At 40.3% G+C, this 69,073-nt stretch overlaps 8 protein-coding genes, 1 long non-coding RNA gene and 1 pseudogene across 11 annotated transcripts; all 10 read left to right on the forward strand.

The window, feature by feature from the left end:
* The first annotated feature begins 5,505 nt into the window (after positions 1-5,505).
* LOC134619855 (uncharacterized) lies at positions 5,506-6,951 on the forward strand. The gene is made up of 5 exons (XM_063465672.1): positions 5,506-5,560; positions 5,670-6,377; positions 6,479-6,604; positions 6,697-6,740; positions 6,832-6,951. The coding sequence occupies exons 1-5, from the start codon at positions 5,506-5,508 to the stop codon at positions 6,949-6,951; spliced, it is 1,053 nt and encodes a 350-aa protein (XP_063321742.1).
* A 4,696-nt stretch (positions 6,952-11,647) lies between these two features.
* On the forward strand, positions 11,648-13,229 carry LOC134619831 (uncharacterized). Of its 3 annotated transcripts, XM_063465668.1 has the most exons (6): positions 11,648-11,713; positions 11,841-11,924; positions 12,195-12,524; positions 12,647-12,751; positions 12,832-12,866; positions 12,959-13,229. In XM_063465668.1, exons 1-6 carry the CDS (start codon positions 11,659-11,661, stop codon positions 13,076-13,078), a joined length of 729 nt encoding a protein of 242 aa, XP_063321738.1. In that variant the 5' UTR covers positions 11,648-11,658; the 3' UTR covers positions 13,079-13,229. The 3 variants fall into 3 exon arrangements, with proteins under 3 accessions (XP_063321738.1, XP_063321730.1, XP_063321740.1); XM_063465660.1 differs by having other exon boundaries at positions 11,841-12,524; XM_063465670.1 differs by lacking the exon at positions 11,841-11,924 and having other exon boundaries at positions 11,651-11,713.
* Positions 13,230-16,368: 3,139 nt separating this feature from the next.
* On the forward strand, positions 16,369-17,753 carry LOC134624053 (uncharacterized). The gene is made up of 5 exons (XM_063469039.1): positions 16,369-16,372; positions 16,467-17,171; positions 17,257-17,382; positions 17,465-17,508; positions 17,634-17,753. The coding sequence occupies exons 1-5, from the start codon at positions 16,369-16,371 to the stop codon at positions 17,751-17,753; spliced, it is 999 nt and encodes a 332-aa protein (XP_063325109.1).
* A 4,378-nt stretch (positions 17,754-22,131) lies between these two features.
* LOC134624054 (uncharacterized) lies at positions 22,132-23,562 on the forward strand. The gene is made up of 5 exons (XM_063469040.1): positions 22,132-22,186; positions 22,289-22,987; positions 23,087-23,209; positions 23,293-23,327; positions 23,425-23,562. Exons 1-5 carry the CDS (start codon positions 22,132-22,134, stop codon positions 23,560-23,562), a joined length of 1,050 nt encoding a protein of 349 aa, XP_063325110.1.
* A 2,557-nt stretch (positions 23,563-26,119) lies between these two features.
* On the forward strand, positions 26,120-27,539 carry LOC134624055 (immunoglobulin kappa light chain-like). The gene is made up of 4 exons (XM_063469041.1): positions 26,120-26,177; positions 26,296-26,997; positions 27,105-27,221; positions 27,415-27,539. The coding sequence occupies exons 1-4, from the start codon at positions 26,120-26,122 to the stop codon at positions 27,537-27,539; spliced, it is 1,002 nt and encodes a 333-aa protein (XP_063325111.1).
* A 3,509-nt stretch (positions 27,540-31,048) lies between these two features.
* On the forward strand, positions 31,049-32,512 carry LOC134619866 (uncharacterized). The gene is made up of 3 exons (XR_010092057.1): positions 31,049-31,125; positions 31,733-31,899; positions 32,247-32,512. It is a non-coding gene; the product is annotated as an uncharacterized LOC134619866 (long non-coding RNA).
* Positions 32,513-36,647: 4,135 nt separating this feature from the next.
* Positions 36,648-38,068, forward strand: LOC134624056 (uncharacterized). Its single transcript, XM_063469042.1, has 5 exons — positions 36,648-36,702; positions 36,799-37,503; positions 37,590-37,715; positions 37,806-37,849; positions 37,949-38,068. The coding sequence occupies exons 1-5, from the start codon at positions 36,648-36,650 to the stop codon at positions 38,066-38,068; spliced, it is 1,050 nt and encodes a 349-aa protein (XP_063325112.1).
* Positions 38,069-42,118: 4,050 nt separating this feature from the next.
* Positions 42,119-43,568, forward strand: LOC134624057 (immunoglobulin kappa light chain-like). Its single transcript, XM_063469043.1, has 5 exons — positions 42,119-42,173; positions 42,292-42,993; positions 43,097-43,219; positions 43,312-43,340; positions 43,455-43,568. Exons 1-5 carry the CDS (start codon positions 42,119-42,121, stop codon positions 43,566-43,568), a joined length of 1,023 nt encoding a protein of 340 aa, XP_063325113.1.
* A 5,023-nt stretch (positions 43,569-48,591) lies between these two features.
* Positions 48,592-50,035, forward strand: LOC134624058 (uncharacterized). The gene is made up of 5 exons (XM_063469044.1): positions 48,592-48,646; positions 48,741-49,448; positions 49,550-49,672; positions 49,761-49,798; positions 49,919-50,035. The coding sequence occupies exons 1-5, from the start codon at positions 48,592-48,594 to the stop codon at positions 50,033-50,035; spliced, it is 1,041 nt and encodes a 346-aa protein (XP_063325114.1).
* Positions 50,036-54,638: 4,603 nt separating this feature from the next.
* Positions 54,639-59,176, forward strand: LOC134624059 (uncharacterized; annotated as a pseudogene).
* The last annotated feature ends 9,897 nt before the right edge of the window (positions 59,177-69,073 follow it).

Here is a 69,073-nt window from a genome sequence, read left to right on the forward strand (position 1 = left end):
TTTGGAATTTCATGATGGATATCCTAATATTATTCCTTTATAGTGATTTATAGACTTAACAGATGAAATATATCACATATTTCTTGATTTTGATGCACTTCATATAATGCTCTGGAATTCTTGCCATGTGTTTAATCACAAAATAAAGTAAATGTCATTATGAAGAACTTGAGTGCATGCGTATTTACTTCTTTTGGCTATCTGGCAGCTCCCTGTGTATCGTACAGTACATGTGACAGTCCTCACTTATCCCAGACCAGCAGTGGAATTAGGAGGTGTCTGTGGCTAGAAAAGCTGCCAATAATTATTGGAGGATTGTGAAATTTGACAACTCTAAATACTGTGCATGTAGTTTTAAACATCAAAAGTTTGTTGTTGAGATTTTGTTTCTCTATATGTTATTATCACTAGTCTCGGATTTTGCCTTCATAGGAACTAAGGGTAAGTAGCTGCCAGGTGCTGACAATGAAATACACTGTCAAATTTTGGGCTTTTATAGAGGTGGTCACACTTACTGATCACCTAATGAAGTTTGGCCTAGAGCATTGACGTATGTGCTACTACAATGCCAAGAAGGAAAGACATCACCAATGATTATTGTAGAGATGCTGCCCATCAATCTGACCATTTCCAAACAAACTGATGTCCATCATTCAACAAATATTATTCACAAGTGGAAACTCTTAAAGTTAGCCCACAGTGGTTGTCAAATTCAACCCATTGTCATACTGTACAATGCTCAGAGAAATTGCAAAAAAAAGTATGTCTCAGATTCATCTCAGACATGCTCAGTTACCAACTTAAATGTTCATTAGAGCATGATTAGAAAAAACAGAACAAGTGTAAGTTGTTTGGAAGGGTTGTCAGATAGTCTATTTTAAAAAAGAACACATCAGCATGGGATATTTTTTGGCAGTTGCATTAGAACAAACAACAAGTCTTGTACAATAATGTCTGTTGGACAGAGTCAATAAAATTGGATGTTTGGCTATAGTGCACAACACCACAGTCACTGAAAACCAAACACAGCATCAGCACAAAACACCTTGTACAAGTTGTTAAGTTGAATGCGGTGGTGATGATTTTGGCTTTTTTTTGCATCCATAACACCTGGACAGAGTCAAATTGAGGCAATCTGTCCAACAGCTAAAGTTTACCCTTAATTGTAATATGCAACATGACAGTGATCCAAACATTGCAAATCTACAACGGAACAGCTAAATGACAATAGAATCAAGGTTTTGAAAGAGAGAAGTGCATGCCCAAATACCCCAAACTATGATGAACTAAAGCAACATTGTAAGAAAGAATGAACCAAAATTTCTCCACAACGGTGTGAGAGACTGATACAGAAAGCATTTGCTTTAAGTTATTCCTCTTAGTGAATCTTGGAGTTTACTTAAGTTGTTGTTAAATATTATTAGAGTTACCAGTTAACCTAACAGTGCGCCCCTAGCTGGTTGCGTGCACATTCGCACCTCAAACATTAAACAGAAATATATAAAATATAACTATTTACAGAGAGAGAGGAATAAAAAGGACCCAGCTTAAAGTGGAAGAGCCTCAAGGAGAAGGAGGAGAAAAATAAGAAGATTGTTTCTGCCCTGGAGAGCCTGCTGCCTCATCAGAAAACTACTGATTGCTAGAATGAATGGCTTTGGCTGGACCTGCCCCTTTGAACTAGGTCAGAGCATTACATCACCAGGCTCCTGATTGGTTGTCGCAGCGCGACTTGACGCTTGAGTTCAGATTTTTCCAACTCGAGCGGTAGACGCCATAAGCGCGAATGCACAAAATGCACCACACAAACTGCAGCGCATATTTTACTTCGCGCTTCAAACGTGTCAGTCGCGCTACTTGACTGCGCGAATCAGGCAGAAAAGTGTTTTCGTGACGCAAATCTGCTTCTGAAGTTTCGTGCGACCCCCAGTCGCGCTTCATCACGCTCCTCTATTGACTTTACATGTAAACCTGAAGCTCTGGTTGTGTCTATCGCGTTCAGTGTGAATGCACCGTAATCCCAGGCACGGCTTTGAACTGTGGGGGAAGCTGGAGTACCCAGAGAGAACCCACACAAACACAGGAAAAACATGTAAACTCCACACAGAAAGACCCTGGTCTGATGGTGGAATTGAACTCTGAACCTTCTAGCTCTGAAGCAACAGTGCTAACCACCATGCCAGTGGCATGGTTGCAAGCCATGTAATTAGACAGCAGACTGTGAAGTTAAGATAAGCACCATGGAAATATTCGAAAGTATAGATGTGCTGGGTTATTTGAACATTACTGTCTTTGGAACAATAGATTGGAAGTTGGAAGCCCAGTCCTCCAGTGAGGATACACTGTACTACACTCCAAGTGTTATCAAGGCCTGCCTAAGAACATTAGCAAGAGACATATAGCTCAGACATTGCCAAGCTTAAAAAGATTTGCACCACGTGTTAATGAACCATGACATAATGGTGAGCATTAGATTAATGGAAAACAGACATATATGGACAAGGACTGGGAGCATGGAAGTAATGCTGTGCTACTATGACCACAGATCCAATGTGAAATGTACGGACGTAATGAACTGAACCTGGTAAAAGAGAGCATTGTTAAGGATCTAGATGATACCCAACCACCTCCTCCATCTACAGAAATGTCCAAGACCATGACTTAACTGGCTCACTGACAAACTTCTACCAGAAGAGAATCTGGCAGACGTTAACACAGCTCTACTCACCATCAATGTTCCCTCTAATTTTTCATGTGTCTGAGCGAACACACAAACTCCTTGAGCGATCTCGTGGACCACTGTGAGCGACATTAGACGTGTGCACTGTGGTCACGCCAGCGTCGAATCCATCCAAGTTACATGGTTTATTAAAATAATAAAATTCCAGCATTTACATTTCTGTTAGACTACGTTTAATTAACTGCTTTAGCCCATTTACAATGAAAATTAAAAAAAAAAAAATCTTGTTCATGACCTGTGTAGTATCTTAACACTATTGGAAGTAAAAAATAACTTGAACTCCAATTTGGAAAACACAGCTTTCTTTTTTTAAATAAAGCTCTGACTCCTGTAGCTCTCTGTCTGCAAAATACAGCATATAATGACCAATGTTGGGCAATTAATTATATAGTTACTTCTTCAAAAAAGTTATTGAGTTTTGCAAACAACAAAGTTTTTTGCAGCTGTTTACCTAAAAATGCAGCCAAGGCGATTTTTTAAACAAACATTTCAAACTATTTACAGAACAATCAGCTGTTCTGCATCAAATTTGATGCCACACAAATTATTTGTGCCACTCCAAAAAATAATTTCTGTCCACTATGAGATAAAGGAGAACAACAGCCTGATACCTGCAGGCCTGACAGCAGGAGATGTATCACTCCTGTAACACCTGTAACATTCAGCAGTCACCTCATTGTTCTGACACACACAACAAAACTATTGACTACACTACACACTAACTACACAACATTTGCGCTAAACGTTGCAAATCTCTCATGTCTCAAAACACCGCCGTCACTCCTAAAACTTCCTCCCGTTTCTTAACAACTAAATGCCATGTTTTGATTGGTCGACATGGTACATTTTTCGACCAATGGGAAAGGTTGGGGTGTTTTGGTTTCGTCTATGCTCACAGGCGGAGAGTGCTTTCGAGCGTTTTCCTTATAAAACGCCGTTTTTACCGTTTCTTCCCACAGTAAATATGAACAACGATAGTATTCAGGAAGAAAACCAAACATTGCATATTTTTTTTTATCATAACTCTGGTTTTACGTGGCCTATCAACACAATTTAAAAACTGGTATAAAGTCCACACTTTTTCCGTCAATTGTTCCGTCTGTCCTGCTCACATCTCCAGTGGTTGTACACGTTGTCATTAACGTGGCTTCACTCCACATCAGCCACGCCGCTTTGCTAGCTAAAACACCGGTGTCGGCACATATTTACTTTAATTTCAATTCAGGTTAGAATTTTTTTTTTGTGTGTGCGCAACACAGATTTTCTTTGCGCAGAGACCGTGCCAACAGTGTGCAATTGCGCACGTGCGCAGCTTAGAGGGAACATTGCTCACCATCCCCAGTACCAGTATCACAGAAACCATTGAGCGTGCTACTTTCGCACTGTAATACTATTAACACTTGGGTATGAGATCAAAAATGCATGTAAAGAGAACCTTCCATGTAGAAGAAGGTTGGAAGCCAAAATCAGGGAAGCCCAGAGCGATGTTAGTTGGCTGCAGAAAGGGTTTCATGAGAGACAGATCCTCTGTGGTTAAGAAGTAGAACAAAGTGTCCATAACTAAATCTATAGAATCTGACAAACAAAGGCACACAGCTCTGGCTACTGGGCTGAGGAAATACAAAAGAAAATCATTTTAAAACACTCATTCAATTTGGATAGCTTTCAAGATGAACCATAATAGTCAAGTGCTCTACAGCTACATGCTTTGACTTGCATCAGTGTGAATGCAGAAAAGAAGAAGTGGTCACCACACCAACATCTTTCCCCTCATATGTTTGTTTTCAAACTGTCAGTCTCTGTCTGTGCAGCAGCTCATGTGGTTTTTGTGCAGGATGTAAAGGTAGTTCCACACCCACATAAATACACCATTAGCACCTTTAAACATGCCACCAAAAGTGGTGGATTTTTAGGTATCGTAATACTACTTGGGTGAAATATTTAGAGTACTATTTACATCAATGAATAGAACAGACTAGTTGAACAGGGGCATTTGTGTTCCAATAAGCAGAAATAAAAAACAAAACAAACAAAAATAAATCTAACATAACATCTAAGTTCCTTAGCAGATAATTTAAAACTATTCAGCTGAAGAAATCACATCACTTGAATTGCATTACCATTACGACTACTGCCATTATACCTATGCGCATTTGGAGGTTTTGTGTGTGGGTTGTGTTTGTACCACCATCTTACTACCCGAACACAGCTTTTTTTTTTCCCTGCTGCTCAAAGCAAAGAAACAACAACACATTTCAAAACAAGCATTTCTATAAAAATAACTAAATTTCACATAAAATTTAAAAGTGAAATAAGAGATTAATTTGAAAAGTGATTTGGAGTATTTGGGATGCATATCCAAACAATGAATTCAAATTTTGATTTAATTATGCAAATACATTGGCCTTTCTGCTTTAATAAAAAGTCATTTGGACACTCAGAAACACACTCTAAATAATCATGTTTCAGTGCCAAATACTGAGCAGAATCCACTCTAAGGTGTCACCAGTCTCTAAGCTGTAAACTAATGACATTAATGTAATTTTCCTTTATGAACACTAGTAAAGAGCCTTCATATGCTCTTCATATATGCTCATGATATTACGAACCAAACTTAACACTATAGGTAGTTGTGAACATGTGATTATGTTTCCACAGTAGGACGTACAGTGTCACTGTAGACTGGCCAATCAAGAACAGTCTGGGGTCTTCAGAGTGGAGAAAGTATCAAGGTTCTTTTCATTTGACACAACGATTTGAACACGATGACACCTGCAAAGTTTGTCTTTTATCTGACATGTTTGTTCCTGGGGAAATTGGGTAAGTTGTGTTTCTGTTCTTTTTAACATCTCTTCAAGTTTTCACCTCTTAAGGTAATGAATATGTTGAATTGACTCTTCATTTGCTTTTATTTTGATTTTTATTGTAGTCCAGAAGACTCATCTGCAACCACAGGCATCTGTTTATCAAGAAAAAGATTTTATATTAGCTGATGTTGGAGAAAATGTGAGTTTGCATTGTTTCTATGAAGGTGATGATTCAGCATGGATCTTGTGGTATAAGCAAACTCTGGGACAGAAACCGAGGCTAATCTCTACCTTCTACGTGTACGATACAAAAATCACTTTTCATGATGAATTCCAGAACAATCCACGGTTTACACTGGATACAGAAAACAGAAGAAATAACTTGAAAATTTCAGATTTGAAAATCAATGACTCAGCTACTTACTACTGTGCATGCAGCTATAGATTTGTGTTAACTTTTGCAGAGGGTACCATTGTCAAAGTAAGGGAGGCAGGCTTGAAAAACCCAGCTTTAGTCCATCAGTCGCCATCTGAGACCATCCAGCCAGGAGGCTCTGTGACTCTGAACTGCACGGTACACACTGGGACCTGTGATGAAGAACACAGTGTTTACTGGTTCAAAGAAACAGAAGCATCTCGTCCAGGACTGATTTATACTTATGGAGGTAAAAATGATTATTGTAGGACGAAAACTAACCCACAAGCAGACGCCTGTGTCTACAACCTACCAATGAAGGATCTGAACATGTCTCATGCTGGGACCTACTACTGTGCTGTTGATTCATGTGGACACATAGTGTTTGGAAACGGGACCAGATTGGATCTCAGCCGTGAGTACTGAAGAGTCATTTACGGTCAATTCTGACCACTTCTTGTAAGAAGATAAGACATATGAGCTAAAAATCTCTTTCCGATGACTGGCTAACTGCAGGTGAGGCAGATTTTCTTGTCTTGGTGTACTACTTGAGTGGAGCTTTGGCATTCAGTACCATCCTGGTTCTCCTACTGGTTTTCTCAGTATGCAAGACAATCAAGAGAAACAACTGCCTTTGCCCAGGTATGTGGTACCGCTTGTGCCTGATAGCTTGAATCTGTTACGTTTATCTTTTAGCCTTTGGATCTGAGTATTTTTTTGTCTTTGACTATTAGAGTCTCATGCACGATTACCAACTCCTTCAACAGCAAATTCAGAGGTAAATTAAATCCCAGTTACTTACTAATAAAACAATGCTAAATTTCTGTAAAGGAGATATCTCAAATGACTTTTGCATATTCTCTTGACAGGCTTGTCAAGATGCAGACAGCCTCCATTATGCAGCTTTAAGTGCTAAGCAACTTAACAGATCAAGAAGACAGAAAGACAACACCAAGAGTGAATGTGTGTACTCCAGCATAAAGCAGTAAATATGGACATTTCAACATTGGAATGTCGATCTGACAAAACAGTTCTACATTCTGTTCAATACAATTTATGACCAGTACTAACATTCTAGCCCAATTGCAACTGGAAAATCGGGGGAATGCATGTCTGTAGCTTGTCTCCCATCCATATTCCAACAGGATTCATTCGCTGTTATACTTGAGGAATGATTATTTTTAAATACATATATATTTCTGATCAGTATGTATTTGTTTTACTAAATATTTGATCTCAAGGTTGTAAAAAAACCCTGCAATTTAAGAGATACTCTCTGCATAAATGAAGTTTTCGTGCCAGACACAAAAACAAATTGCAAGGTTTCAGTTTTTTCCTCCTTTTTTGAACCATTTTGTTGGATTTTAGGCATTCACATTTAGTAAAAAACCAGCACTGTGACTAAATAAAGCTGCTAGGCTATGGCTGTAGACTCTCCTTTTCATTTTATCTCTGTCAGTGCAACATCAATGATCCTGTGTTTTGAGCCATTCCAAATTGCCAGTGTTACTGCTTCAGGTACTATACAGATTAGTACCAGAGCCAGTCTAGGAATTTGCTGCAATTAATTTGAAGCTATAGCAGAGTGTCATCAAGAGATAAGTTGATAGAAACAGCAAATAGAAGATAAACCAGTAAAATTATTATATACACCTTTTTCTAAAAAAAAGATATTGGTGGCTACCAGTGCAATCCCTCAGCCTCCTACTAGATGTATTGTATAAATTTGAAAATACCAAGTGACATTCTTGAGTGAAATTCTCAACACTTAGAAAAACCTGATCTTTGACCTTGACCTGTAGGTCAAGCTCACTGAATTCTAAACTATAAATGCATGCTATCACTTTGAAAACCCTAGGAGAGTTCTTCATTTATGGTGTTCACAAGAATTTAAGAACACATTCCCTCTGACCTCACAAATATTCAAATTCATCCAAGAATTTTAGTAGATATGAGTTATTGTGTTCACAAGATTTTCAGTAAATCTGACCTCTGATCTTGATCAAGCTCGCCAGGATTCCAGAGTCGTCTCTATTTTTTAAGGCGACTGAGGTCTTTTAAACATCTGTTGAACAATGGTCAGGATTTACTATGAGTCTGTTGCACATTCTCTACAGTGAAAATAACAAAGTTCTCATATTAAAGTAAAATGTCAATCATATACATGTAGTTTCCCTGGATATTTATAATTTAGCTATTTGTATATATTATAGCTAGTTCTTATATTTTGTAAACTTTGTAATATATTGTATTATTTAATTTAGCATGTTCACATGTTCAGCATGTTACTGTTCTTATTCTCTTGGAGCAACTGTAAGTACATACTTTCCATAAGGATTAATAAAGTATTCTGATTCTGAATAGCCTGTCCCACCTGAAACTCGTCGAAAATGCAGCTGCAAGAGAAGTACTTGCAGCTACTGACAGGTACCAAAAAGAGAGAGAGTATTACTCTGATATTTGCATTTTTAAATTGGCTGACAGTTAAATACAGAGTTGATTTCAAGGTTCTATTAGTTGTTTTTAAACCTCTCCAATGGCTTGGCTCCTGGTATTCGTGTCTATATCTATATCTATATATATATATATAGATATAGATATATATATTGACGTCCATGTATGCACGTGTGTGTATATGTATATATATATCGATATATACATCTCGATGAGCTTCATGAGGTAGTCACCTGAAATGGTTTTCCAGCAGTCTAGAAGGAGTTCACAGAGATGTTGAGTACTTGTTGGCCCTTTTGCCTTCACTCTGGTCCAGCTAAACGCAAACCGGATGGGATGGCATGTTGCTGCGGGATGCTGTGGTAGCCATGCTGGTTCAGTGTGCCTTTAATTTAAAAAAAAAAAAAAAATCCCCAACAGTGTCACTAGCAAAGCATCCTCACACCATCACACCTCCACCACCACGCTTCACATTGGGAACCATGCATGTAGAGACCACCCGTTCACTTTTTCTGCATCGCACAAAGACACGCCGGGTGGAACCAAAGCTCTCAGATTTGGACTCATCAGACCAAAGCAGAGATTTCCACTGGTCTAATGTCCATTCCTTGTGTTTCCTGGCCTCAAAAAATCTCTTCTGCCTGTTGCCCTTTCTAGTAGTGGTTTCTCAGCAGCAGCTTCTCCTCTGAACAGCTGATGTAGAGATGTATCTGCTCTGAAATTTGTGTGACATTTTTCCGGGCTCTAATCTGAGTTGCTTTTAACTTGCGATTTCTGAGGAATTTATCCTCAGCAGCAGAGGCGACTCTGGGACGGTCCTCATGTGAGCCAGTTTGATCGTAGCCCTTGTTGGTTTTTGCGACTGCACTCGGGGACACATTCAAAGTTTTAGGAATTTTCCAGACTGACCAAACTTAAGTTCTTAAACTAATGATGGATTGTCGTTTCTCCTTACTTATCTGACTGCTGTCAGCTGTGTACCAACCTGACTTCTGCACAACACAACTGATGGTCCCAAACCCATTGAGAAGTCAAGAAATTCCACAAATAAACCCTGACAAGGCACAAATGTGAAGTGAAACCATTTCAGGTGACTACATCATGAAGCTCCTTGAGAGAAGGCCAAGGGTTTTCAGTGCTGTCAACAAAGCAAAGGGTGGCTACTTTAGTTCTTGTACCTTAATATTATGGGTTTTTAAGTGATTGTAATGATCCCTGGAGTTTTTTTTTATCTGATTCCCTGCGTCTCCCATTAAATATCAGCCTCTGTGTTAGATATTCCCTTGTTGGTTACTTCCTGTTTTATTTTGATAGTCCTACGTACCTTGTACTGAATAACTTCCCATGTCTCATTATCCCTGATTTGCTACTGCTGTGTTTCCATCCTATTTCCCCTAACCTCATTACTTTGCATTTATTGTTTTTTCCTTGTATTTTTTCTGTTTTCCCTTGGATTATTTTGAACGTTTATTTATTTTAAACAGACAGCGATAAAAGCTTATTTTATATTTCACTCCATCTTTAGTTCTGTATTTAATCCACTGAAACTCACTGCCCCCATTACTGGGGGAGAGAGGGAGAACATCTGGAATGTACCGCCAGATCTGTTATTTAAATATAGGCGTGTGATATCCACAGAAACGTCAGAATCTCACCTAAAAGCTCACAAAACCACAAAACACAGCTACTGTAAAACAGCAAATGGTTAAAGAGCAGGTAAACAGATTGCGTAAAAAGATGTAAACACAAAGTGCGAATCCCACGTACACAATCATGCCATAGGGTGCTGAAAGCAGAAATCTCACAGATTCATAAACTGCTGGTTTCATCACTTTCTGAACTAAATTCACTGAACCAGCTGCAAGAGAAGACCAAAACTACGCTTCAGATTTGAAGAACGTTGTAATGAATTCCCACTTAGTTTTCCTGTCTTGCAGCCAACTTCACCCTGGCTACTTAAACTGGAGTTTTCACAAAGTGCCAAATCACTCCACTACATGTGGTTTCAAAGCTGTTCCATTTGTGATTCATGCTTAAACTCACCTCAGTGTCTTTTGCTCAGCTGCTGTGAGGAGTACTCTGAAGACCGGGTTGGATTTGAGATACTTAAAAAGGATTAAAAAGAGTTGTGTGAATACCCCAGGTATTCCCCATTGCAAGACAAATTGCACATATTCTCTTCTTTTTCAGACATAGCTGTTATATTTTTGTTAAAGTTCAAACAACCTCTGTAATGTAGCTGTGAATTCAAGTCATCCAACAAATCGAGATCAGAGGAGGAATTTGTTTACTCTAGCGCAAAGATTCAAACCAGAGCTTTGTGGTTTTTTTTGTTTTTAAGAATCTTATTGAAGATGCATTGTGAAGTTGGAAATATTCTTTTGATATTGGTCTTTAAATCGTGGTTTTCGGTCTAAAGATAAGATCTCTTTAAGCTTAGACAGGCTTTAGTAATGTGTAACTACTTGGCCGTATTATCTATTGTGTGATCTTTGTGGTTACAAGCAGGATATGACCTGATTCTGACTTTTAAAAAAAGAAATTCTTAGAAACTGACTGAAATCATACGTTCTTTCCTCTGTCAGTGCACTGCCATTTACTGTTTTTGACAGGATGTTTAGTATTATGCAGACACAAAAATGTTGTAGAGGCAAGACCAAGGAAACACTCAAAAACGCCAATATAAACATCAGCGTATAAAGTGAATGTAAGTTCATATTTAGATTATTATGTCAGCAGTATAACATCAAATTCTGCAGTTTTAAAACAAACTACTTGTTTTATGCTGCAAACTACACTATATAAGTAATTCGTTTTTGTATAAAAAATTCCTAAGGATATGCTTCCCCAAGGCCAATGGCCTGTTTAACAGTGATACAGATATTGTCCCAAAAAATCCACCAATTTTCAGTAAATTCAATTTGGCAACTTTTGCAAAATCCACCACTTTCACTTTACTTTTTTATTATTCTATTCTAGGCTGTAGAACATAAATGAGAGTTACTATGCTCTTTCACCCTTTTTAAAAATTTTGTGCTTAATAGGCATCTCACAATGTCAGCATTTATTATTAGAAAAAACAAAACGTGATACTATGGTTTCCAGTGAGCACTTTGCATTTCCTAAGTAGGACATACAGCGCAGCGTCACATTTAGTCGGCCAATCAAACACAGTCCTGCCTATAAAGAGTAGAAAAGAGGGTTTTTTCCTTCCTTTTTTTCACACAGCAATTTTCTGCACAATGGCTTTTTCACTGCTGGCTTTTTATTTTGCAATACTGTTATCTGGGACTCTGGGTGAGTTGTGTGTTTGTTCCTAAGTCTTGTAGGTTCATTTCTCCTCTCTAAGAATATTGAATTCTTTCACTTTTGCCTTACATTTGCTTTATTTTATATTTCAATTCTGCTCATTTGACTGATCTAGAGCTGTCCTCATCTGGTCATCAGAAGAGCGTTTTTGTGTCACGTAAAACGAGTGACAACTTGATTTTGAAATGTTTCTACGAAGGTGAGGTTGCTGCAAGGCTTTACTGGTATAAACAACCTCTTGGACAGAAACCAAAGCTCATCTCTTACTCCTACATATATGAAAAAAATAACACATTTTTTGGCGAATTCAAGAATAATCCCAGATTTTCACTGGATGCTGAAAATGGCAAAAACCACTTGATGATCAGAGATTTACAAATTTCAGACTCAGCCACTTACTACTGTATGACCTCTTATTTATACAGATTAACATTTTCAGAAAGCATTACTGTTATTGTTAACGATGCAGAGTCAAACGTCCAAGCTGTGGTCCAACAGTCAGCATCTGAGACCATCCAGCCAGGAGACTCTGTGACTCTGAACTGTACAGTACACACTGGGACCTGTGACGAAGAACACAGTGTGTACTGGTTCAAAGACTCTGGAGATTTTTACCCAGGACTCCTTTACACCCATGGAGGCAGGAATGATCAGTGTGAGAAGAACGAACAAACACACAACTGTGTCTACAACTTGCCAATGAATAACCTGAATCTGTCTCATACTGGGACCTACTACTGTGCTGTTGCCTCATGTGGACACATACTGTTTGGAAATGGAACAAAACTGGACTTTGAACGTGAGTAACATTAAGACTGAGCTTACTAAAACCACAGTAGATCCCACCCAGTTGTCTAAAACAAACAAAAAAAAAAAAACCTGTAAATGAGGACTCTGTTTCTGATGTCTGACTTCATGCAGATAATGTTTTCTGGAGCGGCACCTTTGCAGTCACCTCCATCCTGAGTGTATTGCTGGCTTTCTCAGTGTGTGCGATCAGCAAGAAATGCATCTGCAAATCTCCTGGTAACTAATGTTTAGGTTTTTTTTTAACCTGCAAATTATTCCAGAATTTTAAACATAAGAAACTTTTGTTGTTCTTGTAGAATCTCAAGCAAGTCTCCCTAAATCAGATGCAATGGTGATGTATTACCAGTAACTATTCAGTTACCTTTTTTCTACGCAAAAGTCAATCTGTGGACATATTTTTATTAATAAGTATTTTGTTGCCAGGGTTTCCAAGAGGCAGAAAGACTCTATTTTCCATCTTCAACTGTCAACCTGCGCAACAGATCAAGAAGTCAGAAGGATCACACCTGGAGTGAATGTGTGTACTATAGTGTAAAGCATTAGTACGCAGAGAAGACACGGTGTTTGAAATGTAGTATTTCTTTTTTCTGTGGCATCATGTTCACAATATACAATATATACAATATATCACAATAATGTAGCAACCATGAGAAACAAATGTCAGTATTCACTTATTTTTTAATCCTCATTCTCTGCCAACAGTCTTTTAAAGGTTTTTTTTTTTTTTTGTAAATTTAATGTTTTTGAAGCTCAATAAACATAATAAAGACTAAAAGACCTTCAAGCTTGAGACAATATCTGTGTGCCAATTCAATTCAGTGATAACATGTCTTATTATTGTGATTATTATTTCGATCGTGGCTCAAGAGTTAGGAGTTCGCCTTGTAATCGGAAGGTTGCCGGTTCGAGCCCCGGCTTGGACAGTCTCTGGCGTTGTGTCTTTGGGCAAGACACTTCACCCGTTGCCTACTGGTGGTGGTCAGAGGGCCCGGTGGCGCCAGTGTCCAGCAGCCTCGCCTCTGTCAGTGCGCCCCAGGGTGGCTGTGGCTACAATGTAGCTTGCCATCACCAGTGTGTGAATGGGTGGATGACTGGTTGTGTAAAGCGCTTTGGGGTCCTTAGGGACTAGTAAAGCGCTATACAAATACAGGCCATTTACCATTATTATTATGTATGAGCAAATTAAGCCAAGCTTGTCTCTTCAAGAGAATGGATCATGAAATGTAGTAATTCTAATGCCAAGTTAAATATATAAACTAGACTTAATCTGTTATCCTAAATACATAAGGTCCCAAGCAGGAGTGGATCTAGAGAAATTTTCTTAGAGTGGCAGGAAAATCAAATGGGATGGCAAAATCAGAGTCATTTCTTTACACATACAGATGTGTATTTTTTTTTTTTAATTTAGAAATAATTTACAAAAAATGGCACAAATCTGCACTGTCATGAAGAAATTTTTGACTGAAAATCTAAACCTAATTTTTCATGATTTATTGGGTTCCAGGGTATAATTGGCCATTTTTGACTACTTTTAATTTTACCTTCATTTTTCACCATTAAAAACTATTTATATTCCCTTGTTTGGTATCATTCTTTTCAGCACAAACTCACATGTCTGAATCCACTGTTATTTTTTTTAATTTTGACATTCTGTATTAGCGCAATTGATATAAATCTTAAATTTTAAAAACTTATGCTCAAATTTAGGAAACAGCAAAGTTATTTACAACTATTGCCCCAAAAATGCAGCCAATACCTAGCACTACACGTTTTGTACAGGATAGTTCATTTAAATGCCCGTCATAAAGTAATAACTAGCTCTGAGCTATGTTTAATATTAATAAGTCCTAAACTATGACTGCATTGTATTTTCAGTTTTTCCTCCATTTTGCTTTAGATTGCAACTTAGCTTGCAAAAATAATTTAATAGATGGATAGCACCTAACCTTTTCTCTAGACCTCATGGTGAATATTCTCACTAACACCAAGTCTCTTGTTCTCAACTTCACGGATAATCCTAGTTAAGCCTGCACTGGGTTGGGTGTGTAAAGGAGGATTACAGTAAATATTTGTTGTCAATACGACTACTTTTTGCTGGCACATGGAAGGATAACCTCATCAAGATTTAAGAAGGTATGCCATGTGAGAGGTCACTACTGAATCTCTTGCAGAACAAATGATCAGGGGTAATATGCTGAAATGAGGAGAGGTTGTTTCAGCAAAAGAATATGCCCAGTCGAATAATGTGAACTATTTACCAGTTATGTCGATTGCAAGTATTTGCAGATATCAAATTGGAATTTTACATGAAGGAAACGATGTGCTTATTATTATTGGCAGGTACAAAGCCAGATTCTTATTAAGTGGTATGACTGCTTTGTTTGGGCAGAGAACGATTTAGGGGACAACATTTTTCAAGTCGGACTAGTTGAGAGTGAGGAACATTAGCATGGATTTGGGAAAAAATAGTCCATGTTGAGGTTGAATTGCATAAGAAAGAGTGAAGCACTTCCAATAATATAACTTATAGTCTAAAGTGCTTTGACTGTTAAAAAAGATTAAACTGTTTATGGCTGATAGTTAGAGGATGGGGAAATCCTGGATACTGATGTGTGAAGAAAAGCAACAAACCTGTGGCCTTAAAAGGTGACCCAAGTTCAGGCACGTGGTCTGACAGCAGAGTCAGTTAAAATAGGACAAGGAGAGCTGACAAATTATTGTCAATTGAAGGATGACAACAAGTAAATCCCATTGGTCATGTTGTTTTAGCAAAACATCGTTGACAGACAGCTTTGACACAAATTTAAAATGTCTTTACTGTAAACATTTTAGTCTATGACAAACAGGCACAGAGAGCTAAAAGTGGGTGCATCCTGTCAAACACAATGCCTTTTACCATTTTTCTGTTTTGACGTGTCAGTGCAACGGCCTTTGTGGTTTCAGCAGGATGTGTTGTTACGCTCACACATACATCACGACCTAAGGTCCACTTGCTGTAAACACCCAAAAACTGTAGTTTTCCACGGGTCACGTTTATTTCGTGCTGCAACTCATGAGCTCAGAATAGTTCTTTTATCCGGAATGCAAAACCATTATTGAAAATGATGTATGATAATCATTATTCAAACAGCAGTAGAGTACAGAGTAAAATAAGATAAATTACAAATGTTACATTTCATTCATGCAACTTAAGAGCAAAGATATTATAATCCTGAACATAAAATACCAAAATCCCGTGTGAATGTATTCATGTTGATATTCCTAATGATCTCTTACTGGGCCGTGTGCTGCTGTTTTCTGGTTTACCCTATTGTTATCCACAATGAGCTCACTGCTGGAATCCTAATTCTGTATACTCAAATTATTACTCATCACATCTTTTAAATGAAATGTGTTTTACAGCATGGGATATGCTAGAAATGAGAATCAATTATTACAATGAAAAACACATCATTATTAAACTGGAAAATCAAATGCAACTGGATCAGAGCAGCTTCTGCTTTGATCCCACTTATACAGTATAACAAACCTAATGTAGACCAAACTCCACTTTCAATACTTTTAGATCTGTTTGTCATTCCAAAAAACAGGCTATATGTGACCGTGTAATTCTTCTTAGATATCATACTGTGTTTTCCACTACAGGCTGCAGTAAACGCGTGATCGTGAGTTCCATACAGTAGATACTGTGTCACCTTTGGCTGGCCAATCAAACACATTGTTGCCTCTCAAAAGTGGAGCAGCTATCAGTAACCTTCATTTTACACGAGAATCTCACCACAATGGTGTCTTCAGTGTTTTTCTTCTGTCTTTTGTGCCTGTTATTCGGAAAAATGGGTAAGTTCCATTATTATGGATTCAGATTTTTTTGTTGTTAGGTTTTTACGTTTAACTGAAAGTGCATTTGTTTTTTTCTTCAATTCCACTACAGTTCAGATGACTGAGTCGCAAATGTTCTCATCTGAACATCAAGAGTCTCGTTTCATATCAGCTCAAGTTGGTGGAAAAGTGACATTAAAATGTTTATATGATGCTCACGTTTCTGCAAGAGTGTTCTGGTTTAAGCAAAATCTGGGACAAAAACCAAAGATCATTTCTCACTTTTTCAAATATAATGTGAACAACTCTTTTAATGAAGAGCTCAAGAACAACCCACGCTTCACACTGGATACACAAGATGACAAATATCACTTGACAATCAAAGATTTGCAAATTTCAGACTCAGCTACTTACTACTGTGTTCAGTATTCATACACTTTAACCTTTTTAGAGAACGTCATCATCAGTGTAAAAGGTTCAGGTGTGAACATCAAAGCTGTGGTCCAGCAGTCAGCATCTGAGACCATCCAGCCAGGAGGCTCCATGACTCTGAACTGTACAGTACACACTGGAACCTCTGATGGAGAGCACAGTGTTTACTGGTTCAAAGACTCAGACGAATCCCATCCTGGACTCATTTACACACATTTGGGCAGAAACGATCAGTGTGATAACAAACCCAGCACACAAACACACACCTGTGTCTACAGCTTGCCAATGAGCAACCTGAGTGTTTCTCATGCTGGGACCTACTACTGTGCTGTTGCCTCTTGTGGACACATAGTATTTGGAAACGGGACCAAGCTGGAGCCTAAAGGTGAGTAACCTTTTCTACCTGTTTCTCACTTTATCAATATTTAAAGATATAGACAAGAAAACGCTCTGTTTCTGGTGTCTTGCAGGCACGTTTAATTCTCAGGGTTTGGTGTATTTCTTGAGCGGAACTTTGACATTCAGCTCCATCCTCAGTGTTGTACTGGGATACTTGCTGTACAAGATAAACAAAAGTAACAGACACCAATCGACAGGTAAGTGGAGTCTTTTAGGTAACGGCTTAGACCGGTTTTAGCTAAAGTTGGCTTTTCAATTAAATCAATGTTTCACAAACAGAATCTCAAGCAAGATTTTCAGGCCCCGCAACAACAAGTTCAGAGGTGAATATTTTTTTTTTAATGACTCGTTAAAGCACTCTTCAACAAACGTTTTACAGTCTTCTGTGTTATGGCCATTGTTTAAATCTGAAATCATGTTCTTATCTACTTTTACGCATTTTCAACAGGGTTACCAGCATGCTGACAGCCTTCATTATGCTGCTTTAAGCATTAAAATCCCCAAGAGATCAAGAACACAGAGAAATAACACCGACGATGAGTGTGTTTACTCGGATATAAACAAATAAAGATGGATATTTGTACATCATGTAGTTATTTCTTTGAATCTCCTTGAAATGGCTGCAGTCTTATCTTGTTACATAGATGTTGTTGTAGTTTCATACTGGTTAAATTGGAATGATTCCCATTTAGGAACTGCATTTGTGATTTACCTGTATGGCATACTGTAAATGTATGCTCTTTCTTTCTGCTGCTGCTGTGGCTCAGGTGGTAGAATGGTTTGTCTGCCAATTGGAAGATTAGTTACCCAGGTATTCCTGTCCACATGCTGAAGCATCCTTCTCCATGACACTGGACCATGAGTTGCCTCCAATGTATCCATCAGAGTGTAACAGAGTTACAGAGTGTGAATACTAGAAGAATGCTTAGTGAAGATAAAAGTGTTCTCTGAATATTCTTCATTAAATGTATGAGACTTCTTGTCAGGGGGCTGGATCTCTGACCCACCATTTTTGAGTTATTTTGTATTTTTTGATTACTTATGAGATAATGTTCTGGGGTTATTATTAGTTCATCTTAGTTTAAGTTTAGCCAAGTTTGGGTTATCGTCAATGTCTCCTTGTTTTTGAGTCTTTTTCCGTCTGTCATGTGTTACCTCCTTGTCTATGTAGGTTTCCCTTGTGTCTCCCTCTCTGTGTCTGTTGTGTCAAGCTTGCGTGTCCTAGTTCATGTCTCTCCTTGTTTCCTGTTTTATTTTGAAAATCTTGTTTCCATGTTCAGTATGTTTAGCTTTGCTTCCCTTGTGGCGTCATGATCATTTGTGCCAGTGTTCAGTCCCAGTTTAGGTTTAGTTTCGCCCTTATTTCGCCTTGTTGTTCTCTTTTTTTGTATTAGCTGTAATAAAGGCTCGCTTTTTGTTGAAACAGGTTATTTCTCCAGTGTCTTCTTTTGGGTTCACTCCACAAACACACCAGCCCACCCGGCTGTGACACTTCCAGAAGGATGCACTTTGAGTGGAAATTACCAGCCCATCTACTATTTAGTGGGGTGGATTCATTGTTAATATTCCACAAGTTTCACAAGAGAAACAAGTGGTAATTGTTTTTCCTTTGTGATTCACAGGTAATTACCCTGCACATCCATTGATAATCGCATAAATCTATTTCAGTCAGACAACTCAGGTTTAAATTATTGATTTATTACAGCAGCAGATGCCCCAAACTAACTACTCCTTATAAAAATGCTTGATATAGAGATTCAAACAATAGATAGCGATGCAGGACAGCAGCAGCACTGACTGCCAGTTTGAGAGGATGTGTGTGAGGAATGTGCCCTGATAGTGTGTGAACCAGTGAAAGGCTTCACCTTATGCAGCAGTAGTCATTTTTGTCTTCAGTTCACACTACTGGTTTATCTGGCTTTGTCACACATACGTACTGGAGGACAAATGCCATTCACCTACTCCATCCACAAGTAACAGTAAAATAAACTGACAAAGAAATCAGGCCTTTTAACCATTGGTGTACAGACTGCAGGGGAAACAGAATATCCACTTTTATTATAACTAGGATGAAATACAGTCATTCAATTATTTCAATTTAATTCAATTATAACTAAGCCATATTTGCTACAAGAGATCCACCTACTTACCCGGGTCAGTTCTGTCATATTGATCATATTACAGGTGTGCTAATTGAAGAGTGAAAAGTGTTTATTCATGTATTGAAGTAATGCATGCGTCTGGGAAGGGATCTCAAAACTGGTTTATAGATGGCAGACGGTTGGTGTCGTAAACCACTACCTCTGTTCAAAGATGGTCGTTCACAGTGGACATAGATGGCTTCTTTGACTCTTCTTTCAAACCAAGTCCAGACGCTTTTCTTTTGAAGCTCCATAGACTATAACGACCTGGATCACTGAGAACCTTCACAGACACTCAAACATATAGCAGTTCTAGAAGTGCCAGGGGGGGGTTTGAGATGTTTTTTTGTAAGCCAGTGACCATATTTGCAAAAGAGAGTGGTGCTATGTTACAAGCTTGGTTAGTAATCGATAAACTTGTGGCAGAGGTGTGGTCTCTAGCTCCGCTGCAGTGCAGAGGTATTGCAGTGGGCTCAGGGGGCTGTGCTAGGAACGCTGATGGGGCAGGTGGAGATGATTGTGTTAGCAAGGTCTCCTTCCTTTTAGTGAAGCCGGCGACCTGAGATGAAGGTATGTCGAGTGTTTAGTCAGCTGCAAAGCTGACTGCCAGGAAAAGATATTGGTGCCAAACCACAAAGGAACATTTCTGTGCACTAAATAAAAGACACCAAAACAGTCACCTGAATGCTGTGTGGGGTCCAGATCCTTCACAAAACTGTAGGGGTAAAATGCACAGATAGCTAAATAACAGGGAAATTAAATTCATCTAAACTAGTGTACCACACAGCAGATCATATATTTTTTTTATTAGATAATTAAAAAATAGAAAGGGAGAAGAGAAAAAAAATTAAAACAGTCACCAAAATCCCCCAGCAACACAGTCTGTAGAAGTTTAATTCAGCAACTCTAATTAGTGGAAGTGAGGTCTGTAAACAGTGAATAGGTACAATTTTCTTTGTCAGAGTTGTCATTGTGATTGTGGCTGAAGCCACTTACTAAGGTTACTGCATTGAAATGTACTGTACTGAGCACTTATTGGTCAAAAAATATTAATTAAAGATACAGTCCACCCAGTCAAATCCATAACCACAGAGACTCAAAGACCATGGTCCAACTAGTAACACTATCTCCAGATAGTCTTTTTAACACATATTTGGCGGGGCGTTCCATGCGGTGCCGTGCAGGGAAGGCGGATGCACTGCATCTGCAATCACTGCTGACTTAAATATTGTACTGGGTCCCGTGTTTGTTGTTGTTGTCAGTGATATGTATGGCTGGCAGCGGGAGAGCTGCAGCCGTTGAGAGTACTGTTACAGCAACTGTGTGAGTGCTAATAAAGTGTGCTGCAAAGCATGTTCATGCCATCGGGTCTGCCGTGGTGATTTACAACATAGTATAGTAGAATCTAAAACACAATAGCCAGTCATATGAATCAGCTGGAACATCAAATTTGAGACGAGGTGGCACAAAGACTTTTTAATCAGAGTATAGGATCAGGTTAACTTTTGGGATACTGATCCACACAGTGAGGTAGCAGAGCGTGTTGTTGATAAATTTCAGGCACTTTGGCATTAATGAAATTCACAACAGGTGCCCTAGAGAGGCAATGATAAGACAACCTCCAAAACAGGAATGGTTGTAAAGGTGGAGGCCACCAACATTTTTTATCCTCCTCATCTTTTTATCATATGACCACTTATGGTTCAGGGGTTTTACTGCGTTTTGGGGGATGTGGTCTTAAACTGTTGCATTATGCATTGTTTTCAGTAAATTGCATGTTCAAAAAATGTTTTGTCTCACTCCCATATTTTCTTGTTTCATGTTGAAGCTCTACTTGGAACCTTGTTAAGATCCAACCATGAAAAATAAGATTTTTTTGCCATTTTTCAAGTGGTCTTAAACTTTTGATTGGGACTGTACAATGATCCTTTCGGCAGGGCTCAGATGCTGACAACACAGTGCCTCTTACCATTTTTCTGTTTAGATGCATCAATGCAACAGCCTCTGTGGTTTTTAGCAGGATGTACTCTTACCCTCACAAATATCTCACGACCAAAGGACCACCTAATGTAAAGAGCAAAAAACTGTAGTTTTCAACAAGTCATATGTACTCCGTGCTACGGCTTATATGAGCTCAGAATACTGCTTTCACCTGGAATGCAAAACCATTATTATATATATCAGTTATTATTTAACAAGCAGTACAATGCAGAGTAAAATAATTTCACACAGATGCAGGTAAACTGAGTAAAAACGATAAAAATGACCATTTAAATTGCATTTATGCAACTTCAGAGCTACCATATTATTATATAGAACGTTAATGCTAAACACCAAAATCTGGGGTGCAAGGATTTATGCCAATATTCCTAATACTCACTGTTTCTGGACCCAGATGATGCTGTTTTTCTTACCTACGCTGGGCTCACTGCCATAGTCAGTATCCTACATACTAAATATGCATTTTGAATTGAATGTGCTTTAATCACAGCATGGGATATGCTGAAAAAAGAGGTTGAACTATTACAATAAAAATACTGAAGATAAAAGGACCTCAGCTTCTGCTTTGATCTGGTTAATATAACATATTTAATGATGATTACGATTAATAATATTCACACACAGGCTTTATGTGACCGTGTAATTCATCTTAGATATCATACTACAGGCTGCAGTAAACACGTGATCGTGAGTTCCATACAGTAGATACTGTGTCACCTCTGGCTGGCCAATCAAACACATTCTTGCCTCTCAAAAGTGGAGCAGCTATCAGTAACCTTCATTTTACATGAGAATCTCACCACAATGGTGTCTTGTGTGTTTGCCTTTTGTCTTCTGTGCCTGTTCTTTGGCAGAATGGGTAAGTTCCATTATAATTCTCATTATGTCTTTCTTTTAAGGTGTTGTGAGATCATTATATTGAATTGATTCTACATTTGCTTTTTCTTTGATTCCACTACAGTGACAGAGGCACAAATGTTCTCATCTGAACATCCAGAGTCTCGTTTCATATCAGCTCAAGTTGGTGGAAACCTGACATTAAAATGTTTCCATGATGGTGACAGGTCTGCAAGAGTGTTCTGGTTTAAGCAAAATCTGGGACAAAAACCAAAGATCATCTCTCACTTTTTCAAATATAATGTGAACAACTCTTCTAATGAAGAGCTCAAGAACAACCCACGCTTCACACTGGATACACAAGATGGCAAATATCACTTGACAATCAGAGATTTGAAATGTTCAGACTCAGCTACTTACTACTGTGTTTACTATTTATACACGTTAACCTTTTTAGAGAACATCATCATCAGTGTAAAAGGTTCAGGCGTGAACATCAAAGCTGTGGTCCAGCAGTCAGCATCTGAGACCATCCAGCCAGGAGGCTCCATGACCCTGAACTGTACAGTACACACTGGAACCTGTGATGGAGAGCACAGTGTTTACTGGTTCAAAGACTCAGACGAATCCCATCCTGGACTCATTTATACACATTTGGGCAGAAATGATCAGTGTGATAACAAACCCAGCACACAAACGCACACTTGTGTCTACAGCTTGCCAATAAGCAACCTGAGTGTTTCTCATGCTGGGACCTACTACTGTGCTGTTGCCTCATGTGGACACATACTATTTGGAAACGGGACCAAGCTGGACTTTGAACGTGAGTAACATCATGAGTGAGTTTATTGAAAGTAGTTCTAATTCTAACCTCTGAAATGTAATGTAATGAAAATCTATTTCTGATGTGGAATTTATGCAGATAATGTTGGTGTTCCTCTCTCGCTTTTCTGGACTGGCGCCTTTGCATTCACCTCCATCCTGAGTGTACTGGTGGCTTTCTTACTGTGTATGATGAGCAAAAACTGTGGATGTGAATCTTCAGGTAACTAATGTTTTGTTTTTACCTCAAAACTTATTCCAGAATTTTGAATGTTATTTATATATATATATATATTTATTTTGCAGAGTCTCAAACAAGAGCCTCCAATGAAGATGCAAAGGTGAGTTAATACTGGTCAGTTGCCATGATTCCTAAATCAACCTCCGATATTAATAATATGATAAGATAATATAAGCTAATAAATCTTTTGTTGTCAGGATTTCCAAGAGGCAAAAAAGTTCCTTTTTGCTCCTTCAAGTGTCAAGCTGGATAACAGGTCAGGAAGTCAGAGGGATCAGACCTGGACTGAGTGTGTGTACTACAGTGTGAAGCTACAGTGGTACACAGAGCAGTAAAACTGAACGTGTTTCATTTGCTATTTAGACACAATTTTTCCTTTTATTGTTTATTTGTGGTGTTCAGCTAAAACATGCTTGAATAACACGCTTTCTTTATAAAGCATAATACTTTCACTTTTAGGGTTTTATTTTTCCTGTGGGGTCATGTTCACGATGTCTTTTTTAATTTCGCTTGTAATGTTTTTTGTAACTTCAATTTATTTTGAATTTGTCTCCGGACAAAAATTTTTTTTGTAAATCTTATGTTACTGAAGCTCAACCACAATAAAATATTTAAAAACCTTCAAACCTTGACTCTATATGTGTGTGCAAGTTCAATCCAGTGATAATGCAGATTGTGTATGCATCTCTTACCTGGGAAAAAACTGACACATGCACTATGAGAAGTAGACAAGTTGGTGTTCTGTCCAGTCAACATACATTGTCAGATCGGCATACGCATGGCACAAACTGACAGCTATGTATGTTAGACGATACACGCAAAACTGCATTTCTCTTTTCAAAGAATATATTAAAAACTGCAAAATGTATAAATGCACTGCAAACTGTGCAGCTCTGCAATTGTCACTATAAACAACAATTTGCTTGTCCTAAAATAAACATCATTTACTTACCATTTGTCATCCGTATGCTGAACCGACGGCTTCTATTCACATGGTGGGATTATTCTACAGTGTGCACACAAGCGAGTTAATGCAATGTCCTCATCTTTTCTGACTGTTTTTTCACTAGTTTTACATTTGGCCAGGGTCAGCAGTAATACATAATGTTATATGCTATACTAATGGTAGCATGAGGTGATACATGGACTGTAAAGATTGCGCAAGTAGTCCAATTCCTCCAGGATGGCACATCAATACTTGCTCACTCCCAACACAGTTTCAAGAGCAAGGAAGAGATTAGAGGAGACAGGCAGTTACTTTTGGATACCTGACTGTCATTAGGTGTTGGGATGAAATACTCTGACTCATTCTTAGACCTTACACTGGTGCAGTGGGTCCTGGGTTCCTCCTGGTGCACAACAATGCGAGAGTGTGCAGATAGTTCCTGGAGAATGAAGGAATTGATACCACTGACTTCACTTACACTGGCCTGACCTCAATCCTCTTGAACATTATGTTTCAGTCCTTTTGACACCACCAGGTTGCACCACAGACAGTCCGGTAGCCCAGTGATATCCTGGTCCAGATCTGGAAGGAGGACATCATCCATCATCTCATCAGGAGTATGGCCCAGAATTTCCAGGCATGCATACAAGCACATGGGGGCCATACAAAGTGCTGAGCATTCATTGAATTGCTGCAATGAAACTAAGGCAATGAGGACTAGCCTGCTGCATGTTTTTTCTTTTTCTTTATTTTGGGGGTGTCTTTGTCACTGCTACTAAGACAATGGACCACTCTGTCTGATGCTATTCTACAGCATTCTGGAGGGACTTTCCCAGACTGGCTTTTAAATATAAGGGTCTCAGTCATCCACTGATGTGTTTCAAAGGAAAGCAAAGCAATATGTTGGGCATTAGCTTCACTGCAAGTACTGCGGACAGTAAGCCAGTTACAAGTTACAGGGATCCTGATTTTCCGTGTTCACTCCTATAATCTCTCCTTCTCCTAAAAGGCAATGACGCCCTGGTTTTCAGCGCACAAAACATTAATATAATAACAGGCGGAGGACTGAAGGAGTTGTGGCAAACTTTCATGACATAAGCTTCCAGAAAGAACTTGCTTTTGAATCTGTGTTTGCTCATTTTTGATGCATGAGGCACTACTGAAACAGCACAGCATCTCAACCCCTTTGCTATTTATTTTCTGCCTCTTTAAGTAGCCAGTTGTTGTTTTTAGGATAATGTTTGGGTGTTCCACCAAAAATAGATGCTACCTGAAAGAAATATCAGGTAACAGTTATTTTCATACTGTTACCTGAATGTGCGCTGTACCAACAGTCCATTTCAGGCAGCTAAATAATTAGCTAAAAAACATATTCCAGAAGCTACATGTTAACATAAAGAGTGAGGGGATTGCAAGATCAAATGCCTGTCCAAACTTACCATATTACATTTGCTTTTATCTCACTTCTACAATGAAAGTGAGTGGATATTTATTTTTAGTTTTCAAAGCATCAAAAAAGTGTATACAGACCTCATTACAGTCTGCCTCCTCTGGGCAGCATGGAAAGTGTGTCAGTCATACTGTCACAAAGAGATCGATATCATGCGAACATCCAGCAAGTGCCTGATGCCTGTTTTGTACACGTACTGAGTCTGTAAATGATGAACAGAAATAAGTTGCACTGTGTGTCCTCACTTGTGTTTACACTCTTTATAATGATCAGTTTTAGACTGAAAATATAAAAAACAAAACATGACACAAAAGATTATGGAACTGTCGCTATATCATTGTATCAAAGGAAACAACCCTCTGCGTAAAACGCACAGAAGACACATTTCATATTGGGGGCAGATCACATGACTTTGCAATGGCCAATCAAAAGCTGTCTTGTTTCTAAAGAGTGGGAAAAAGTCAAGGTTCATTTCATTTAACACAGAGGTTTGCACATGATGACACCTCCCAACTTTGTTTTCTATGTGACATGTCTGATGTTGGGAAATATAGGTGAGTTATGATTTTCTTCACTCTTCCATTGGTTATGACTGCTCCTCTATACACATATGTTAATGAAATGTTTCCTGTAAAATTAATGCTGTGTCTGCGTTGTCTCATTCCCTATCAGTTCAGTTGACTCAACAGAATTTCTCGGTAACTCATAAGCAAGAGAGACAGTTTGTATCAGCTATTGTTGGTCAACGCTTGACTTTACAATGTTTCTATGAAGCCAACGATGCAACAAGGTTCTACTGGTACAAGCAGAGTCTTGGACAGAAACCAAAGCTCATCTCTACTCAGTATGTATTTAAAGCAAATGGGACTTTTCATGATGAATTCAAGAACAATCCACGCTTCACCCTGGATACAGAAATAGGGAAAAACCACTTGTATATAACAGACTTGCAGAAGTCAGACTCAGGTACTTACTACTGTGCAAGGCGGGTTTCTTTAGTCCTAGAATTTGCAGAAGGCACTACTGTCAGTGTAAAAGGTTCAGGATTAAACATCAAAGCTTTAGTGCAGCAGTCAGCATCTGAGACCATCCAGCCAGGAGGCTCTGTGACTCTGAACTGTACAGTACACACTGGGACCTGTGATGAAGATCATAGTGTTTACTGGTTCAAAGACTCTGGAGATTTTTACCCAGGACTTCTTTACACCCATGGAGGCAGGAACGATCAGTGTGAGAAGAACGAACAAACATACAACTGCACTTACAACCTGCCAGTGAAGAGCAGAAACGTATCTCATTCCTGTACCCATTCCTGTGCTGTTGCCTCATGTGGACACATACTGTTTGGAAGTGGGACAAAACTGGACTTTGAAGGTAAATAACATTATGACTGAGCTTCGTGAAAGTTGTTTCAATTCACACTTCTAAAACCAAAAAAACTAATGGATGCAAATCTGTGTCTGATGTGTCACTTTATGCAGATAATCGTGCTTCTTTCTGGACTTTCTGGAGTGGTGCCTTTGCATTTACCTCCATCCTGAGTGTACTGCTGGCTTTCTTACTGTGTATGAGCGATAACTGTGGCTGTGAATCTTCAGGTAATAACTGTTTTGCTTTTAGCTCACAACTTCTTCTAGAATTTGGAATGTTAATTTTTTTTTTCTATGCCGCAGAGTCTCAAGCAATCCCTTCCAGAGCAGATGCAAAGGTGAGTTAATACTGTTCAGTTTTATTTTACTTACGGAAAAATCCATCTTTGGAAATATTTTTCTTAATACGTTTCTTGTTTTTAGGGTTTCCAAACATCAGAAAAGCTCATTTTTGCTGTTTCAACTGTCAACCTGTGCAACCGATCAAAAAGTCAGAGAGATCAGACCTGGAGTGAATGTGCGTACTACAGTGTGAGGCTACAGTAGTACACACAACAGTAAAACTGGATGTGTTTCATTTGTTATTAAGACACAAAGTTCTTCTTTTGAGGTTAACTGTAGAATAAAATTCAGATTTGAACATTTCTTTCTTTCGTAGATTATTTGTGCTGTTTGTGGTGTGCAGATAAAATATAATACATGCGTTTGTGGTTTCTGTTTTATTTGGGGGGGGGGGGGGGGGGGTCATAATCACAATAACATTGTTTTGATTTTTCTGCTGGTAAATGATTTTTGTAATGTTACACTATTCTAAATTCTTCTCTCAACAAAATGTTCTATAAGATTTTTTGTAAATCATATGTTACTGAAGATAAACCACAATAAAAATTGAAAGACCTTCAAAGCTTGACTTTATATGTGTGTGCATGTTCAATCCAGTGATAACACAGACCCGAGTGACTGTTAGTGACAGTATTGTGTGTGTCAGAGAATTCAGCTTAACTCTAGATAATAAAGAAATGTAGTTGTTCTGGTACCAAATTAAAGAAATAAACTAGAGTTAATCTATTACCCTACACAGTACATGAATACAAGAAGAACATTCAAGCTCCACACTGATTGTCCCAGTATCATATAAAAACGTCACTTTTCAAATGAAATTTTTCACTTAAAGCTCTGGTTCAAATCAACTTTGAGACTGCATAAAACATCTGCATCTAAAAAAACATACATAATTATTTGTTTATTATTCATCATATTGAAAATGGAAGTGTCTGCTATTTGTATGAATAATATAATCTGATCATGCATAATATTATAAGTACTAACAGGTGAAGTGATACGTGTGAGTGTCACGATATTTGGGAGCAATTAAACACTTTGCTCTCAAAGTTGATGTGTTAGAAGCAGGAAAAATAGGCAAGTGTGAGTATTTGAGTGAGTCTGAGTTGTGGGCCAGATTGTGATGGCTTGACAACTGGGTCAGAGCATCTGCAAAACTGCAGCTCTTGTCACGATTCGCAGGTGGTCAAAGCTCACTGATATATGTGGGGCGTGTAGGCTGGTCCTTTTGGTCCCATCTAACAGATGTCCTACTGTACCTCAAACTGCTAATCCTGGTTCTGATAGAAATGTGTCTGATTTCACAGTGCATCACATTTATTTGAGTATGGGGCTGCATAGCCGCAGATCAGTCAGGGTGCCCATGTTGATCCTGTCCACTGCCAAAGTGCCAACAATGGTTATCAGAACTGGACCACGAAGCAATGGAAGGAGGGTTTATGTTTTAAATGTAAAACATCCTTTGTGTATTTTGACTTTAAACCCTGAAGAAAACTTGCATGTTGAGTCTCCTTGGCTAAGCAAACAATCACAGTCAGGTCTGATGAATCACATTTTCTTTTACATCACATGGGCAGCCAGGTGTGTGTGCCTTGCTTACCTGGAGAACACCTGTCACCAGGTGAACTATGGGAAGGAGGCAAGCAAATGAAGGCAGTGTGATGCTTTGGCAATGTTCTGCTGGGAAATCTTGTGTCCTGTCATTAATGTGGATGTTGCTTTGAGACGTACCACCTCCCTAAGCATTGTTGCAGACCATACACATCCTTTTTTAATGGAAACTGTATTCTCTGATGGCTGTGGCCTATTTCAGCAGGATAATGTACCCTGCCAAAATAGTTCAGAAATAGTTTGAGTAGCACAATAACGAGTTCGAGGTGTTGAGTTGACCTTTAAAATCCCCAGATCTCAAAGCGATCAAGCATCTGTAGGATGTGCTGGATAAATAAATCTGATTAATTGAGGCTCCACCTCATAACTCACAGAGCTTAAAGGACCTCTTGCTAAGTTTTTGGTATATATTTATAGCCAAGAAGTTGCTAATTAGCAGCGAAAGTATAAAGTACATTCCAGGGTCCTTCTGTTCCAGAAATGTTTAAGCTAGATGGCTAATATGTATTTACGTGTAAACGTGTTTGTCAGGGGCTGGGGCTGTGACCCAGCATTTTGAGTTTGTTTTGTATTTTTGATTTTCTTATGTTTAGTATGTGATTATAAGCTCTTGTGTTATTCTTACTTAAGGTCTAGTTGAGTTTTAGTTTAGCCAATATTATCACCTATGTCTCCTTGGTTTATGTGTCATGTTTCCTTTCCAGTCTATCATGTGTTTCATGTTTGTGTTGTGTCCATGTTGTCAAGCTTGAGTGTCATGTCTACATCTCTCCATGTTTCCTGTTTTATTTTGAAGAGACCAGTGTTTCCATGTTCAGTGTGTTTTTTTTCACATCCCCCTGTGGCATCATGTTCATTTGTGTCAGCTGTGTCTCTCCAGGTGTTTCCACTTCCCTCATTACCCTTCTGTGTATTTAAGTCCTCTGTCTCGTTCTGTTCTTTGTTGGGTCATCTGTTTGTTTTTATGTCGAGTCACGTCAAGTCTGTGAGTTTTTTCCTAATGCTCTGTTTCATGTTTGGTTTGTTTCATAGTTACGTTCTCACATGTTCCTGTCCAGTTTCATGTTCTTGTCCATCGTCATTATCCCAGTTTAGGTTTCAGTTTAGTTTCACCCTTGTTTTGCCACGCCTTTTTTTTTCTGTTTTTTGTATCAGCTGCAATAATGTTTTTTGTTTAGACACCAGTTCATTTCTCCCGTGTCTGCAATTTGGGTCCGTTCCATAAAACACAACGTCATTTCCCGCTGTAACAGTGTTGCTTTCTCGTGATTATTTTTCATGTGTGGTTGAAATAAAATTACTCCTTCTACTTGTACTGTATGTTACTGCAACTTCTGCATGCGTGTCCATTTCACGCGTTGGCAGTAAAAGATGAACTACCACAATATTAGACAGTTGGTGTCAATGTTATGTCTGATCGTAGAAGATGAAGCAGTTAGATATCATCTACAATGATCCTTTCGGTAGGTCTCAAATGTTGACCTAATGTTAGCTAAAATTTCTGACAGGTCAATCCTCAGTCCTGAACAACCGAATGCAACAAATGGACTTCAATCCTGACCAAGTTCAGGTAGGTAGTTGGAGAGCAAAGAGGTGGAACAAAACTGAGTCAAAGAAATACGGTCTTTAAGTTTGACATCATTAGCCGTTTCTGGATCCAAACTCCACTTTAGGTCCCAAAGTCAAACGAACACTGCAGCTTCTCTCAGAGTTAAAAACTGTCTAAATTCTTTCGTCTGTAATAAAATGAACAGTGTGGCTGCTCTACCAGGTGTAACAATTAATTTTAACATCCAATTATCTACCAAAACAGAATTTATGAAGTTAGCATTGAGTTAGCTCACTAGTTTCCATCTAAAGATGGTATACCATGTTCTGACTGAGGGATTTTTGAGAAATTAAAACGTACAGCTCGCTATCACCTCCGACATAAATAAAGACAGAAAACTAAACAGCAGTGACGTTTGTAGGATTACTGAAGTTGGGCTAGCTGGTGTATAGAGAAGGGTCTGGCTGCAGCCACTGTGGAGCTCCACAGTAACCGGAAACACGTGACCTCCACAGTAGCCGGAAACACGTGACCTCCACAGTAACCGGAAACACGTGACCTGCACAGTAGGCAGAAATACGTTCCTGCGTGGATCATCGACTGTGGAAATCTTGCAAGTGGATCGTAAAGGTTGGGACAGAGTCTTTCATGTATAATTTTTTTTTGCCGTTAATAATTATATAATTTTAGGAATCATCTAGTTTGCTTACACTGATTACTTTGGCACTTTGTTAGCGTTACAACAACGGTCATACCTCCGAAGTATCTAAACTTTAGTAAGGAATGTGTGTACTTTTGACACCTCTGGTTAGCATTTAGTGGTCAGTTTCAAACGTATTTATTTTTTGCTTGTTATTGAACTACTTTTCACTATCTGTAACATCAATGCACATTGTTCCATTTACTGCATATTGCACTTTATTCATGTCTTTCATTCCACCTGCAAAAACATTGTAACAAGGTCGTCACAAAGAGGTTTATATATGTATAAATACTAATATTCTCTATTCCATTCTGTTCTGCTTTTTTATTGCCCAGATTTTAGTTAGCCTTTGTTAAATTGTCTGTTATATGTCAATAGATATGTATGCCACAAATAAAAGTGTTTTGTAAATTATGTTTTTGTAAAGAATTTTCTCCACAAATCTCTTACATGCTAACTGTAACGTTTTATTTCTGCTAAAACCTGAACTTAAATGTGTATATGGTGTTTATCTGTTTTTCCTCTCTGTTTTAGATGCTCATCAATTTGGAGTTCTGCCTCCAATCCAGAATTGCAGGAATGCACAACATGTTGCAGAAGACTCTTTCACTGCCCTCTGTGCCCCACTTTCAGCCCTACTGTCAACGCAAAGATTGAGGAGCATATAAATGGACACATTAAAAATGCTTTGCCTTTCAAAGGTATGTTGGTATTAAATATACCTCATAGTTAAAGTTATAAATATGCTCTTCTTTTCAGCACTTCTGCAGTCTCTTTGTTGACTTAAAAGTTGCTTTTCACATTGTACAGTTCAGTGCATTCATCAGCGAGAGAAAAAAGCGTGTTTTCCTTAAATATTTTTTTTCCTGTTCACCACATTTCCTGACAGCTCTTGTGATCCATACCATTTTGCTTTCATTATTGAGGGTTGGCTTGGATATTTTTGTTAATATGTACAATCCGATTGTTAGATAAACTGATTGCATTCTATACAACTACATTTAAATTACATGTTGTTGTTTGTTTTGTTTTTTTCTCTCTCTTACAGACAAAATGATATACCGGTGCACTTTCACTGCCCTGTCTGTAACATGACAGTCATACAGCGTGGGGATATGGCAAGGCAATTTTTCTCATGTCAGCATTCAGGACTGCTCCCCACTGAACTCTCCGAGGAGCCCCATCTCCCTCTTAATGTCTTGTCTCCAGTATCTAAACATTTTCTGATTCTTTGGTAGAACATTCATGTGCTCTACCCTCTGTGCTAAATGAAACTGTGGCTTGTGGAAAGTCCTTGAAAATGAAACGCCCTCACTGTGGTCTTAGTCTTCTTAAAGAAAATCTTCAAGGCTCACATGATGAGGAGGCATTCAAATAGATGTTTGCCTGGCTTGTCATCTGCAGTGTTTTTGTGTAGAGGGACTTCTTCCTCTTTGTTTTTCAGTTTGCAGAGGACATGGAGCTCTTTTTAAAAGCTTGTGCTGATGAGCAGGGACTACGGGTCAATGCGATGTTTGACATTTAATGGACAGATGAAGTCACTGGCTGTTTGTTTGTGTTTTTTATGTGTTGTTGTTTGTTTTTCAGTGTACAGAATTCCAGTTAAACTTATTGTTAAATATTCACTTGTTTCCATGTCCATAGTTATAGTAAAAAAATTAAGTGTAAATGCAACAGCATTGTTTATACTTGTAACTTCAGAATAAAAAGCTTATTGTTGATATTAACATTAATATATTACCCTGTAATCAATAATATTTTTATACATTTTACGCATTAACCCTCTGGGCTCTATCCTGGCCATTTGTGGCCACTTGACTTCTCTTTTTTTTTTTTCGACTACTACACTGCAGTGGACCAAAAGAATGACATAGGTTTGATCTTAAGGATCTAATACTTGTGTGTGTTTGTGCATGACATTGCAACGCAAATATGTATTTGCAAGATAGACTGAAATAAATAATGACGCATCAAATATTACACAGGCTGCAGTGAATTTTTGTTGATACTGGCTATTGAGATTTGAGTTTCCCAGTCAAACTTAGCTTTGAAGCACATGCTAAAAACACTTTTACTCTTTTACTTACATTTCATAACAAGACACCATAGCCAAAATATTAACAAAATATATATTAATAAAAAATTCAAATCTGCAGCACATACAGCAACAAACACTGTTAGTAAATGTGTCCGGGAGTTTATGCAGGTGCAGAAAGTGCTGTTGCTGTAAGTAAGCCTAACAACTTCCAGATCACTTATTTTTCTGGAAAGATGGTAGGAAGGGCATCACTGCTCATTTCTACAATCTCCCAGATCTTGGAATACAATGCCTTTGTACCATGAAACCACTTCACAGTACTAGGAGTCCACTAAAACCTATAAAGAGAGTGATCCTGGAAGAAATGGGGCACACACTAGTGACCTCACCAATTGCAAGACAGCCTTTTCCCCGATGCTCAGATGGGGAAAAAAGGAGGTTTCATGAAAACATTAGGACTTTATCACCGTTTTATCTGAAAAGTTAATGGTAATATATAACCTAACTGGCTATAAAGAGTAAAAAATTTAGATACAATTTTGATTTTGATGAAAAGGACTGGTGCTATTTTAAAGAGTCACGTCGGTAAAAGTAGATAAATGTTTTAAGAAATATACATTTTATAGCATTTTGTGAACATACACAAAAAGTGGCCATTTTTGGCAACAAACAAGCTGAGAGAGTTTTATATTTTTTGCTCTCCTTGAACAAAAATAACAGTGCATAATAATCAATGTTGATGTTAATCAATTAGATGTCCCAGACTATACTATTAATAATACAGTGGTCCCTCATTTATCGCAGGAGTTAGGTTCTAAAAATAACCCGCGGTAGGTGAAATTCATGAAGTAGCCAACTTTATTTTTTACAATTATTATAGATGTTAAGACTGTAAAACCCCTCACTACATGCTTTATACACTTTTCTCAGACAGGCATGAACATTTTCACACTTTTCTCTTTTGTTCAAACACTGTTAGAGTTCAAACCTTCGTAGAAACATAGTCCAGTATTATGGAATGAAACCAAAAGGTGCATTTGAGGGTGCAAAACGTTTCGTCGGCATTGTTGTGTTTGTTTGGGAGAAAACTTACAAACATACAGTACAGCACTTCAGAGTTACACTGCTAGCGATCGAAGATTTATGTAAATTCGACAAGCTAAACGCATTCTGTACTGTACAGCAGCAGTCCCCAACCTTTTTTGCACCACGGACCACTTTAATGTCAGACAATATTTTCAGGGAACGACCTTTAAGGTGTCGCGGATAAATACAACAAAAGAATAAAAAAGAAACTGTGGTATTTTGTAAATATAATAATAAAGGTGACTTGAGCTGTGCGCCAACAACAATCACAGTGACATCCTCCTCTCTGCTTCTTAATGCTCCCTGGTCGCTATGGTAACGCGTAAATAGTTCTTTCAAAATAAGACACACAACTACAACCATACATTTCACACCGGAGCCTCAACTCTCGCGGAACGGTACCAAAGGACTCACGGACCGGTACCGGTCCGTGGACCTATTAGGGACCGCTCCTGTACAGGAGACACTGGACTAGATTGATTGACAATGGTCTACAGCAATCAGAACGCACAACACGATGTGCTGTAAAAAAAAAAAAAATCAGCGAAACAGCGAGTGTCGCGGAAGGTGCGCCGCGTTATAGCGAGGGACCACTGTATACTTTTGGCCACGAACAATTTAGGGGATGTTGAATTTTTCTGAACAAACCCAGAGTGTTAAAAAAAACCCACGTAAAACCATTTCTCAGCAGCATCAATAGTAACAAGAACGCAATTTAGTTTTCGCTGTTAAAGTCGATTTAACTGAAGTTACGTGTTTCCGGTTACTGTGGAGGTCACGTGTTTCCGGCTACTGTGGAGGTCACGTGTTTCCGGTTAGTGTGGAGGTCACGTGTATCCGGTTACTGTGGAGCTCCACAGTGGCTGCAGCCAGGTGCTCTTGGGTGTATAATGATGTGCTACTTGTTGGCTAGCTACACAGCTACGGTTAGCATAATATAAACACAGTTAAGCTGGAGGATGAACTCTGTAACTTTTTTCCACTCAAAAGTTATCATGAGGGTTCCCAATGGTCAGGGATAAATGCAATCACATGGCAGGATGCATTAAATAGACAAAACTTCAGTCAGGAGAACAACTGAGATAATCTATTAACAATATGAGGTTGGTCATTAATAGACTGCTGCATAGGCTGGGCTGTAGCTACATCGTAAGGTTTTAAAAACTGAGCTTTAAAATAATTAGTGGTGATAAAAAACAGGAGGACTGACAGTGATCACTGCTCTTTGTTAGGGGATTGTTCAGATTAAATAGAACAAGATACAAAGCATTAAACATGTTAAAAACACAACAGCCTTAATGGACCCAGAAGCAGGGTTCATACGTCGTCAGTTTACAGCTGTAAACATTTAAATATATGACAATGAAAAGTCTGAACGTTGCACTGGTCCTACACTTGTGATACAAGGGCAAACAGGTACAGAAAGGTAACAGTGGTTGCATCCTGTCAAACACAGTGCCTTTTACCATCTTTCTATTTAGATGTGTCAGTGCAACGGCCTCTGTGGTTTCAGCAGGATGTGCTCTTACGCTCACACATACCTCATGACCCAAGGACCACTTGCTGTAAACACCCAATAAAACTGTAGTTTTCAACAGGTCTTGTTTATTTCATGCTGCAACTCATATAAGCTCAGAATACTTCTTTTATCAGGAATGCAAAACCATTATTGTATAACAGTGATTATTCAAACAGCAGTAGAGTACAGAGTGAAATAATCTGACACAGATGCTGAAACTGAGTAAAAATAATATAAATTTAAAAAGTAACATTAGATTTATGCAACTTAAGCGTAATGATTTCATAATCCTGAATGTTAAACATCAAAATCCCGTGTGAAGGCATTAATATAAATATTCCTGATTATCTCTTTCTGGACCCGGAAGTTGCCGTTTTCTTGTTTAACCTTTTATTATCTACAATGAGCTCACTGCCAGAATCAATATTCTGTATACTCAAGTTATTACTCAACACACGTTTTTAATTAAATGTTTTCATTACAGCGTGGGGTATACTGGAAATGCAGGTAAACTGGTCCAATAAAAAAAATTGATCAAGTTTATATAACATATTTAATGCAGACCAAGTTGCATTTTCAGAAGTTTTAGATCTGATTATGATTCATAATTTTTAAATATAGGCTACGTCTAACCGTGTAATTCTTCTTAGATATCATATTGTATTTTCCACTACAGGCTGCAGTAACCACGTGATCGTGACTTCCATACAATAGATAGTGTGTCACTTCTGGCTGGCCAATCAAACACATTCTTGCCTCTCAAAAGCAGCACAGTAACCTTCATTTTACACGAGAATCTCACCACAATGGTGTCTTCAGTGTTTGCCTTCGGTCTTCTGTGCCTGTTCTTGGGGAAAATGGGTAAGTTCCATCATTATGAATTCAGATTTTTGTATTGTGGAGTTATTACACTGAACTGAATGTACATTTGTTTGTTCTTTTTCAATTCCACTACAGTTCAGATGACAGAGACACAAATGTTCTCATCTGTTCATCCAGAGTCTCGCTTCATATCAACTCAAGTTGGTGGAAACCTGACATTAAAATGTTTCCATGATGGTGACAGGTCTGCAAGACTTTACTGGTTTAAGCAAAATCTGGGACAAAAACCAAAGATCATCTCTCACTTTTACAAATATAATGTGAACAACTCTTCTAATGAAGAGCTCAAGAACAACCCACGCTTCACACTGGATACACAAGATGGCAAATATCACTTGACAATCAAAGATTTGCAAATTTCAGACTCAGCTTCGTACTACTGTGTTTACTATTTATACACTTTAACCTTTTTAGAGAACATCATCATCAGTGTAAAAGGTTCAGGTGTGAACATCAAAGCTGTGGTCCAGCAGTCAGCATCTGAGACCATCCAGCCAGGAGGCTCTGTGACTCTGAACTGTACAGTACACACTGGGACCTCTGATGGAGAGCACAGTGTTTACTGGTTCAAAGACTCAGACGAATCCCATCCTGGACTCATTTACACACATTTGGGCAGAAACGATCAGTGTGATAACAAACCTAGCACACAAACACACACCTGTGTCTACAGCTTGCCAATGAGCAACCTGAGTGTTTCTCATGCTGGGACCTACTACTGTGCTGTTACCTCTTGTGGACGCATACTATTTGGAAATGGGACCAAGCTGGAGCCTAAAGGTGAGTAACCTTTTCTACCTGTTTCTCACTTTATCAGTACTTACAAATATAGATTAAAAAAAAGCTCTATTTCTGGTGTGTTGCAGGCACGTTTAATTCTCAGGGCTTGGTGTATTTCTTGAGCGGAGCTTTGACATTCAGCTCCATTCTCAGTGTTGTACTGGGATACTTGCTGTACAAGACAAACAAAAGAAACAGACACCAATCGACAGGTAAGTGGAGTCTATTAGGTAACAGCGTAGACCGGTTTTAGCTAAAGTTGGCTTTTCAATTAAATCAATTACTTTGTGTTTCACAAACAGAATCTCAAGCAAGATTTTCAGGCCCCGCAACAACAAGTTCAGAGGTGAATATATATATATATATATATATAAGACTTGTTAAAGCACTCTTCAACAAACTTTTTACAGTCTTCATGTCATCTACTTTTACACATTTTCAACAGGGTTACCAGCATGCTGACAGCCTTCATTATGCTGCTTTAAGCATTAAAATCCCCAAGAGATCAAGAACACAGAGAAACAGCACCGAGAATGAATGTGTTTACTCGGCTATAAACAAATAAAAGATGGATATTTGCAAATGAGGTGGCCAGTTTTCTTTATCTATTAGAGAAATGCTGTATTGGTGTCTCTTAGCATAGACATTTTCGTACTTTCACTGTGTTAACCTCCTAAGACCCGAACTCTTCCACGACATGCATTTTTAATTTCTCTTTGATATTTGGGCATATTGGGGCCCGATGAATGTAAAAACAAAGAATTTCCAGATTTTTTTTTTTACCTTATTTTTGTTTTTAAGAAAAATATGAGCCACAAATGAGGATATTCATTTAAAATTTTGATAGAGCAGTAGCAGTATAATGTCCTTGTAAGTGGATATCAGGCCCATGTAGAGCAAAATTGAGTATTTTGGTCAAAATAACCAAAAATGTGATGTCCACATATGTGGACGGCAGGTCCTAGGAGGTTAAAATTGTAATGATACAAATTTAGGAACTTCTGTTTTGTTTTTGTGATGTCGAGGATTCCCCCTTTCTTTCTTGTTCTTTCATTGTTTTTTTTCTATGTACCAATACATTTGAAGGAGATATTTAGTGATACTTTTCTACAAGTTTAATATATGAAACAATGTGCTTGTTTTGATGATTATTGGTTTTCGTGTAATTATGGAGACATTATGGACAAATTCACTGATGATCAAATAAATCTATTTTAGCCAGGTAATGCATGTTTGAAAGGATTGATTTGTTTCTGTAGAATACAGTAAAGGCTCCAAAACCACCGCTGCCCACAAATATGATTATGGGGATATGATATATGATATGATATGACTTGAAATTGAGGAACACCGTGGGCCATGTCCTTCGAAGACCGAGAAGGCCGGAAGTACAAGGCTGGGGTGGTCTAACCTCTGATTTGTGTCACCAGCTTTCTCTGTGGCGTTCAATAAACTCAGCCGTCTGCTCCTTCCTATCTAAAATATAACAAAACACTGGAGTAAATTCTTGACCAGCTCCACTTCAGTTTAATCTGTTTTCTGTTTGACATTTATTCAGATGTGTAAAAACTCTAATCACAGCCAAACCGATTTACTCACGACCAACTAAAACACTGAAAAAAAGCCAAACAATAACATTTTTAAGTTATCTAAGTGACTTATATATCATCATGTTTAACCTGGGAAGCAAAAAACTGCCGGGGGTTTGACTGTGGCGTTTGCTTTATTGAGCCTTCAACCCCCAGTCACCTTTCCAGCTGGTGGGTAACAGACACCTCCAAAAACATCAGAGCATTTTTGCAAATATGTGAAGTCTTTATAAATTGAGCGTATATTTGAAGTTTACACAGCTACATTCTCACCTGAAAATATCTTAAAAGTTTATTTTGAGACTCAGAAACAGTAATATTAGAACTGCTCCCTTTGTTTGGAAATGGGAATTGGCTGGGCGGTGCTATGAATTCTGGGATAGGATGGGCAACAAAGGATACACCCGACCTATCCTTCAAATCAGGGGAAATGAGGAAGTGAACTGCATTTGGAGGAGTCTCCGAATTGAGACAGGCTGGGACGTAATCGGTCTAGAAAGTTCCGAAGGATGCGGCCGCTGAATTTGGACACAGCTTCTGTCTCCCGGTGAAAATTGCCTAAGTGTTTGTTTTACTCCCTTCTTCCAGCTCCAAGTCACTCACCAAGTAGTAAGGACCCTTTGTGGTCCCACTGTGAGTGGATGACGTTGACTATGATGTGGTGCCTTCAAACAGGGGAGGAGCCACACAAACATATCACCTCAACCTCCTAAAAGCATGGAGAGAGGCTAAAACAGCTTTTCTAGTAAGCCTGGTGAAAAATAAGTTGGAGTTGCCTAATTCCACCATTCCCAACTCCCTCCATTATGATGACCATCTCACACAGGCCCAGAGAGCAGCTGTTGCTGCATTGCGACAGCCTTTTGCAGATGTGTATCCCCCCTGCCCTGTCATACCAGTGTCATAGAGCACCGTTTTGTAACGTGCCTTTGTGTGAGGTTGCATTCACAGCCCTATAGGTTATCCCAGCATAAGAGACAAATCATTGAGCAAAAATTGGCCGAAATGCTAAAAATGGTAGCAATAGAAGAGTCACACAATGTGTGGTGTAGTCCCATAGGTTTCGCATCGACTACCACAAGGAGTTTGACGTCTACACAGTGCCTCAGGTCGACGAACTCCTGCACTAGTTAGGCACTGCTCACTTTTTCACAACATAGTATTAAGAGTCCAAGGAAAAAACTGCTTTCTCCACTCTTCTCCACACAATTTGTCACGCTTCCATTCAACTTGTTCGGAGCCCAAGCCACCTTCAGTGCCTCATGGACCAGGTGCTTTGTTCACATGCTGCATATGCTGCCGCCTATTTGGATGATGTCATCATTCACAGTAAAACCTGGGCAGAGCATGTGCAGTGGGTGGCCACAGTCCTGGATTCCTTGAGGCAGGCGGGGCTCACAGCCATACTGAAGAAGCATCCCAAGAGCAAAAATGAAGTGAGGTAGTTGTTGGAGTTGGTTCATGCCTGGCTTTGTGTCCAGAGAGGTGGAGCAGCGGGTTCAGGGTGTCAGGGGAGGCTGACTCACACAGCTGACCTCAATTATCTGATCATAGAAAACTCGGGAATACATTTACCAAAAGATAATCATACAAACACTGGGACTTATTTAATCTTATTTTTTTATAATCTTTGTTAAACGCATCTGCGGTTATTAACAGAAATTAGACTGTATATAGAGATGTCTAAGGGACTGAACTTAAAGGGGACGTTAGCTAAATTAAATAACATTTAATTTTTCCTTTGCATGCTTGACATGTCTGTAGCAAGCATGACGGACCCCACCACAAAGTTCGTATACTTCGGCACCTTTATTGTGTTGCTATTACTATTACTCAGCTGCAGCTGCACTTACACACACACAACAATGAACTCGGGACCCAGTTCATTCTTTTTATGTAGGTGAGCCGTGATTGCTGATGGAGTTCCACTCCCCTGCAGCTGCGCCACAAACCATGCCTGCCACAATGTCTTTTCTTAAATGTATTCTGATTGCAAAGTATTTGGTTTTCAGCTGCAAAGAGACTCATTTGGCAGTCCATAAAGAATGAATTTAAATCTAAAAACGTTAAAGAATAAAAAAAAATTGTCTTCCATACCACAAGTTGGGATATATATATAAATATATTTTTTTTTCTTAGCTCATTTGCAATGAAGTACTACTAGCTCTCCTGTTACTCCCTGTCAGTCTTAGTCCTGACTCAGACATTCAAAGTGCAATGATTTACTCTTTCCTCTCTGTGTCAGGTTGTGGTTTTTGGGAGGATGTTAGGGTGTTAGTCTGACCAAAAATAGATGCTACCTGAGAGAAATAGCAGCAAAGTCAATTTCAATAGTGCTACCTGAATGGCACTGTCAGTACCCTTTAGGTAACACAGACATATTGCCTACAGTCCATTTCAAATAACAGTAATGGCAACAGACCTTCCAAAATAATAAGAACACAAAACACAAGCTACATGTTAACATTAAAGTGGCTTTTAACATAAAGAGTTACCATGTTACATTTGCTGTTATTCTCACTTCTAGGATGAAAGTGAGTGGAAATTTGTTTGCAGTTTTTACAACATCATATAAGTGCACACAGACCTCATTACAGTCTGCCTCCTCTGGACAGCATGAGAAGTGTGTCAGTCATACTGTCACAAAGAGATCGATATCATGCAAACATCTAGCAAGTGCCGGGTGCCTTATTCTGTCTCTTTTGTACATGAGTCTGTAAATGATGAACAGGAATAAGTTCCACTGTATGTCGTCACTTGTGTTTACACTCTATATCATGATCAGTTTTAGACTAAAAATATATTTTTTAAAAAACAAAAAAAACCATGACACAACCATTATGGACCTGTCGTTATATCATTCTACCAAAGGAAACAAATCTCTGTGTAAAATGCACAGACGCATTTCACATTTCATCCTGGGGGCAGATCACATGGCTTTGCAATGGCCAATCAAAAGCTGTCTTGTTTCTAAAGAGTGGAAAAAAGTCAAGGTTCATTTCATTTAACACAGAGGTTTACACACGATGACACCTCCCAACTTTGTTTTCTATGTGACATGTCTGATCTTGGGAAATGTAGGTGAGTTATGATTTTTTTTAATCTATCAGTGGTTATGATTGCTCCTCTATACACATATGTTAATGAAATGTTTCCTGTAAAATTAATGCTGTGTCTGCGTTGTCTCATTCCCTATCAGTTCAGTGGACACAACAGAATTTCTCCGTAACTCATAAGCAAGAGAGACGGTTTGTATCAGCTATTGTTGGTCAACGCTTGACTTTACAATGTTTCTATGAAACCAACGATGCAACGAGGTTCTACTGGTACAAGCAAAGTTTTGGACAGAAACCAAAGCTCATCTCTACTCAGTATTTATTTAAAGCAAATGGGACTTTTCATGATGAATTCAAGAACAATCCACGCTTCACCCTGGATACAGAAATAGGGAAAAACCACTTGTATATAACAGACTTGCAGAAGTCAGACTCAGGTACTTACTACTGTGCAAGGCGGGTTTCTTTAGTCCTAGAATTTGCAGAAGGCACTACTGTCAGTGTAAAAGGTTCAGGTTTAACCATCAAAGCTTTAGTGCAGCAGTCAGCATCTGAGACCATCCAGCCAGGAGGCTCTGTGACTCTGAACTGTACAGTACACACTGGAACCTGTGATGAAGATCATAGTGTTTACTGGTTCAAAGACTCTGGAGATTTTTACCCAGGACTCATTTACACCCATGGAGGCAGGAACGATCAGTGTGAGAGGAACGAACAAACATACAACTGCACTTACAACCTGCCAGTGAAGAGCATAAATGTGTCTCATGCTGGAACCTACTACTGTGCTGTTGCCTCATGTGGACACATACTGTTCGGAGAAGGAACTACTCTGAAATATAGGGGTAAGGAACATTGTCACAGCAAATACAATATTCCCTCATAAAGCTTTAAAAAACATGCAAAAACATTCTGATATCCTTGTTCTGGAATTCTGTGTCTTTACAGACAAGAATAAATCTCACTTCTTGGTGTATTTCTTGAGTGGAGCATTGGCTTTCACCTTCACCGTGGTGGTTTCTCTGACTTTCATTCTCTACAAGATGAATAAAAGAAAAAGTTTCCAATCAGGTATGGACCATTGGTACTACTTACATCTAACAGCTTGTATTCATTTATTTGGATTTTCAATCAGATTTCAATTGCATGTATTCCACATTTAGAGGCAAGATTTTCAGCTCCCTCTGTAGAGGTATGTTTCATCTGTTTAAATTATTTTCCAGTTTACGTAAAATTTAATCACATTTTTTGCACAGCACTTTTTATTACGAGGCATTTTTTGATAAACATTTCCTTTTGTTGACAGAATGCTCATACAGACAACCTCCACTATGCTTCTGTAAATGTTAACATTTCCAGAAAATCAAAGAAAGAGAGGAACAGCAAAACCGAATGTGTTTACTCCAGTGTGAAGCAGTAAGACTCGTCCGAAATCTTCATGGTCCATAAGAAGTGAAGTTCATAGAATCTCTTTGGAGATGATGATCAGTTCATAAGTAGACTGAAGATGGCTTCAAGTGTTCTGGACATTATGAAATCCATGTGATAACAGTGTTTTCTATCCACAATAGTGGACAATCTCTCTGTCAGAAGTCAGATCGATAGATAGTGACAGAAAGTGGCATTATAGGACTAGTTTCAACATTGCTGTGTATATAATGAATTTTCATGTCTATATTTTGTCAGAAAATAAAAATTGAAACACCCATTGTTTGATTTGCACAACCTTTCTGCAGCTTTGAAAATTTAGTTTTTTCAGACTTCGCTGATTTTTCAGAGTATGTTTACTGTTCACTGGAGAATGTATCTCTCTCTCTATATATGGCCAATTCCCTGATATTGCAAAAATAAAAACAGTAGTTAACAATATTTTTTTTCACTGTATTAAAATTGTAGGCAGTTTATATTATGACTTTAGATGATGTGTATAGCAGATAATCCTGTTAGTACACTAACAGAACACTGAATGACAGTTATTCAATCTTACAACTAAAAACCTTTAATTTTAAGATAGTGGAGTTTTCAACAAAAGAAAGTTGTGATGTAGAGTGGCTCGTGTTTTCGTACAACGCACAGTCACCATCAAAGCTCATTTTTGTGGTGCAAGTTTGTCTGACTCTCCCTTTGTTCTTTGTTGCAACATCCTAAAACTTAGAGTGTGAAATGCTGTGTTTGGCTTTACCAAACACAGCACTGCTCATTATGGCATTACTTTGGTCTTGTCTGTTCAAAAGACACCGGGCCTCACCTGCTAATATTTGTATGAAATCATTCATGAAATCATTCATGAATTTCATACAAAATGAAATATTTGCATGAAATCATTCATAAAAAAGTAATTTATAAAATATTCTTCCTGTATTATTTTTCAATGAAAACTGACACAGTAACGGCTATATATAAGTTTACTGTAAAATTGTGATCTGATATTTGAGTGGGCCGAGCCAACCCGGTCACGTTAGGCTGACCTGTGACATCATCAAGTACACTGGTGTTCAAATTGTACAGAAATCGTGCTGTGTTCTCAGGAAGTCTGGACTCCCGTGTGAATTTATAAAGTACAGACTTGCAAGAACGCGAACACGGAGTTGTGTACTTGAGTATTGAGAAATGGTCCTTAATAGAGTGGGGCTACATGTGGGGAAGCTAGCATTAGCCATGTTAGCACGTGAGCTTCAACAGGTGGTCAGGCTGAGTCCACAGGCACGCACTCGGAGGTTCAGCTCTCTGTTTCACTGCAGGGTCCCTTCATTCTTTACATGTAACAATCACATATCTCTATTGAATTTATGTCGGGCAGAGTGTAAAGTGCAATTCCCAAGGCTGAATGGCCTTTGTACAAGCACACACACTTCTTAGCAGAGCAAAGCTATGATCACAAACAGCAGTGTAGAAAAATCCAGGCAACAAGCCCGTGTCTGTCCAACCAGTCACAAAGCTCCTTACATCGCGCTGTGTGGCTAATTTGGATTGCTTTAGGATTTCAGAAATAATATAGCTAAAATCTAATCTGATAGATAATCCAGAAGGTAATCCAATAGTTAATCCCAAAGCTAGTCTATTTGCTAAAATAATAGCTAAGACGTGAGCTAACAGGAAAGGGACATGGATTTTCAAATGAGGAGTGGAATCGCCATTTTAAATGTCAGAAATAATTCTTAGATTTTTTAATCTTTTTACTTATTTCTCTTTTAAAAAAGATTTTGAAAGTCAGTTTTTTAATTTGGAAATCGAAAATGGTTTTTGAAATGAGGTTTTTCTTGAGAGCTGGATTTATTAATGGATTAAAAATTCATTTGAAAATATTGACTCAAAAATAGTATTTTTAAATGACATTATTAAATAATAAATTACTTTAGTAAAGTTTACAAATGCATAATTTATTGTACAATTTATTATTTAAGCACAAAATTCTTTATTTCTATGCATGCAGCTCTTGTGGTCCTCCATACCACAGTGGTTTATTGCTGTAAGGTTTTGAGGTCAAATTTAAAAGGTCTAATTTACTGATAAGCAAATCCACATCTTTAAGGATCACACTGTCGTTACATTGTCTGGAAAAGATTAATAATAGTTATGATGTCCAACGTGTGTCAATTATAACGTGAGGTATTATTTCCTGTCCTAAAGCAGTGTTTCTGAGGTGTCACAGATCAATTATGGTTCCTTTTCTGTCACAACTAGAACTATGGAGATACCAAAAGCCCATGTTTGTATATGTAATGAGCTTTGTGAGTTGCAAATTCACCGTTAGTTATTATGTTATAGATGTAGAATTGTGCTGATGTATTCTTTACACTCTTTATTGTCCATGATTGAGCTTCTGTGAGTTTGATTTTCTTCTGGTGTCTAGAGTTCTTTGTACATTTTCATATTTGTAGGTATCCATCACACCAACCCTCTGCATCCCTTCTTCACCACATCCATTAATTTTCTCCCAGGTCTTCCTGATTTTGTCATGCCTGTGGGCTTCATTTGTAAACATAACCATCTCAGTTTTGTCTGTCTAACTTATTTGAACTGTTTCTCCGATGTTCTCATTTCTAATCTTGTCCATCCTGGTCATTCCCAACATAAAAATGTGCATCTCCAGCTCAGCCACCTCAAAAAAACCCCAAAAAACATATCACCCCAAACTCAATTTGATAATTATTCAAACATCAAAAACATAGTAAACCCAAAGACTAGAGTCTCCCACCCCATATATGTAAATGTTGCTGAACTGCAGAGCTCCTTCAGTGACAGACTGCTGCATCCTAGATGCATGAAGGAGCGTTTCCGCAGGTCATCCCTCCTTGCAGCTGTCAGACTGTACAATCAAAACTGCTCCCAACAATCATAGATGTTTACATCTGCGCTGTAACTGCAATAATTTAATCAACAGATTCCCACTACAACCTGGGTTTGCCTCTTATCTGTAGTTAATTTTATTTAATTTAATAACTGTACAGTACTCTGTTTATAGTAACCATTGTCCTTAATGTAAATATGTAAGAAAAAAATTGTGTATGTTTCTGTTCTGTGTCCTGTGTACTGTTTGTTTGTATATGTGTCTTTCTGGCTGCTGTTACAACCAAATTTCCCCTTGTGGGACAATTAAAGGATTATTCTATTCTCTATTCTATTCTAGTGTGTTACCAGTGGTGGCCTTGGTGACTGTGGTCCCAACCACTTTCAGATAGCTTGCATCTCTTATTCTTATTTTCTGACCTAAACCATGCAGTGTCTTCCCCAGACATAAGTAACAGATAACTATTGTTATATAAATATGTGTTCGGGTTATGTAAATATGGTACACAGTACTGTAACTTCTGAATAGCCAATCAAATGCAAATATCTTCTATCTCAAAAGTGAAGAAAGGGTTGACAATATTTTAACATGATAGTATCGGCTGAGTTTTACCTGAGATGTTTATTCCTGAGGGAAATGGATAGGTTTTTGTGTTTTTGAAACTGAAGTGATATTCAGATATTCTCATGCTTTCACTGGTTTCTGATGTGTATTTTCTTTATTTATTTATTTTTTAACTTCAGCTCAGAATAACCTGGGATTCTCAATCACATAAGCCCACATTTTGACACAGCAATTCCATTCAATTCAATTTTATTTATATAGCGCCAAATCACAACAGCAGTCACCTCAAGGCACTTTATATTGTACAGTAGATCGTACAATAATAGATACAGAGAAAAACCCAACAATCATATGACCCCCTATGAGCAAGCACTTTGGCGACAGTGGGAAGGAAAAACTCCCTTTTAAAAGGGGAAATACTCCCTTTTAACAATTTAGAGCACACATTCAATAGATTTATCTACCATGTGGCTAGAGGTCCCATATAGGCAGAAACTCTGTTAACTCCATTCAAAGACCCTTTAAACCCACAACCTTCTTCCTGTGAGTTGGCGGTTCTCTCTACCAGAGAAAGAGGAAATTGCAACAAGGACAACAATGAAAAGCATTGCACCAAATCTGAATGTGTGGAGCCATTAACAATTAGAACTTGTCTAGAGTTTGTGGTTGAGTGGTGTTGCATGACCTCATGATGTTATTATACTTAGAACTTCTGAGTATAATAATACTAAGTTCTAAGTTCCAGAGTATCCAGAGTCATATGGAGTGAGAATGTAGCACTGTTTACAACATCATTGACCTCTGTGGGAGTAAAGTTTAGGTAGCTGCTCTCTATTGTGTTGGCACATGGCACTGAAGAAGTGGAAGAATTATATCCTTAAATGTATTTACAGCATTTTCAGAAAAACATCTACTCTAATGAAAGTTATTCCCCACTGCTGTGTAGCCTATTTTTGTAAGTTTCAGTGTTATTAAGCAATGATCTGACTTTTCAAGGGATACTGTTAAGTGCGTGGTTTCTATGCCATATAGCACAAGATGCAGAATATGATTAAAGCGGTGGGCTCATTTACATTTTGAGTCTAACAAATTAAATGCAGTGTTTAGGCTGTTGTTTTCAGCATCTACATGAATGGTAAAATCACTCACTATAATATTTTTGTATTAAGTCAGCAGTTCGGAAACACTCAAAGCATCTGGCCTCAACCACCGTGTCTGATATCTTCTTTGCTTTTTTCCTAAGGAGGGTTCATTTGTTCCTCCATACCTAAAAAATCAACAAATAGAGATGGGGGCAATCCCTGGTCCACATACTCAGATGAAAAACGGGCGTTTAGAATTTTTAAGAAAAATGTGTACAAAGAGTTGATTGATCAGTGCTGTTTTCTTTATTTATAAACAGTTTTATTTTTATTTTTTGCCTCAATCATGAAGTCTAACACTATTGGCTGCTCTGAACATGTGATCATCTTTCCTTAACAAAAGACATACTGTGACACTTCTGCTTGGCCAATCACACACAGTCTTCTCTAACAAGAGTGGAGATGGGTTTGAGATTCTTTTCATTCAGCACATCTATTTAAAGACAATGACACCTGCGATTTTTTTCTTTTGTCTAACATGTTTGCTCTTAGGGGATATGGGTGAGTTTATGGTTTTGAAACTGCAGTCTGAATATATTTCCATGCTTTCAAGGGTCTATAAAATGTATTTGCTCTGTCTTTTATTTTGCTTCAGCTCAGGTGAACAAGCAGAAGTTCTTCTCGTCTGGTCATCAAGAAAGACGTTTCATATCAGTTAAAACTGGGGACAGCGTGACTTTGCATTGTTACAGTAAAAATGGTGTAACTCCACGGTTTTACTGGTATAAGCAAACATTGGCAGAGAAACCAAGGCTTATTTCTACCTTCTATGTATATGAACAAAATGCCACATTTCACAGTGAATTCAAGGGTGATCCACGCTTCACCCTGGATACTGAAAGAGGTCAAAATCACTTAATAATCTCAGATGTGCGCATTTCAGACACAGCAACTTACTACTGTATATGTTCCTATTTACACACATCAACATTTTCAGAGAGCATTACTGTTGGTGTTAAAGATTCAGACTTGAACATCAAGGCTGTGGTCCAACAATCAGCTTCTGAAACCATCCAGCCAGGAAGCTCTGTGACTCTGAACTGTACAGTATACACTGGGACTTGTGATGGAAAACACAGTATTTACTGGTTCAAAGACTCTGAAGAATCTCATCCAGGACTCATTTACACCCATGGCGGTAGGAATGATCAGTGTGAGAGGAACGCTAACAAAAGAACACACACCTGTGTCTATAACTTGACAATCAACAGCCTGAATTGGTCTCATGCTGGGACCTACTACTGTGCTGTCGCCTCATGTGGACACATACTGATTGGAGAAGGAACCACGCTGCTGTTTGGAGGTAAGTAACAGTATAGCCAAATATGTCACTGTTATTTTATTATGTTAAAAGAAACATAAAATATAGAGAAGTCTATGCTCAGAATACTTGGCTCTTTACAGATGAGGTAAAATCTCTTGTCTTGGTGTACGTCTTGAGTGGAGCATTGACTTTCACCTCCACCCTGGTTGTTTTACTGGCTTTTCTTCTCTACAAGATGAGCAAAAGAAACCACTTCAAATCAGGTACTGGAAAAAAGTACTGTATTTGACAGCTTTTATTCACTGATTTGGACTTTTAAGTGAGATTGCTGTTTTTGTATTTTACATTCAGGCCATCAACAAGCAAGACTTTCAACCCCCTCTGCAGAGGTGCGTTTCATCTGTTCAGATTAAAGTAACAATGAAAAATATTTTACCACATATTACTTTGAAATATTTTTTTTTCCAGAAACTGTAATTTGATCTACCTCTCAAATTTGTTTTTACCAGGGTAACCATGATGCAGACAACCTCCACTACGCTGCTTTAAGCATTAACCTACCCAACAGATTGAAAAGACAGAGGAAAACTCAGAATGAATGTGTTTACTCTAGTGTCAAGCAGTAGGCTACATTTTTCCACTCTAGTGAGGCAAAAAAAATCCATATTGTCACGGGGTTTGTGTTTTTGGTTTAAGTTATACTCTTCGGATTATGGTTTTCTGTTTGTAATATATTTATAGTTCCTGGTTTCTAGGTTTCTGTTCTGTTTCTGTGCCTCCTCTGTGTTCTTGGTAAAGGTTTAATTCTGTTCTGTGTGTTGTATGCTTAGTCTTAGTTTTCTGTCTTTATGTCGTCCCTGTGTTCCACGTCTAGTTACTTTTGTCTCTGCGCTTAAGATTCCCTATGTTCCAGAGTCTGTCAAGTCTGCGTCTTCGTGGATCTTTCATATGTTTGGCTATACACTCTCTATTTTGGTAATTCCACGCCGGTGGAAACCCAAACAAAACACGCATTAAAAAGCTCTAATGCCTGTGTTTCAATCTCGCGGCCCATGTCATCCCTACTTGCGGCCCGCATAATGACATGATGAAATATTTTTTAAAAATATTGTTCAAAAAATTATGTAATATGGAGGCAATAGGCAGAGTGTTACAGGCATAGCCCTAAAGAATGTAGTCTCATGGGCAGTGTAGTCCAGTTGTAAGTAAGCTATTAAGACTCGACTGTGCACTGTGTTCGTGTTTTCCTCCGAAACAATAAGTTCCGTTGCAGCAGCCTTTCAACGCCTCTCTCTGTCTCTCGCTAGCAAAGTTGACCCAGACAACAAAGTAAAGCTAGTTTTCAGTTACGAGCCTGACAAGGAACCCAACGTATTATCCAGAGGTCCCTTTACTATGGTTCGGAGCTGCGGACCTGTTTAATATATGCTGCAAAAAGTGCAGCCTTACCTAATGTCCACCCTACTGTTACTCATTTTATATTAAGATTTAAAAATCTAGTTGGTATGGCGAGTAACCTTCACTAATAGTAATAAATCACACAGCAATAGTAGCTACATTCATGTAGCTGTAAAAAGCATGATAATATATTAAGTTATCCAAAGTATTCAGAATACGTTACTCTCATTGAGTAACGTAACAGAATACGTTACAAAATACATTTTGGGGCATGTATTCTGTAATCTGTAGTGGAATACATTTTAAAAGTAACCTTCCCAACTCTGTCTGCGAATGTCTCGTGCTTCCTGTTTTACTTTGATAGTTCTTGTCCAATGTCAGTGTGTTCTGCTTTGCTTTCTTTGTATCGTTATGTCTGATTTGTCCCAGCTGTGTTCCCACCTGTTCCCCATCGTCTTGTTTTCCTGCCCATGTATTTAAGCCCCGTGTATTCCTCTGTTGCTTGTTTGTCTGCTTGTCGTCCTCTCTGTTCATTTGCGTTGTTCCCTCTGTGGTTCAGGTTTTTTCTAGTTCTTTGTCTCAGGTTGCGTGTTTCTTGTTAGCTTTCCCAGTTTAGGTCTTTCTTAGTTTAAGTCACTGCCATTCTCTACTTTTCTTTGTACTTCATCCACACTGAAAATAAAGCTCACTCACAGTATGCCAGTTATCAGTTCCTGCACTTGGGGCCTTCCCTCATCACTCCACATGTCTGCCACTGCAGCTGTGATACATCATTAGATGCTGACATCCAAATTGTGTGCACAATAAAGTTTACTGCATTTTTCAGTCTTTAATAATGTGTAATATGATCTGGGGGTTTTGTGTTTCTTTTTTTTAAATACACCTGGAGTTATGTTGTTGTATATCTTTCTATTTTGTAATCAATATTGTTGAACTCATTTAAAGAAAATGATGTGTGGTTGTGGCCCTCTACATGGGTTTTGGATGGGAATAAAGAAAACCAGACCTTCAACCAGACCTGATTCTTAAGTTTCCTAGGTTTTGAATTCGTGGCTCCTGCTTTATCTGAGTTTTATATTGTTCTGGCTTTTGGAAAGTATTCAGTATTAAAATTGCCTTTTTGAGTTTACTTAATGCTTAATGAGTCCTGCATTTGTTGCCTACCACTCAGCCGTTTCTGGACAGTTAAAGTGTGAATGATGTCCTTTACTCTTTGTTAATCTGGCGGCAAAATGGCAACCTGTTCACGGTGTACCCCTAATTTCACCCTATGGCAGTTGGGATATGCTCTGCAACCATGAATTGGACAAGCATTAGAAAATGAAGAACAAACGAAGGGAAAGAAAGAAAGGTAGAAACCAAACACCAAGAACCAACCCTCAGTTACACTCCTATAGGTGCAGTCTCTTAGGTGGCATGTACTCCACTCTTTCACATCTGTATGTTTCTAGTGTGTGTCTAGTGTGTCTTGTGATTGTCTCATTATTGTATGCTTTCTTCTATTATTTATTGCCTGTATGTTTAGGATTGACATGCCGTTTTCTTTCCTTCTCTCCTCCACGTTTTCCCTCTCCAAAATATCACAGCAGAGCCTCTGGAGACAGCTCTTCTAATTCCTGAAGCCTTGTACAGCAAATTTGATAAAAGCCACTGTGTGTATCCTCACACAGTCCTCACTAGTTTTTAGACACATTTGTCTCACTTACTCAGCAGATGAATCAAAGATTTCTTACCTTGTTCACCTCCTCAGAGGAAGGACTCTCAGATGGGCTTAGGCCATTCTCAACTACAGCAAGGATTTGTGTTGTGCTGAGTTTACCAGTGACTTCAGAAGTGTCTTTGATAAGGAAATGAACCCAATGCTGCACCATATGGCTGCAACAACAGCTTGTTTGTTCAGTTTGCAACAAGAGCAGATGAGTGTAGCTGATTACGTTATGGAGTACGCTGGTTGGGAAGACAAGGTTCTCTGTGGTGTATACGTGGCATAAATAATTATATGAGAGATTAATTAACCACTAAAACCTGTACAAATCCCATGAGGCAAAAAATCTTCTGATATATCTGTACTGTGATTAATGATCGCCATCCTTAAACTGTTCCCACAAAGTTGGAAGCATGAAATTGTCCAACATGTCTTGGTGTGGTGAAGCATTAACAGTTCTATCACTGGGGCTGTGCTGAGCTCCTGAAAAAGAACCCCACATCATAATCCCCGTCCACTAAACTTTACACTTGGGACAGGGCAGTCAGGCAACTACTGTTCTCCTGGCAGCCACCAAATCCAGACTTTACCATCCGATTGCCAAAAAGAGAAGTGTGATTGTTCACTCCAGAGAAGACGTCTCCACTCCTCTTGCATCCAGTATGGCATGCCTTTCGCTACTGCATCCAACACGTTGGACTGAGATAGGTTATGTCAGGCTTTGATGCAGCTGCTTGGTCATGGAAGCCCATTACTTGAAAAAGTAGTTCAGTACTTCAATTGTTAGTATCACAACGAGACTGAACAGACTCACGCACAGGCTCTGGATTGGGAACAGTAAAGAGTATTTACTGTTTATTTACAGAAACACCAGGTGAGCTATTTATAAAGTAGGGGAAAAGACGGGTTCCGGGAATTCACAAGAGCAGGGAAAGACGACTGCACTCAACACACGCTCCTAGGTCAACATTCCACACGCTCCTCTTCACTCTCCACTGATCCACAAGAAACACAAATCTCGCTCCAATTCTCACACACTCGGTCGCACAGGTAACATGGGGACAGGTCCAGGGAAATCTATTCACAAAGATACGAGAAGATAACTACAGGAAGATCGCTAGAGAAACACGAGAATAAACAAAGCCGGGGTTAACGCAGACGAGAATCGGCAATGGTCCAGCAACGAGAAACACAGACCTGCGATCTTATATAGTGACTGGAACACTGTCAGGTGATGAGCCACAGGTGTGAGATTATGATCAGGTGCGTGGGCCAAGGGCGGGAGCCCACAGGTGAACTCCACACGGGCAGTGAGAGGAAGGAAGGACAGAGAGGGAGGGAGAGAGAGAGAACAGGAGCAAAAAATCAAAACAAAAATGCATGTACCCACACTCAGCCAACCGGGTAGACACAGGGACCCTGACAGCTAGCCTGTCTGTCTATTGTTTCCACTTATCGGTTCAACTTGTATTTGCACTTTAATCAGCTGATTTCAATTAATGTGCCAGAGGAAGAACATAGAGCACAGTCTACAACATTAATATGGGCATTGCTTTTATTTGTATTGCACAAACGGACAAGAACAACACTCCTGTCACCAGTTTGTATGCATGTGGAATGTGATCACAAGTGGGGCCCAAGTTTTATTGCACCTTCATAGCAGACTCATTTTCCTCTTGAGGGCTCTGGACATCCTGTTACAGATGAGGTGATGGTTGGTCAGAGCTTTTCATAGACTGAACAGTTAAGGATCTGCTAAAAATTGATCTGCTGTGGAATGTTCTTTGTTTAAGAGTGGCTGTGCCTGCGTATATAAGATGTAAGGGCGGTGGCCACACTTCAGAGATGGTCCTGGTGTTTCACTGGGATGTTCTCTCCACATTGCAATGTGTTTATTAAACCCACTTCAAAGAAGCTCACTGGGTGTGTTGCAGGTTATTGTTAAAATTTCCACAACACCTTCTATTTTTTTTTCTCAGCTACTAAGTTTAACACTACAGATGTCATTGATCATGTGATCTAGTTTTCCATATACTGTGTAGCTTCTGATTGGCCAATGAAATCTAATTTTCACTCCTAAAAGTGAAGAGTCGTCATTCTTTTATTCAGTATGACTGTTTGGAACAATGGCATCTGCACACATTGTCTTCTATCTGATATGTTTGTTCTTGGGTGTAATTGGTAAGTTTGTGTTTAACCACAATCTAATTCTTTTTGGGGTCATTTTTCTCGGCTGCCATGTTCCACAATGCGTATTTGCTTTGTCTTTCATTTCACCACAGCTCAGAAGAACAACATGCATTTATCCTCCTCTGTTCATGAAGAAGCACATTTTATATCAGCTAAATCTGGAGACAGAGTGACTTTACATTGTTACTATGAACAGAATGTTGTTGCACGTTTGTACTGGTATAAGCAAACTTTAGGAGACAAACCAAAAATCTTTTCTACCTTCTACAAGTCAGAAGACAATTTTGTACAATTTCATGATCCATTCAAAAATACTACACGCTTCAGACTAGATAATGAAAAAGGAAAAAACCACTTGATTATCTCAGACTTAAGTGTTTCAGACTCAGCAACTTACTACTGTATATATTCCTATTTCTACACATTAATGTTCTTAGAGACCATTATTGTCAGTGTCAGTGATTTAGATTTAAACATACAAGCTTTAGTTCATCAGTCAGCATCTGAGACCATCCAGCCAGGAGGCTCTGTAAGTCTGCACTGTATGGTGCACACTATGCTGAGCTGTGATGGAGAACACAGTGTTTACTGATTCAAAGACTCTGAAGACTCTCAACCAGGACTCATTTACACCCATGGAGTCAGGAATGATCAGTGTGAGAGGAAAGACAACAAAAGAACACACACCTGTGTCTATAACTTGAGAATAGAGAGCCTGAATGTGTCTCACGCTGGGATCTACTACTGTGCTGTCGCCTCATGTGGACACATACTGTTTGGAAACGGAACCAAGCTGGACTTTGGGGGTAAGTCACTTTTCTACCATAGGTGACTCACATGGTTTTATAAATAGGAGCAGATCATATTTGATGAACTGAGGAAGAAAAGCTAAAAAGCTCTGTCATTTCTAGGATTTACAGTTCAGCGAGATTCTCCTGCCCTGATGTATTTCTTAAGCGCAGCTTTAACACTCACCACCATCATCAGCATGTTATCAACTTTGTCAGTGTATAAGATGAAAAAGAGGAAGAACTGCCAATCCAAAGGTTAGAATTTCTGTTCTTATTTTACTCTTGTGGTTTAAAAATAGTGGCATTTAAGTTTAAATCATTTCCTGTTTTTTCTCAGCAGACTCAAACGCAAATGATTCTGTAAATTTAGAGGTGAGTTTTAAAGTGTGGAAGTTCATGTGTTTTTAGGAAATTACATTTCTTGTTGAATTGTTATCTTGATTTTTTTTGGTATCCAGAGCACCCAAGAGGACAACCTTCATTATGCTGCTTTGAGAAAAATTAGGACAAAAGGAGCAAGAAGACAGATGAGCAACACCCAGGATGAATGTGTGTACTCCGGTATAAAGTAAACAAACAGTCGAAATGAAGATTTTTAGTATAACCTTTCTGCTATAGTGATGATTTTGGCAACAATTTCTAAATATTTAAAATATATTTAAAATAAATATAATCATATTTCCTCTTCTCTTTGGTCCAAAAGAAAAATGATTTAACTGCTAACAGCATTTGATCACTTTCATATTTTTGAAATTCCTATAAATGTAATTCCAGTAGATAATTTGTTTTGGATTTTGGGTTTTGATGTATTTTTGAAGTTCTGTCCCTTTTAGTTGTCTGTTTGCATTTGTTGTTGTGTAAAGGTTTTTCTATCATTTGAAGTTTTGCTTCTTAATTTTCCTGGATTCAGTACTGGATACTTGTTTTGATTCCATATTTTATTGTTGTGTGCTTGTGATGTGATTAGTTTTTTATGGCGGTATTTACTTTTCAAATTATGAGGCTTACTTTAATAATAAAATAATTCAATAATAATATTTAATATTACAGCGAGTAGTAGTCTCCTAAGAGTTCCTGTTGATAATGACTTTCTCCTGCATGTTATTTCTGACCAGTTTAACATTCCCAATTAGTATTTATAGTCCTGTCTTCCCTTTGTTCTTTGTCTCTGCGGCTGTATATCTCCACCCTCTGCTCCCTCTGGTTTCTGAGGATCTCTACTGTGATTTTTGGATTTCTGCTTTTTTCTACTTTCTAAATCTGTTTGCAACCTAATAAAAGATTATCTGTCTGTCTGCCTTCAGTCCTACACTTGCATCATTAATTCTACAAACTGTGACACGTTTGGCATCAATCACGTGAAGGACAAATACACTGTATTTGTAGTTGAAACATGGAAATTTCATACTGTACTCAAACAGCCTCCATAGTCACCAGAGCATCTTTGGGATGTGGTGGAATGGGAGATTCACATTTGGGTTGTGCAAATGCCAAATCTGGAAAAGAGCGGATATACAGGAGAAAATGGAAGAGCACATCATGGGGTGTATCTGGGATAATCAGGAAGAGGAGTACAGGAGTCTGGTGAGGAACTTTGTCACATGGAGTCACACAAACCACCTGCAACTCAACACCTCAAATACCAAGGAACTGGTTGTGGGAGGTCCAGACCAGGTCCACTGCCAGTTCAAATAGAGGGAGAGGAGGTGGAGGTGGTCAACACATACAAGCACCTTGGGCTGTGGGTGGACAACAAACTGGACTGGTCATGCAACACCCAGCACCTGTATAGATCAAAGCAGACTGTACTTCCTCAGGAAGCTTTTAACATCTACAGGAAGCTCCTGAGGATGTTTTACCAGTCGATGGTTGCAGGAGTACTGTTCTATGCTGTGGTGTGCTGGGGGAGCAGCACAGCAAAGAAGGACTCATTTAGGCTGGAAAAACTAATCAGGAAGGCTGGCTCTGTGTCAGGTAGTGGTCACTTTGATGATGTGCTGAGAAAAAACAACCAATACTCAGAGCGGGTCTAGTCAACAACAATGATTTATTAAGTGCATGCATGGGGAGATGTACACAATACCACCTTCTGTGCCGATCTCAAAGAGGAAGCACACAGGCTCCACTATTTTAAAGGGCTGAAGGGCTGCACCCGCCCTGTCTGCATAGGCAAAGTATATTATCCTGCAACAGTGACAGTTAAGTTCAACCCCTTCTAAGGCACTAATGTTTACACTTCACTTATAGTCTCAACGCTCTTTCACCCCAATCTGTTTCCTCTTATTCTCTTTTAGCAGCATAAAAATAGGCAATGTTCTCTGCAAGTCTGCACAGTTTCAGTCTGGCTAAGCAATGCAATAACCTCTGACACAGTTTATCCCTGAAAAACAAAATACACAGCCAATAAGCACTAGAGAATGTGTTTTCTTACATCTTACTCTGACTATCACTGGGCAGACGTGTACACTGTTACAAGCAAAACATTTCTGGTAATACCCTATAATCTAGCACATTTCAGTAGCAGCTGGATTAATATGGCCTTTGCTAAAATATTGCTTCATGACATATCCTCCACACATTTGAGGGCACTTATTTTCCACATCAGCTGACCACGGGGCCGGGCTTTAAAAGAGAGAAACCACCCACCTGTCCTCCGCTCAGACATCTATTCCTTCATGTCAGGAGCTCTGAATCCCTGCCGACGTCAGCTTCCGTCCGCTTCAGTGACTGTGAGTGTTACCTCTCTCAACTCGTTCTCTCATCCCGGCTCCGTCCGTTGTTCTCCTGTAACATCGGTTCCGAAGTCGTGTATAATTAACGTGTATAATTCGTGCATGTTTCCCTGATCGTGACAGGATCGGATTCCAGTGGAATTCGAGTGGCTGACAGCCAAAGTAGTATATCTTTGCGGTGTGGTGGATCGGCAGAGCACAAAACTGGAATCTCTCACCGAAACAATAATCCAACTTTCCGCTTCTGTCACTGTGCTGCAGCATCAGTCAATACCGGTGAGCGCAGAACTCCGGATCGGACTACCAGATCAGTGGAATGAAGTTGATGGCCAGCCCAATGGCTTGCTTGCCACTCTGGATATGCTGTTTGAATCTCAGCCCACTAAATATGCCACTGCCCACGCAAAAGTTGCAATGTTAACTTCTCTCTTGTGTGGTCAGGCCCAGGAGTTGGCTCTCTACAATAATAAATCTGCAGCATGCAGTGATTATGCCCTGTTCGTGGAGGAATTAAAGAAAACTTTTGTTCCCCCAGGCAGTGAAGTGGAAGTGGAGTCACAGCTGCTTCATTTACGCCAGGGCAGTCGACTTGTATGTCACTTTGCCTCACAGTTCTGCACTCTGGCCGCTAAGCTAAATTGGGGTGATGCTTCTCTCTGCTCCATTTTTATGGAGGGGTTGGCTGAATACATCAGAGATGAGATGACTGGTCGAGAGGCCCCCAAAACTCTGGATGAGGCCTTGGACCTCACCCCGAAGATCGACCAACGAGTTATGTCACGACCTCGTCACACTCCTCGGGCCTTTAAACCCTTCCAGCCTCAGAGAGCCACGTCTTTGCCACCTCCTCCCTCCTCTGAAGGGGCAGCTGCTAGCCTGAGCAATATTTCCAGCGAGGAGCCTATGCAGCTAGGAAAGTTACCCAGGAAGAGAGAGAGAGACACTGCCTGAGGGTCTCTGCGCTTACTGTGGATCAGCCCAACACCGCCGTCCCCAGTGTCCACTACGTCCGGGAAATGACGAAGCCAGGTAGACTGCGGGGGAGTTCCACCTGGCCCCTCATGCTCCTCCGACCCCTCTTGTTTTCAGGTACCAGTAAGGTTTCACCGGAAACACCAACAGTTCTCATTTGAAGCTCTCTTGGATACCGGAGCAGTCGAAAACTTCATCGACCAAAACCTAGCCTCTCGACTTCACATTCTTTTAACACCTGTCAACCGTTTCCTCTCGGTTACTTCAGTAGATGGGCACCCCCTCCAACCCTACCCGATCCAGTTCCAGACCCAGTCGGTTCACAAGTCCAGTGGGGATCATCAGGAGCAGATCCAGTTTCTCGTAGTCTCCGCCACTTCCTCTCCTCTCATCATAGGGTACCCTTGGTTCCCCCGCCATGACGCCCGCATTTCATGGTCTTCCTGTCAGATCCTGGATTGGGGTCCCCAGTGTCCACACCGCTGCCTTTTCTCTAAGACCAAAATGGACTCCAAGTTGGGGGAGGCCCCTCCCCCAGAGCCCATTGATCTGGATAAGATCCCTCCGGCTTACCACGACCTATCTGAAGTCTTCAGTAAGAAGCAAGCCTCCACTCCAGCACCTTATCATCGTTCTTACGACATGGCTATTGAACTCCTCCCGGGAGCGGTGCCCCCTCGTGGTCGCCTGTTCTCCCTGTCCCTTGAAGAGAATAAGGCCATGGAGGAGTATGTTGCTGAGGCTCTCCAGCAGGGCTTCATTCGGCCCTCCACCTCCCCTGCTGTTGCTGGATTCTTTTTTGTCGAGAAGAAGGATGGCGGGCTCCGCCCCTCTATAGACTATCGAGGCTTGAATAAAGTCACCATCAAGAATCGCCATCCTCTTCCTCTGCTCTCGACTAGGGATCGGAATCGAAAACCGGTTCTTGTTGAGAACCGGCTCCCACTGTTTCAATTAATTGGAATTGTTTGTCATTTTTGCAAACGATTCCCTTATCGATTCTAGTCTCCTCGAATGACGTCACCACGTTGCAGAGCGTCATTTACCTGGTAGGAAAAATGGCGCCTAAGCGGCACAAACGCTCAAAAGTTTGGTAATGATTTATGAGAACAGATGACAACAGGGCAACTTGCAATACTTACAAAGTAGATATTTCATTTAAGGGAGGAAACACTATGAATATGGAAAAGCATTTGCTCACAAAACACGCGATAACCTTAAATGAATGTTGTGTTTTTAATTCCGCTCCGTACTAGTGAATCTCAACGCAGCAGCAGCGGTAACATTTGCACGTCCTCCAGCAGAAAACAGAATTCCCAAAAATGGCCCAGACGGAAAACTCCATCTATGCTGCTACTTCTCCAGGAAGTTTTCTCCCACGCAGCAATGGTACGGTGTCGGAGACCGGGAACTTCTGGTCGTCAAGTGGGCGTTAGAGGAGTGGCAGCATTGGCTTCTGGGAGCGATGGATCCTTTTCTGATCTGGACTAATCATCAGAACCTGATCTACATTCGGACTGCCAATCAACTCAACCCGAGGCAGGCTCGTTGGGCTCTGTTCTTTGAATCTTACAATTTCCACCTCGCCTACCGTCCCGGTTCTAAGAACGCTAAGGCTGACGCCCTCTCCAGACAGTTTGCCCAGGACGACCTCTCGTCTGACCCTGGACCCATCCTGCCTCTTCATCGGTTTGCTGCGTCCCTTCGGTCGCCCCTGGAGGACTCCATCCGAGCTGCTCTGGTCATCAAACCAGCACCCCTCCAGGGAGGCTCTATGATCCCTCCAGTTGCCGTCAGGAGGCCCTGCTCTGGGCCCACTCCTCTCCTCTCTCAGGCCATCCGGGACCCAACAGTCGTGCCTTCTGGTGGCCCTCCATGGCCCGGGACATCCATGAGTTCGTTTCTGCCTGCGACACCTGTGCTCAGGCCAAGTCCTCTAATGAACCTTCTGCTGGCGACCGCCAACCCCTACCTGTTCCCAGACGTCCCTGGTCCCATGTCGGCCTTGACTTTGTTACCGGTCTTCCTCCCGGGGATGGTCTCGACACCATCCTCACCTTTGTGGACCGATTTTCAAAGGCTGTACACCTGGTCATGCTAACTGGCCTCCCTTATGCTAGATGGACGGCCGAGCTCTTCTTGGAACACATTGTCCGGCTTCACGGGTTCCTCAAGGACATCATTCCTGCCAGGTTCTGGAAAGCTTTCTGCCAACTGATTGGGGCCTCTCCCAGCCTCTTGTCTGGCTACCACTCTCAGACCAACAGGCAGGTGGAACGGGCCAACCAACAGCTGGGGTGCTTTTTGAGATGCTTCGTCTCCACCCAGCCATGCCTTTGGCATCGTTACCTACTGTGGGCTGAGCTGTCTCATAACCTCCATGTCTCTTCCGCTACCGGTCTCTCGCCCTTTTAAGTCTGTCATGGTTTCCATCCCCCTATCTACAACCTTCAGGAAGTGGAGGTTGAGGTTTCTGCTTCTGAATGGATGGTCCGCCGATGTCGACTGGCCTGGATCAAGGCATGGGCTGCCATCTCACGATCCAACGCTCTGTACACCAAACAACATCGCCACCGGCCTGGGGACCGGGTCTGGCTCTCCACGACGCACCAGAAACTCCACACTGAGTCCAAGAAGCTCGCTCCCAGGTTCATTGGCCCATATGAGATCACTGCCAGGCACAACCCGGTTACTTATCGCCTACGGCTTGCATCCACTATGAAGGTCCATCCTGTTTTTCATGTCTTGCAGCTTAAGAAGCATGTTACAACCCATCGCTAGCCTTTGCCGCGTTTGGGTCTAGCCAGCATGCTACATGGGCGCGCTGAATTAACGTGTATAATTCGTGTATGTTTCCCTGATTGTGACACTCTGTGGTCGGCATGAAGCTGTACACTCTGGTGATAGTGGCAGAGAAAAGGACACTAAAGAAAGTGCTGGACATTATGGACAATGTTGGGCATCCTCTGCACACGGTCATAAATAAACAGAGGATACTATTCAGCGACAGGTTGCTTCTCCCAAAGTCAAGAATCAACAGACTTAAAAACTCCTTTGTCCCACACGCCATCAAACTGTCTAACTGTCATGCAACGCGCAGCACCTGTATAAAAAAGGCCAAAGCAGACTGTACTTCCTCAGGGGCCTGAGGTCTTTTAACATCTGCAGGAAGTTCTTGAGGTTTTCGGAGTACTGTTCTATGCTGTGGTGTGCTGGAGGAGCAGCACAGCAAAGAAGGACTCATCCAGGCTGGAAAACTAATCAGGAAGGCTGGCTCTGTGGTTGGTGTGAAGCTGGACACTCTGGTGACAGCGGCAGAGAAAAGGACACTAAAGAAACTGCTGGACATTATGGACAATGCTGGGCATCCAATGCGCACGGTCATAAATAATCAGAGGAGCCTGATCAGCGACAGGTTGCTTCTCCCAAAGTCAAGAACCAACAGACTTAAACAGTTTGATGGCGTGTGGGACAAAGGAGTTTTTAACTCCTCGTTGGAGGACAGAGGGAGGGGAAACAGGAGGACAAAGAGGACGGGAACAACTGAGCTGTAGTGCTTTTTTCCACTGTGCAATATTTGCAATATTTTTTCTTATATTCGACTGTGCAATACTCACTGTGCAATAGACTCACTCAAATGTGCAATCTACTGGTATTCTTATTTATCCCTATTATATATCCTGTATTTATATATGTGTATATGTGTATATATGGTATATTTATGCTCATATCCTACTCTCATTCCTCTTTTTTGTATCTGTAACATGCAACATCTGTCGGTGCTTTGCTACTGGAAACTGAATTTCCCGGTGAAATCCACCCAAGAGATTAATAAAGTGTAATCTAATCTAATTTAATCTAAAAAACAAAAAGGTCAAACATCAATGTCACGCCTCCAAACACTTGTGTTTTGAGTCTACCTGGTTTCGATATTTCCTGGTTCTTCTTTACAGTTATATTTAGATTCCCAATTTTATTTTTTCTTTATATTGACCCTTTTCTTAGTTTCAGTCTATACTGTATTCTTTGAGTTCCTGTGCATTCTTACCTCCCTTGTGTCCATGTGCCTGGTCTAGTTTTGTCTCTAAAGAATTTGTGAGGGGTCTGCCAGGACTGGTGATGGCACCAGAAGGTATAAAACTTTAATCAGAATCAGAATCACAATCAGAATACTTTATTGATCCCTGGGGGAAATTATTTTTTTGTTACAGTGCTCCATTATAAACCAACATTAACAAAACAGACAACACGCTAACTAAGAATAGTACAATATATATATATATATATATATATATACATAAGTCACACATTAATAAATAGCTGGAAAAGAAACGTGTACTTGTAGCAGTAACCAGTGTGTTAAGTGGATGAGTTGTACAGGGAGATGGCCACAGGCAGGAAAGATTTCCTGTGTCGTTCAGTGGTGCTTTTCGGTACTCTCAGTCTCTCACTGAACGTGCTCCTGTGACTGACCAGCATGTCATGGAGAGGGTGGGAGGTGTTATCCAACATTGTCTTTATTTTGGACAACATCCGCCTCTCCGACACCACCTTGAGGGAGTCCAGCTCCATCCCCACAACATTACTGGCCTTACGGATCAGTTTATCGAGTCTGTTGGCATCTGCGACCCTCAGCCTGCTCCCCCAGCATGCCACAGCATAGAGGATCGCACTGGCCACAACAGACTCATAGAAAATCCTCAGCATTTTCTGGCAGATGTTGAAGGACCTCAGTCGCCTCAAAAAATAGAGACGACTCTGGCCCTTTCTGTAAAGTGCTTGGGTGTTTTTAGCCCAGTCCAGTTTATTGTCAATGTGTACTCCAAGGTATTTATAGTCCTCCACAATGTCAACATTGACCCCCTGGATTGAAACAGGGGTCAAGTGTTTCCTGGTCTTCCTGAAGTCCACGATCAGTTCCTTGGTCTTTGCCACGTTGAGCTGCAGATGATTCTGCTCACACCACATGACAAAGGAGTCGACCACAGCCCGGTACTCCGTCTCATCATCCCTGCTGATGCATCCAACCACCGCAGAGTCATCAGAAAACTTCTGAAGATGGCAGGTCTCTGTGCAGTGGCTGAAGTCTGTGGTGTAGAGGGTGAAGAGGAAGGGAGAGAGGACAGTCCCCTGTGGTGCCCCTGTGTTGCTGATTACCTTGTCAGACACACACTGTGGGAGACGTACATATTGTGGTCTTCCTGTCAGGTAATCAACAATCCAGGACACCAGAGAAGCATCCACCTGCATCGCTGCTAACTTATCACCCAGGAGGGTAGGCCTGATGGTGTTGAAAGCACTGGAAAAGTCAAAAAACATGACCCTCACAGTGCTCGCCGGCTGGTCCAGATGGGTGTAGACACGATCGAGCAGGTAGATGATGGCGTCCTCAGTTCCGAGACGAGGCTGATAAGCGAATTGAAGGGGATCCAGATGTGGTCTTACTATGGGTCGCAGCTGGTCCAGGATGAGTCTTTCCAGGGTCTTCATGACGTGGGAGGTCAGTGCCACGGGCCTGTAATCCTGGGGGCCACTGGGACGTGGCGTCTTTGGTACAGGGACGAGGCATGATGTCTTCCACATCACTGGTACCCTCTGCAGACTCAAACTCAGCATAAACAGTTTATGAAAGACTCCACACAGCTGGGGGGCACAGGCCTTGAGGACGCGGGGACTCACTCCGTCTGGTCCAGCAGACTTGCCTGAGTGAAGTCTCCTCATTTGCCTCTCAACCTGGTATTGAGTGAAGGTGATGGGTGGGGGAGGGGTGTCAGGAATCTCACAGGAGGCAACAGCGCCATGTGAAGAGAGAGGCTGGCACAGTGGTGTGGCTCTGGATTCCAGGCTGACTACAGGTGAGGTTGTGGGGGTGTGAGCAGACACTGTGGCGTCGAATCTATTGAAAAACAGATTCAACTCGTTAGCTCTATTCTCACCTCCCTCAGCTCCCCTGCTGTTGGTTGGCCTGAATCCAGTGATGGTCTCCATGCCCCTCCACACCTCTCTCATGCTGTTCTGCTGGAGTTTCCACTCCAGCTTCCTCCTGTAATTATCCTTAGCCTCTCTGATCTTGTCCTTTAGTAACACCTGGACCTTCCTCACCTCCTCTTTGTTGCCCTCTCTGAAAGCCCTCTTCTTGTCGTTGAGGAGGGCTTTGATGTCCTTAGTCACCCACGGCTTGTTATTTGGGTAACAATGAACAGTCTGAGCTGGAACAATGGAGTCGGTGCAGAAAGTTATGTAGTCTGTGATACACTCAGTAAGCTCATTGATGTCCTCGGCGTGAGGCTCACAGAGTGTTTCCCAGTTGGTCACCTCGAAACAGCCCTGCAGTTCCGCTAAGGCCTCCTCTGACCACCTCCTAACAGTCCTCGTGGTCACAGGTTCCCTCCTCACAATTGGCACATAGCAGGGGGTGAGGTGAATCAGGTTATGATCTGACCTACCAAGTGGGGGGAGGGAGGAGGAGCTGTATGCATCCTTTACATTAGCATACAGTAGGTCTAGAATTTTCTCTCCCCTGGTGGGACAGTCCACATATTGTCTGAATGTTGGTAGTGTATTGTCCAGTGATACATGGTTGAAGTCACCCGAGACCACAATAAAGGCACTCGGGTGCTGAGTCTGTAACCGGGCTATGGCAGAGTGAATAGTGTCACATGCAGCTGTGGGATTAGCAGAGGGAGGAACATAAACAGCCACCAAGATGACGTGAGAGAATTCCCTGGGTGACTAATACGGCCTGAGTCCAACAGCACACAGTTCAATGTCCGGGCAACAAATCCTTTCTTTGATTGTTATGTTGGCAGGGTTACACCACCGGTTGTTAACTAAAACAGCAAGCCCACCTCCTTTCCGCTTACCGCTAGCGATGCTGTCCCTGTCCGCCCGAACAGTGTGGAAGCCTTCCACGGAAGCATTCTCATCGGGAATGTCCTGGTGCATCCATGATTCGGTGAAACACATCAGGCTACACTCTCGGTATTCCCCCTGACTCCGTACCAGTGCTGAGAGCTCGTCGATTTTATATGATAACGATCGCACATTTCCCATTACGATAGACGGCAGACACGGTTTATACCTCCTCCTCGCTTCGAGCCTCCGCTGTCTCACCGTCTTCTTCTTTCTTCTCTTCTGTCCTTGACCTCTGCATCCCCGATGTGTTTTCCTCCAAATTTCAGCTGGTACTTCTGCGGGCCTGGCCAGCGAGCCGGCCGGCATCAGGGCAACCAGCTGATCTCTGGAGTAAACAGTCCGTGAGTGTAGGAGATATGCCGCGGTCCCATTCCTTGATAAAAGTAACAGTTCCACTGCCACCAGAAGAACAAAAACTCTCTCAATCCACATGATTGAGTAAAATATAATAAACGGATGAAAATACAAGTCAGAAAAAAAAGAATACGTAAGAAAAAAGAGCTAAACTAAGAGAAAAAGCAGGAGCGACTGTAACAGGCTGCACGCTGGTTGGCGCATGCGCACTATCTTAGGCTGACTCTGCTAGAGGAAAACAGGACAATGCATTTTGGTTGTCGGGGAATGCTCTTTTCCCCCCTTCTGTAACTCAACAGGAAAGAAAGGAGGTGGTTGCCATGGTGATGGGAGTGTTGCCTGCAAAACTGTCATCTCCATAAAGGGAGATGTCCGAAAGGTGCAGGAGATGAAACATAAGCAGGACATGGGGTCTAAAGGATTTTCTCCAACTTTTAAAGCTCTCTTTTTACCACATGCAATAAAAGTGGTTACTGCTTGCATGCGGCAGCTTTTGTCTAAATTGACATTCTAACCATTTAATAATAAATTGTGAAAACTTTGACTATAATTTGTCTTCTCTCATAAAAAAACAAAAATCCCAACAGTTTACAGACTTGTCTTAGCTATCATGCTTCCCTTGTGTTTTCCATGCCTTTCGTCAAGTTTTCATCTGTTTATGTTAGGAGTTGGGACTGCATGTGTTCTATTGTGTTGTGTGTCTTTTCCCTTTTCAGTGCAGGCGGTCATGGTTGCGATCATCAGGGTTTTCCTGGCGCACCTGCAGAGCATCAGGCATCATTTGCTAGGCTTTTTAAGGAGCAGCGTGACAGCTCTTGGGTGTCAGACTATTGTCTCATTCTCAAGTATTCTCAGGTAACACACCAACCATCTTTTATGTACTACTTTGATTAGCAGGACATTCACGGACTGCCTTCTCTTCTGCTTCCTGCCAGTTCGTGACACGTCCTGCCCAGACATCCTCAGCCTGAAGTTATCTGTGCATCAACTTGCCTACCTTTCCATACTACCTCAGTTCATTTCTTCTGGGCCTCAACCTCCCCGCTCACCTGGACTACCACCGGTCCACGTGGTCCCTAATCTCCAGCCTTATGTATCCCACCTCGTTCCTAGATTGTGAATTCGTGGCTCCTGCTTTATCTGTGTTTTGTGCTGTTCTGTTTATTGGAAAGTGTTCAGTATTAAAGCTGCCTGTTTGAGTTCACTTAATACTTAATGAGTCCTTCATTTACGTTCTACTTTGCTTGCCTGTTACGGCCGGTCTAGGGGACCCGACCGCAACAAGGAATGATCCACCCCCTGCTCGACCCCAAGCAGCACATCACACCGTAAGTTAAAATAAGAAATAGCTTATTGACAAGAACGAAACAAAAATGGGTTTCACAGGAGACACTCAAGCTTCTGGTGTGGACCCACGCTAAAATAACAAACAAAAAGGAAACTACCTCAGAGGAGCGACTGCTTGCCTAGCCCCAAAGAAACATAACCAAATGACAATCACTTACCTCCCTGACTAACAAAACATGAGAAAACTGTGCCCAACTGAAAAGGCTGTCCACCCCTACTTCCGCCTGGATTCACAAACAACACAGGGCGTCGCAGCACCAGCCGGTTGGGGTTAAACCGAGGCTGGATGAATTGCCGTCCTCAACTGCGCCGTCTGCTGATCTGCTAGATCATCATCCAATCTGGGCACACCATCTTCGGGATCCACCACTCCTGGAGGCGCACCTGCACACTCACATTTACATGTCAGAACCTCAGCCCACGACGGCAGCCATAACACTGCCACTCAGAGAAGGACATCATTCACTGTCCAAAAATAGCTCTGTGGAAAAATGGCAACCTGTTCAGGGTTTAACCTGAAACACTTAAGTCTGAGATAATCAAGTGAGATTGTGATGGAAAAGTGTAAACTGACAAAACATAAGATAACACAAAAACTAGGCCTCATTGCTAGAAAACAGTAAATATAGGAAAGGGAAAGACCTAATAATATTGCAGTTATCACTACAGTGAAGAGAGGTGCTGAACTGTCAACTGATCACCAACTGGTGGTGAGTTGGATCAGGTGGCGGGAGAAGGATGCCTGGCAGAAGACCCGTCTGCGAGATCTTCAACTCCGGAGTCCGGCAGAGCTTCGACAACATTCAGGGAGAAGGGAGCGGGAGATCGACAGATGATCGGTGCTGCGGCTCAATTTACTGGTCGTTCTATGTCCCTACCCTCAATTATGGCTGGTTTATGGGTGAGGTGTTCCGGGCACCTCCCACTGGGAAGAGACCAGGACATCCTTGAGAGATTATGTTGCTTGGCTGGTCTAAGAACGCCTTGGTATTTCCCAGGACAAGCTGGAGGAGGTGGTCGGAGAGAGTGAGGTCTGGGCATCTGTTAGCTTTATATTGTTGATTGTTATTTACGCTCAGAATTATTTACTCTTATATGCTTGGAGTTTTATAATCGATTGCATAATGATAGAGGTCTGATCCTTAGCAGACTCTGTGTGCCTCCCTCTGGCATACAAACACAGCTTAAGGTGTTTGTATGCCAGAGCCCCCCCCCCCACACACACACACACACACAAACACACACAAGGTACTCTTTTTT

Source organism: Pelmatolapia mariae, linkage group LG3_W (genome assembly GCF_036321145.2).
Source record: "Pelmatolapia mariae isolate MD_Pm_ZW linkage group LG3_W, Pm_UMD_F_2, whole genome shotgun sequence".
In the NCBI taxonomy this organism is placed as follows: Eukaryota; Metazoa; Chordata; class Actinopteri; order Cichliformes; family Cichlidae; genus Pelmatolapia; species Pelmatolapia mariae.

Bases quoted from the DNA above. Each gene is read 5' to 3' on its own strand.
- LOC134619855 (XM_063465672.1), top strand. From the start codon at position 5,506: ATGACACCTGCAAAGTTTGTCTTTTATCTGACATGTTTGTTCCTGGGG. The intron at 6,605-6,696 runs GTATGTGGTACC...TTTGACTATTAG, and splicing joins AAACAACTGCCTTTGCCCAG to AGTCTCATGCACGATTACCA. The intron at 6,741-6,831 runs GTAAATTAAATC...TTCTCTTGACAG, and splicing joins CTTCAACAGCAAATTCAGAG to GCTTGTCAAGATGCAGACAG.
- LOC134619831 (XM_063465660.1), top strand. From the start codon at position 11,659: ATGGCTTTTTCACTGCTGGCTTTTTATTTTGCAATACTGTTATCTGGG. The intron at 12,525-12,646 runs GTGAGTAACATT...GACTTCATGCAG, and splicing joins AACAAAACTGGACTTTGAAC to ATAATGTTTTCTGGAGCGGC. The intron at 12,867-12,958 runs GTGATGTATTAC...TTTTGTTGCCAG, and splicing joins TCCCTAAATCAGATGCAATG to GGTTTCCAAGAGGCAGAAAG.
- LOC134624053 (XM_063469039.1), top strand. The intron at 17,383-17,464 runs GTAAGTGGAGTC...TTTCACAAACAG, and splicing joins TAACAGACACCAATCGACAG to AATCTCAAGCAAGATTTTCA. The intron at 17,509-17,633 runs GTGAATATTTTT...CATTTTCAACAG, and splicing joins CCGCAACAACAAGTTCAGAG to GGTTACCAGCATGCTGACAG.
- LOC134624054 (XM_063469040.1), top strand. From the start codon at position 22,132: ATGGTGTCTTGTGTGTTTGCCTTTTGTCTTCTGTGCCTGTTCTTTGGC. The intron at 22,988-23,086 runs GTGAGTAACATC...GAATTTATGCAG, and splicing joins GACCAAGCTGGACTTTGAAC to ATAATGTTGGTGTTCCTCTC. The intron at 23,210-23,292 runs GTAACTAATGTT...TTTATTTTGCAG, and splicing joins CTGTGGATGTGAATCTTCAG to AGTCTCAAACAAGAGCCTCC.
- LOC134624055 (XM_063469041.1), top strand. From the start codon at position 26,120: ATGATGACACCTCCCAACTTTGTTTTCTATGTGACATGTCTGATGTTG. The intron at 26,178-26,295 runs GTGAGTTATGAT...ATTCCCTATCAG, and splicing joins TCTGATGTTGGGAAATATAG to TTCAGTTGACTCAACAGAAT. The intron at 27,222-27,414 runs GTAATAACTGTT...TTTCTTGTTTTT, and splicing joins CTGTGGCTGTGAATCTTCAG to AGGGTTTCCAAACATCAGAA.
- LOC134624056 (XM_063469042.1), top strand. From the start codon at position 36,648: ATGGTGTCTTCAGTGTTTGCCTTCGGTCTTCTGTGCCTGTTCTTGGGG. The intron at 37,504-37,589 runs GTGAGTAACCTT...GGTGTGTTGCAG, and splicing joins GACCAAGCTGGAGCCTAAAG to GCACGTTTAATTCTCAGGGC. The intron at 37,716-37,805 runs GTAAGTGGAGTC...TTTCACAAACAG, and splicing joins AAACAGACACCAATCGACAG to AATCTCAAGCAAGATTTTCA.
- LOC134624057 (XM_063469043.1), top strand. From the start codon at position 42,119: ATGACACCTCCCAACTTTGTTTTCTATGTGACATGTCTGATCTTGGGA. The intron at 43,220-43,311 runs GTATGGACCATT...TTCCACATTTAG, and splicing joins AAGAAAAAGTTTCCAATCAG to AGGCAAGATTTTCAGCTCCC. The intron at 43,341-43,454 runs GTATGTTTCATC...TTTTGTTGACAG, and splicing joins TTTCAGCTCCCTCTGTAGAG to AATGCTCATACAGACAACCT.
- LOC134624058 (XM_063469044.1), top strand. From the start codon at position 48,592: ATGACACCTGCGATTTTTTTCTTTTGTCTAACATGTTTGCTCTTAGGG. The intron at 48,647-48,740 runs GTGAGTTTATGG...ATTTTGCTTCAG, and splicing joins TTTGCTCTTAGGGGATATGG to CTCAGGTGAACAAGCAGAAG. The intron at 49,799-49,918 runs GTGCGTTTCATC...TGTTTTTACCAG, and splicing joins TTTCAACCCCCTCTGCAGAG to GGTAACCATGATGCAGACAA.